The sequence below is a fragment of the Lathyrus oleraceus genome, chromosome 2 (assembly GCF_024323335.1).
Source record: "Lathyrus oleraceus cultivar Zhongwan6 chromosome 2, CAAS_Psat_ZW6_1.0, whole genome shotgun sequence".
Lineage (NCBI taxonomy): Eukaryota > Viridiplantae > Streptophyta > Magnoliopsida > Fabales > Fabaceae > Lathyrus > Lathyrus oleraceus.
In genome coordinates, this window is record NC_066580.1 from 387,627,067 (window position 1) to 387,699,155 (window position 72,089).

The 72,089-nt window shown below is 39.8% G+C and overlaps 1 protein-coding gene across 1 annotated transcript; it reads right to left on the minus strand.

Annotated features, from left to right (window-relative positions):
- Positions 1 to 9,794: 9,794 nt before the first annotated feature.
- Positions 9,795 to 15,465, minus strand: LOC127123388 (uncharacterized). Its single transcript, XM_051053609.1, has 3 exons — positions 14,335 to 15,465; positions 11,234 to 11,964; positions 9,795 to 9,808 (listed from the first exon to the last, which is right to left on the minus strand). The coding sequence occupies exons 2-3, from the start codon at positions 11,916 to 11,918 to the stop codon at positions 9,795 to 9,797; spliced, it is 699 nt and encodes a 232-aa protein (XP_050909566.1). The 5' UTR covers positions 11,919 to 11,964; positions 14,335 to 15,465.
- Positions 15,466 to 72,089: the final 56,624 nt, after the last annotated feature.

Below are 72,089 nucleotides of genomic sequence, written 5' to 3' on the forward strand. Positions count from 1 at the left end.
ATTGGCCTGATCGCCACTTCGGTCTGGATACCGCCTCGGTCTGAACTCCGGAAAACTGGCCTGAATACCACAAGTACATCAACCTGATTGTTGGAAACTTCTTCGATCTGAGAATCGGAAACTGGGCCTGAACGCCACTTCGGTCTGGATACCGCCTCGGTCTGAACTCCGGGAAATTGGCCTGAATACCACAAGTACATCAACCTGATTGTTGGAAACTTCTTCGATCTGAGAATCGGAAACTGGGCCTGAACGCCACTTCGGTCTGGATACCGCCTCGGTCTGAACTCCGGGAAATTGGCCTGAATACCACAAGTACATCAACCTGATTGTTGGAAACTTCTTCGATCTGAGAATCGGAAACTGGGCCTGAACGCCACTTCGGTCTGGATACCGCCTCGGTCTGATCCCCGGGAAACTGCTAATCGCGTAACGTCCTCTGATTTTATTTCCCTCTCTGTCCGACGGAAACATCTTCTCCAATATCGCACTACTGGGGAACACTGCTGCTCTGACGTTCTGATGATAGACTCCTCAGAGTACCACCTAACCCTTGTCTTCAAGCGGTAACCACGGCTTGAGTCGCGCTGAACGCATCACCTTTCCATCTCTGTCCGACGGAAGAAATCTTTTCCAGTGTCATACCACTGGGACAATACCTTTGATCAAATCATGAGGCTAAACTCCTCGGAGCAACACCTTCATCTTTCGGCGAAACCACCCCTCAAACGGTAACCACGGTTTGGAACTAGCTTACGCTTGCAATGATGTATGATTGATTTTTCTGCGTAATGCTCCATAAACATGGAAATGCTACGCGATCTATTTATTTTTCTATGCAATATGCCATGCTATTTTTTCATGATGAATGCATAAAAAGAAATATCCCCCTCTGGGGAATTCTTCTGGGGAGCACAAGACACTCTGCTGAGGAACCCGTCACTGCTCCGATTCCACCCTGTCGGGGAATAAGTACTGCTGCTGGGGATAAGGCAACCCTTGCTGGGGAAGAACCTCCTTTGCACCCCATCCACTCAAGAAACCGCTGGGGATAAGCACCACCAACACTCTGTGGGGATACAGCCATCTTTGACTTGCTGGGGAATATCAAACCTGACTCCGCTTCGGGAAGACCCTCACAGATACCTGCTGCCTTCACTGGGGAAATGCTCACAGATACTCCGCTGGGGAAAATAGCAATCTCCAGACTCAACTGGGGATGCATCACTCTATTACCTGCTGGGGATAAGTACTGCTGCTCCTGCTAGGGAAACGCATACTACTCCGCTGGGGACAACCCATGCAATCCCTAGGTAGAATCAACTCAGCTGGGGATGCAAAAATCCGTCCGCTACGGGAACTTGTCCAATCCACTGGTAGGATGAACACTGCTGGAGATATATTTCTCTGAAAAAGACCCGCTCCACTCGGGGAGAAACAACCTTCAGACCTGACCGCTGAGGAAACACCGTTGTAAACCCGCCGGGGATAATCATCACGGCTCGGCTGGGGAGCTAGTCCTACGATTCTGCTTGGGGACTTAGCTGGGAAATAAGAATTTTCGGACTCATCCGGACCTTTTCTGCTCCATCATCTTGTATTTCAAGCCGCTTCGTGCTCGACGAGAACGTACTCCTGGGAATTATACAGAAATTTCAATTTTCCGACTTTGAAGAGTCTTCTTGATTAATTTCAATGGTCGTCGGACGTCTCTCGTCGTCTCTCCACCGTTCCTCCTTCTTCCCTGATCGAACTCTGCGGGGAATTACAAACTTTCCAGTCTTCCGACTTTGAAGAGTCTTCTTGATTATCATCAAGGCTCGTCGTACGTCTCAACGCCTTCGTCATTTTTCATACACTCGTCCCTGACCGGACTCTCTGGGGATTTCTCTTGTCAAAGCTTCCACATCACACCCTGCAAGTGAGTGAAAAGTATCTACAGTTCCTGCAAAACAGATCGTTAGATAAAACCGTGCCCCAGGCGCGTCAAGATTTCAACCTTTGGGTCACTCAACCTTCCAAATAAGATTTCAAGCTTCAATCTTATAAACATGCATTGGAAGGAAACCTGTATGTTTTAAAAATGCAAGATTCTTTATCAAAAATATCTGGACGTTTTCGCAATCAAAGCGGTAATGAAAAACAAAAACAAAATTATTTGACTGAATATGCATTTTATTAATTGAAAAAAGTGTGGCTCAAATGAGCAATACAAAAGGAAGCAATTCCTGAAAAGAGGTAATTGCGCTCAAAAGGAAAAATCTATCCTAATGGCAATGTGAAACCCGTGATCTCATCGAGTTCCAACTCGGTTACACCCCATATGTCCTCAGACTCTCCTTGCTTTCTGCCTTCTGAATAAGACAATTCTGATTGATCCCCACCGGGTATTATCCATGATGCTTCAACCAAAGCGCAAACGATCATGCTGGACGCAGTGGTTCGTTTCAATCCCTCTTTTGCCTGGACCGCCCTTTAGGGTTTTCAGTCCACCGGGATACCCATTTTTGCCCAAGTCGCCTTCTCAGGTTTTCGACTTGCCGGGTGTACATTTTCATTTTTATCCCTAATTTTTGCCCGAACCTCTTTTCTGTTTTTGGTTCGCCGGGATGCCCATTTTTGCCTGGACTATTTTGTTCTTTTCGTCCAGCGGGTCAATTTACACGAAGTATTTTTTAACTGCATCCGCATTCACAGGGGACGGAAAATCCTCACCATCCATGGTCGTTAACAACAAGGCTCCACCAGAGAAAACCTTCTTGACCACGAACGGACCTTCATAATTCGGTGTCCATTTGCCCCTTCGATCGTTTTGAGGAGGAAGGATCCTTTTCAGCACCATATCACCCACGTGATACACCCGAGGTCGCACCCTTTTGTCAAAAGCACGCTTCATCCGTTGCTGATACAACTGCCCATGACAGATGGCTGCTAACCGCTTTTCCTCTATCAGGCTCAACTCTTCGTACCGGGTCCTTACCCATTCAGCCTCTTGCAATTTCACGTCCATCAGGACTCTCAAAGAGGGAATCTGAACCTCAACAGGTAACACAGCCTCCATCCCATATACCAACGAGAAAGGAGTTGCCCCAGTAGATGTGCGTACCGACGTTCGATACCCATGCAATGCGAACGGCAACATCTCATGCCAATCCTTGCAGGTCACCACCATTTTCTGCACAATCTTCTTTATATTCTTGTTGGCTGCCTCAACTGCCCCATTCATCTTCGGACGATAGGGAGAAGAATTGTGATGCTCAATCTTGAATTCCCGGCACAGCTCTGCCATCATCTTATTGTTCAAATTAGAACCATTATCAGTAATGATCCTCTCGGGAACCCCATATCGGCAAATGATGTCTCTCTTGAGAAATCTGGCCACGACCTGCTTCGTCACATTCGTATAAGAAGCTGCTTCAACCCACTTGGTGAAGTAATCAATAGCCACTAATATGAATCTGTGCCCATTCGAAGCCGTAGGTTCTATTTTTCCAATCATATCAATGCCCCACATAGCAAACGGCCATGGAGACGACATTAAACTCAACGGATTTGGAGGCACGTGCACCTTGTCAGCATAAATCTGGCATTTATGGCACTTCCGCACGAAATTAAAACATTGGGCCTCCATCGTCATCCAATAGTAACCTGCTCTCAGCAGCTTCTTCACCATTGCATTCCCACTGGCATGGGTACCGAACGAACCTTCATGAACCTCTTTCATCAATTGGCTTGCTTCTGCATCATCCACACATCTGAGCAAGACCCAATCGAAATTCCTCTTATACAAGACCCCATCCTTATTCAGGTAGAATACCATGGCTAACCTCCGCAGAGTCTTTCTATCTTTCTTAGATGCTCCCTCAGGATACTCTTGCGTCTCAAGATAGCGTTTGATATCAAAATACCACGGCTTCTCATCATCAGGCGCTGTATCAACAGCAAACACATAAGCCGGCCTATCCAGACGTCCCACTTCAACACTGGGGAACTGATTCCACCTCTGCACCTTAATCAAGGCAGCTAGAGTAGCCAAAGCATCTGCCAAAGGATTCTCCTCTCTGGGCACATGATGCAACTTCACCTCGGTGAAAAACGTCAACAATCTCCTCGTATAATCTCGATACGGAACCAAATGAGATTGATGCGTATACCATTTTCCGTTAACCTGATTTATCACCAGAGCTGAATCTCCATATATGACAAGGTTCTTGATCCTCAAATCAATCGCCTCTTCAATTCCCAGTATACAAGCTTCATATTCAGCTACGTTGTTGGTACATTCGAATGTTAGCCGGGCAGCAAAAGGAATGTGAGATCCTTTCGGCGTAACCAAAACAGCACCAACACCGCTTCCATTCACGTTAACGGCCCCATCAAACATCAGAATCCATTCGGGTTCAGGGTCAGGCCCCTCCTCTGGGATTGGTTCCTCGCAATCTTTCGATTTGAGACACATGATGTCCTCATCAGGGAATTCAAACTTCATCGGTTGATAATCATCAATGGGTTGCTGGGCGAGGTAATCAGACAATACACTCCCCTTAATTGCTTTCTGAGAGGTGTACTGAATATCATATTCAGTCAAAATCATTTGCCACCTCGCAACCCGTCCGGTCAATGCTGGCTTCTCAAAAATGTACTTGATTGGATCCATCTTGGAAATCAATAAAGTGGTATGAACCAGCATGTACTGCCTTAGTCGGCGAGCAGCCCAGACCAAAGCACAACAAGTTTTCTCGAGCAGTGAATATCTTGTTTCACAGTCGGTAAACTTTTTGCTAAGGTAGTATATGGCATGCTCTTTTCGACCAGACTCGTCATGCTGCCCCAATACACACCCCATAGACCCCTCGAGGACTGTCAGGTACAGAATTAACGGTCTCCCCTCCACAGGAGGCATCAGAATCGGAGGCTCCTGCAAATACTCTTTTATCTTTTCAAATGCCGCTTGGCAATCATCATTCCACCTGACCGTTTGATCTTTTCTTAACAATTTGAATATCGGTTCACACGTGGCTGTTAGATGAGATATGAACCGTGAAATGTAGTTCAATCTACCTAAGAAACCACGAACCTCTTTCTCTGTCCTCGGTTCAGGCATTTCTTTTATTGCTTTCACTTTTGCAGGATCAACCTCGATTCCTTTCTCGCTTACAATGAACCCCAGCAATTTACCGGACCGCACTCCGAAAGTGCACTTGTTCGGATTCAACCTCAGTCTGAACTGTCTCAACCGGTCAAACAGCTTGGCCAGATCTACCAAATGCCCCTCTTCTGTTTGGGACTTTGCTATCATGTCATCAACATAGCATTCAATTTCATGATGAATCATATCATGAAACAAAGTCACCATGGCTCTCTGATAAGTAGCACCGGCGTTTTTGAGACCGAATGGCATCACCTTGTAACAAAAGGTACCCCACGGTGTAATGAACGTTGTTTTCTCCATATCATCTGGCGACATTTTGATTTGATTATAGCCAGAAAAGCCATCCATGAAGGAAAACACCGAGAATTGAGCTGTATTATCTACCAACACGTCAATGTGAGGTAGCGGAAAATCATCCTTCGGACTAGCTCTGTTCAGATCTCGGTAGTCCACACACATTCTTACTTTCCCATCCTTCTTCGGGACTGGCACAATGTTCGCAACCCATGGCGGATAATTAGTGACAGCAAGGAAACCAGCATCCCACTGCTTCTGCACTTCCTCTTTAATTTTCATTGCCATGTCAGGTCGAGTTCTGCGCAACTTCTGCTTCACTGGAGGACAATCTGTTCTCAACGGTAGCTTGTGCACAACGATATCGGTATCCAACCCTGGCATATCTTGATAAGACCAGGCAAAGATATCGACATACTCTTTCAATAGCACCACCAACCTGCCCTTAACACTTTCCTCCAAAGCAGCCCCGATTTTCACCTCTTTTCTAACCTCGTCGGTACCCAGATTCACAACCTCAATCTGTTCTTCGTGCGGCTGAATCACCTTCTCCTCTTGTTTTAACAATCTGGCTAATTCCCCTGGCAGTTCACAATCTTCTTCGTCTTCTTCTTCAGCAAGATAGATCGGATTGTCGAAGTCATACAAGGGTGTAACAGGATTGTTATCAATGAGATCCGGAGAGGAATCGCATCTGCATGAATGTTGATTCATGCATTGCTTTAGAACCGGTGTGAAAAAACAACAAGAAAAATGAAAACATTGCCATTTTTATTTTGTTTTTAATTTTAAACTGCGAAAATAAATGAAAAACAGGGAACACCGCTTTTAACTGAAAAACATCCTTTTATTAATGATGCAAAATTCTGCAAATTTAAACATGAGGTGGCCCTTACAATGGACCATTACGTGTCGGGCAACACGCATGGTTTGCATGCAAATAAGAAAGAAAACAAGAAAAATATTACTCTTCGAGGAGAGTGACCCGGATGATTTCTTCGGCCTTCCAGTTGTGGATTTCCATCCCTGGTTCGCACGGCGTTATCCACCGGTTCATGTCACAGTCGCTGTCAGAGTCTTCATCCATCATACAGACGTGATCCGGATCCAGCATTCCGGCACTCGTAAAAGTTACTGACGCACGACGTCCTCTTCCTCGTCCCAAGCCTCGGCCCGGTTGATATCCAACCCCAAAACGGTCTTTCTTCTCAGGGACCTCCATCATTCTGCCCCAGCCTGGAGCCTCTCCGCTTTTAACCACCTCAGCGGCCTGCTTATAGGAAGCGATGGACGGTTTCTCTTCCTCTTGCTTGGCGAACAAAGCATTCTCCACCCTGACGGTTTCAAATGCCTGACTCGGCGTTTCCCATATCTCGCCGTCCATCTCAACATACTTGAACGAAGACAGGTGGCTGACAAAGATGTCTTCCTCTCCGCAGACAGTAACGACTTGGCCCTCCCAGATATACTTGAGCTTCTGGTGCAAAGTCGACGTAACTGCCCCCGCAGCATGAATCCATGGGCGACCCAACAAGCAACTGTAAGCTGGTTGGATGTCCATAACATAGAAGGTTGACTTAAACACCTCCGGGCCAATCTTTACTGGTAACTCCACCTCTCCAAACACGGCCCGTTTTGACCCATCAAAAGCACGCACTATCAAATCAGTCGGGGTCAAAATCAGCCCATCACAGTTTAGCTTTGCCAAGGCTTTCTTCGGCAACACATTTAATGAAGAGCCGGTATCAACCAACACATGCGAAAGCACGGCTCCTTTACATTCCATTGCAATGTGTAAGGCTCGGTTATGATTCCTTCCATCTACGGTCAAATCCATATCAGTAAAGCCCAACCCATGGCTAGCATGCACGTTGGATACGACCGTCTCCAATTGGTTAATTGTAATCTCTTGAGGCACATAAGCTTTCTTCAATATTTTCAACAAGGCTTCCCTATGCCCCTCTGAGCTCAGTAACAGTGAAAGAATGGAGATTTTGGACGGAGTTTGCTGCAAATGATCCACCAGCTTGTACTCTGACTTCTTGATGATCCTCAGAAACTCTTCAGCTTCATCATCAAATTTATTATCCGACCCCGCAGGCGCCGGTGTCATCACAGGAGTACTACCATTATCCACCACAGCCTTTCCCTTTGCCCTGGCTAAAGCCTCGGCCTTTTCTTTTTTCTCTTTTTCTTCCTCCCCCCTCCTCAATGCATCGGGAGCAAACAACCTACCGCTGCGAGTGAAACCGCTGGGACCGGCACTATCCACTTTTAGCACGGTGGTTTCGCTAGCAGATGGCTCCTCAACCTTCTCACCGTTACAGTAGACCTCTCCCCCATAATGCCATGGCACGGCATCCTCTTTGTCATATGGAATTGGCCCAGGTACCGTGATGGTAACTGGAGCCTCCTCCACCAGGTTAGACAAATCAACCGGGTCATAGAAAATGGTTATGGTGGAGACCTCTTCCTTCTTTCCTTCAGTCCTCTCGACCACAATCTCACCACCGTCCATCAGACCCTGGACATGCTTCCTCAGAAGCTCACAACCATTCGTAGAAGTAGTGCACTCAGCACACTCAAACCCACAGCCCGGGTAAACCCCATTCATCAGCAGTTGTCTTTTCAACTCAACCAAAGGCGTCTTCAACTGATCGACCTCAGACAGCCCCACTCTATCTTCCACAGAAATAGCGTTTACTCCCCTCTGACCATGCGCAGGCATGGGATTTGCATTTACGTTGGGAGAAGGCGCAAAGTTGATTGCTTTGGAATCCACTAGGTCCTGGACTACGTGCTTAAAAGCTTTGCAGTCCTCAATATTATGCCCGGGCGCCCCCGAGTGGAATTCGCACTTAGCATTTTCATTGTAACTGGGCGGCCTCTGATCAGGTCTCAAAGGCGCCAGCGTCCTCAGTTGCACCAGCCCGAGATCCAGAAGCTTCTTCAACAGAAACGAATAAGTCACCGGAGGCCTGTCGAATTGTCTATCATTTGCTCTGCCCCTGACCTGGTATCCAGCCCTCTGGGGCCTCTGTTGGAACGGTTGTCTTTGTTGCTGCTGTTGTTGTTGCGGTTGTGCTGACTGAGACTCAGCAGGAATTGTTACTGCAGCATTGTGCTGGAAGTAACGGTCCCTACTGGGTCCGCGCTGTGTATAAACTGCACTGGTGTCTCCTTCCTTCTTTCTCTGACCGTTATTACCGAACGGTTTCTTCGTTCCTGAAGAAGACGCAGATGCACCACCCTGGATTTTACCCAGCTTCAACCAACTTTCGATTCTTTCTCCTGCCACCACAATGTCAGAGAAATTGGTGACAGGGCAACCCACCATTCTTTCTGCAAACGGCCCCTGCAGGGTCCCCATGAACAAATCGGACATCTCTCTGTCCACCAGAGGAGGTTGCACCCTTGCAGCCAGTTCTCTCCACCTCTGCGCATACTCCTTGAATCCTTCGTTATGCTTTTGAGACATACCCTGCAGCTGGGTACGACTCGGAGCCATATCAGCATTAAATTGGTATTGCTTAAAGAAAGCATCTCCCAAATCTTGCCAGCTTTTGATATCGGACGATCTCAACTTGGTGTACCATTCCAAGGAGCCTCCAGACAGGCTATCCTGGAAAAAGTACATCCACAGTTTTTGATCCGCGGTGTATGCCGAGATTTTGCGGACAAATGCCTGGAGATGAGTTTCCGGGCAAGAACTGCCATTGTATTTGTCGAACGCAGGCGCCTTGAACTTCTGAGGAATGACAATCCCCTCCACCAGCCCCATGTTGGACATATTTACCACCCCAGGCGTGGCATAGCTCTCCAGCACTTTGATTTTCTCAGCCAGCAGCTGGATTTCCTTATTCTGAGGAGGAATGTCGTAAGGCACAAAAGGCTCATTTCGCATAGAGAACTGGTCAGCCTCTCTATCTTCCTCCTGATCTTCGTCAAACCCATAAAACGGAGGCACAAAGTTGTCTTTCATATTCTGACTAGGCCCAGGTTGACCAGCAGCACCAGCATTATTCACCAGACCAACTGTTGTCCTCTTTCCACCATCACGAGATCCCTGCCCCTGGTTGGAGACTCCATCCAGGTTGACCCCACTGTTCTGAGCAGAAACCCGCTCGAGTTTCTCAACTTTATCTGCGAGAGCCTTCTGACCAATGGCAAAACCTTGCATTATATTGATCAGCTCGGTCATTTTCTCCTTCAATTCCAGCATATCAGCACTGGGAAGCTCCATGAGTCTGGGAGTGTTTCTTCTTGTGTAATATCGGTGAGGGCGAGTTGAGTGCAGGGGTACTACTCTTCGAGCGCGAGCAATGATTCCTGGTTACAAACAAACACGTTAGTAATAGTCACCTGCAAAATAAAACACAAGTTATCATGATTATGCATGTATGCAGTGCCTATCCATATGAAGGACACTCTGTCTCTCGACCCTGGCATCATCGAGACAAATAATAATCTGGCATCAATATTCTGATTAGCAGTGTTTGATTTTGTCGTGCAGATCGGAGATATGTGATTTAGCATGATACCCCCAACCATGTGTGTGCTTGTGTAAGTGCATACGGTAAAGCAAATAAAACTTGAAGACCAGTCACTGAATGAAAATCGCCATCACATAACCAAAAGAGTGCACAATCAGTGCAATAGTCATACATCAACCCGATAAGGTCAGATACAATCCTCCAGAATAGGAAAGAAATACAGACAAGTGAATTCCGTCAACAAGCCTGACTGTAATTCACAACAAAAGAAAGATCTAACTGGATGAGGGTCCCGCAGATGGCCTTATCTCGCCTTCCATCCTTGCGAACTCTGCGGCGAACCTGAGCTCTATGTTCTCCTGCTGTAGTCTTCCAACTTCCTTTTGATGAATCTTCATCTGCCTGAAGTAGTGGTCTCTCTCTGCCATGTTATGATCTCTCTCGGCCCTGATCTTTGCCTTTTCCGCTTCCCACTCTGCAGCGAGGACTCTGGCTCTCTCATCTCTCTGATCCCTGACTAGGATTTGCCTCCTCTTCTCATCTTCAATCACCTTTGATGCTCTGAACAGCTTCTCCTTTGTGATGTCATGCTCCCGGTTGGACGATGCTAAAGCTTGGCTGATCTTCCCATAATAGGCTGTATCCATCTCAAATCGCTTGGTCTCCAAAGCATGCCGCTTATCCTGATCTTCCATCTTCGCTTTGAGCTCCTGATTAGCTCTCTGAACCCGAGCAACACTCATCTCCAATTCCGTCTTCTCTGCAAGTAGCTGATCTCGTTCCCGCTTCATCTCTAAGAACTCATCCATACTAACAGTAGAAGGAGTCTCCTCAACCAACGGATACCACGGATCGACCATAGGAAATGGTAGACAAGTAAGCTCCACTCTCTTTCTGAGCCAATCATCGAACGGAGGAAAAGATCTGTTGTTAGCTCTACCCCAGGAAGCCTTGCCCTTCCTCTGAATGCTGCGCCATGCATCGGATACCTGCTTTACCCTATCCTGGTTACCCTCAACCGGGAAGTACACAGATTCCTGAATCTCACTCTTGTACGGTGGAAGCTCCATAGCGAATCCCATTTGCCTCTTAAGAAGTGTCGGGTTGTAATTGATGCAACCCTGAACCCCTATAAGCGGCACATTAGGAAAACCCCTGCAACTGCAGATAAAGTCCTGTCCAACTCCACTACTGTGAGTCCAATCTATGTCCTTAGCCCTCAAGCCCATCAGTTTGGTCGCCCAAGTAACATTCTGGCCCAGAAGAACAAAAGCACCCTTGGATGGTAAGTAACCCATAAACCACTTGACCAATAACTGCGTGCAGCATCGAATCAAACCCCCACGCCTCTTCTCATTCCGGTTATGAACCGAATAATAGACATCTCCAATCAATGTAGGGATAGGATTCCTTCGAATAAACAGGCGGATGGCATTGATATCCACAAAGTTCTTCTGGTTGGGAAACAAAATGATCCCATAAATGCTCGCCGCAACCAGAGCACAGACAGCTTCCCAATTCCCCAATTCTGACTGCTCTTTAGCCTTAGCCTCTAGGAAACTCAGATGAAAACCAGGCAGCTTACCCTTCTCCTTCAGATTACTCTTCACTTCCTCTGGACTCAGATAGAAAGCACGGGAAATCCCACCAATATCAGGTTCTTCCTTAGTAACACGGAAAGGAACTTGATCCCTGATCTGGATATTCAAAATATCAGCATAATCTTCCAACATCGGCCCTAGCACGTAATCTGGGAAGACGAAACATCTCAGCTCGGGATCGTAAAACTGAAGTAGAGTATGGATGGCGCTCCTGTCTCTGTCCATGAGCCTGAAAACCATCTTCAGAATACCCCCATACACCGCACGAAACAACCCCACATGGTCAGGAGTGATCAACGCTATCATATCCTTCAACACACTGATATCCGGGTCAAAGAAACTGTAAGCAACATCATCCTTCAAGCCGGGTCTTCTCATCTCTGAATAGAAAGTCTCTCAGCCAAGATCTCGATCCAAAGGGTCCCTGCATATGGGTAAACATGTGTTAGATGTAATTAATGCAAGATGCAATGATGCTGATGAATGAATGCAATGCGTTGCCATCCTCCAAGCCATCTGGTCGTCTGCACTGAATCTGGGCTCTGAACTGATCATAACCATCTGAGGAATACACAATCACAATTCTGACCCACGGGTTCCGAAATAAACGGAAGACAGATACATCATCATCACCACTGGTCTCTGATCAGACACACCATCACCATCTGAATCGGCCCAGGGAATCCGAAATAAACGGGTCCCCACTGATAAATATCTCGGCCCGGGGAATCCGAAATAAACGGATCCCCACTGATAAATCACGGACAGCACTCCGGCGTCACGGCAACAAATAACCATAAATCCGACTCATAAATATGTCTCTGAATCACAGCTCAAAAAGTCACCATCTGATTATGCATCTGAACAAATCAACCTCCCCTCACAGGTTAATTCTAAACAGGTCATCCTAAGGCGGATAATAGTCTCAACGATCGGGCGGAGATACTCAATGGGTTTGCCCTTGCGGGTGTGCCATTGTAGCTCCCTTAAGATCGTCTAAACCAAAGATCCGGGAAATGATCGGTCATCAGAGTCAACAGCCCAAAAGAGATAACCCAACCAAAGTGGAGAACCCCACTGGAAGAGCACTTCTCAGATGAACCTCATCCGACTTGTGGTATGTCACGTCGCAACAATATGCCCAACCGACACATGAGCGACATGAGACCACGCTAATCCTAGGTGTACACTCGGGCCTGGGTTTTAGCCCCACTCAGAACACCCACCCCACACAACAAAACCACCTGCAGAGGACAGCAACAACATGATAGTATGATGCATGCAAACATTTAATGCAAGTATATAAACAATGGTTAGTATAATAAATGCAATAAATAAACAATACAAGCAACCAAACCTATACTAAAGCGCTAGGAGAGACTCGCTTAGGGACCATGGACCAGCATAGGTCAACATGCTCAAATCCCCAGCAGAGTCGCCAGCTGTCGCATCCTGCGAAAAATCAACCGGCGAGCCTAAAAAGAAAACACACAGAGCCGCCACTAAGCGTTATTTATCCCAAGATAGGGAAAGGAAACGCTCAGAGAAACCTGGAAAGACATGGTCTCGCGACCAAGACAATGGGTTCGGGAGTCGGTTACGCGAGGGGAAGGTATTAGCACCCCTCACGTCCGTCGTACTCGACGGGATCCACGTTCTAGAAAGATAAGGTTGCTATAAACATACATCACACACACACACGGGGACGCAGGTGGGGTTAAGAAGAAAGGGCTCGATAAGGTATCGCACCTTATGCCTACATATCTTGTCTGGAACAAGAATCAGAGCCACTGTAGTTCGGCTTACACACGCCAAACAACACAAAACAATCATACAAAGGGGGTGGCAAACATGGAGCCCGACAACCACTGGATGGAATTACGTCGGCATCCGAACCAAAATATGTACAAAACGGCAAACGTGGAGCCCGACTGCCAATCACTGGGCTTACGTCGGCATCCGAACCCAAACAATCAATAGCAAGTAAACACACGCAAAAAAGAAAAAGGTTGCCCGGAGTGGTCTCGCACGACCACCTGCCTACATACCTCGTCTGGCACGAGGATCAGGGCGATGTAGTTCCCCTGAACGGGACTGAATTGCTAACCAGAAACCGGGGAAAGATACACAACTAGGGAGCTGAGACTCGAGCCTAATGTTGTCATGCATCGTTAACCCTAAGTTCGGTTTTCTATCCTACTTGCATAAGCAAACTAACCTAACCAGGAAAGAAGCTAGCACACAAGCATACAATCATATATCATCAAATGAGAACAGGTATCCCAAACAAGCATGTCAATCAGATATCCACATAACACGCACTATAGCCAAACAAGGGGCTCAATCAATCAGGTTTGACCGCCGAAGCGAGTCGTCTGTACAGGCTGGTTTTGCTCTTAACCTTGCCATTACGAGGCTAAGGTGAAGCAGATGAAAGGATGAAGTGAGGATCAGACCTCACGGCTCTTATCCCTAACCAGGGAGAGCTGACAAATGAGCATGGGTCCAGAATAGGGGAACCCTTCTATACTCGATGACTCTGACTCAACAGATCTTGGGCTTTTGATCTCAATGCTACAACCATGTAATGGGAGCAAGGAGAAGACTCACTGAATAGTGGGGGACAGGTTGCTTGTCCCTACCTTCCACCAATTGCCTTACTCGAAGGGCTTTTCCTGCTTGGCTTAAAAATAAACATACACAAGCATTGCCTCTTAAGGAGGACTTCAGACATTTATTTGCCCGGCCCGGTAGCAGCCGGGTCTCCAGACTACATGAAGCCAAGAAGACCTACCTCAATGCAAGTTGCTTAAGCAACGCAAAGCAAAAGTTCGCAAGGAATTGAGCAACTAAAGGTACCTGTACAAAAGTCAAACAGAATCAGCATCTACTTTCACAAACAGACAACAATATAATGATCAATTAACCAAGTACAATTATACTCATAATGAGGTGCATAGCACAAGGCTCACATGCACCAACATCCTACAAAACAAATACATTAGTCATATGTGTCAAGTAACACAATCCATAATGTGGAGCAAATCTCCTTAATCATTATCTTTAACCTGAAAAGGTACAATCACACTCCAAGGTAAGTACTATGACCACTAGGACTAGCCTAGGGTCAAAAAGATGGAAAAATCCTAAAACAGCAGCCAATTCATGATGAAAACCAAGTAATATCAAATACAAAGGGATCCCAATTGGTCCCATATTCAAACTATGTTCCTATTTTAAATTATGCAACCTAGAAGGCAAATGAAGCAATGTTGAGTCTCATACAAACAACCAGCAAGATCATATCCAACCACATGTCAAAAAGGATCCAAAAAATCCACAAAAATTCTATCCTAACCACAAGGCATTCAACAAGTCACATATTAAATTTCAAGTCATTTGGCCTAATAGATCAATAGGAATTAATTAAACATGGTACAGCATGCAAAAACAACATCAAATGAAGTCAAAATTTATACACCAACTTCAATCTAATGGTAAACAGCAATGGTGCATCATAAATCAGTAGGACCAAAGCCAAAAGCTACATTAATGTGTCAGGAATTATGCTATCAATTTTCATGTCCATTGGATTAATTATGAGGATATGGCAACATAAATGCTAAAGGTTACACCAATGGAACTCTAACATGCTAGGCAGTAAGAAAAAATACTAATCAAATCGAAAATGGATTGTAAAAATCCACAAAAATTATCAGTGATAGCTAACATGTTAAACAAGCTTCATGCAAAAAATTAGGGTCATTGGCCAATGGGAAGCATGGAAAAATATTTGGGGAATTCAGCATGCCAAACTATGTCACATATATACATATCCAATTTCAATAATTCATATATAATAAACCATAGGCCCTAAAATTACCAAGCCTATGTCAAAAAATCCAGAAGGATGTCTAGAATTAGTGTCTCAATTTTCACTTAATTTGGATATAGCATGTGGTTTCTATAATTAAAATGGTAACATGTATGAAAATATGTACACATTAGAATATCTCTATGGCTATTTAGATTTTTTTAAGCAACAATTTGTTTTTTATTCTAAAAAAAAAGAGAAAAAAAAGATGATCAACAAAAAATCCTTGAATTTTTTGGATTATTAGTGAGCATTTTGTGATTTTTTTGAAGTTTTTTAAATGATTATTTAATATTTATTTAGGTTTTAATATAGGATTAATTGATTAATTATGATGCAATGGCTCAGCTGGTAATTCTTAAGCTAATGCCTAAAACGGCACCGTTTCAAATAGATGAGGTGGACGGTGGTGATTGATTCTGGGGACTGAAACACGAATCCACAACGAAAAGCAGACGGTAGCGGATCAAAGCATGCAGAAATTTCCAGAAAGTCCTTCTTCTTCGCGCGGCCAGTGTTCCTCAACGGCGATAGCGGTTTCGAGCAAATGGCGACGGAAACGCATGAATAATATACCGATTGAAGCGGTTTTGTACCAGGATCATGAATCCATAATCAATTTCAACAATAGCTTACTACATAATGCGAATCGAAGGAAAAGGCGAATGGAGACGAAACCTAAATCGCGGATTTCTCCCTCAATCTTTAACGAAATTACAAATCACAAATGGATACGTTATCTATGAGCTACGTACTACACAATCCCTAACTCGATTGAAGCTACCACATGATGCGAAATCCAACCTTTTCTTGATGAACAACGACGAGTTCGGTGGACTTTGGCTTTGATGATGACGAACAGACGCGGCAAATCGCTTCAGGAAATGCGAGAGACGGTCCTTGTAGCTCCAGCACTTACGATTGATCAATCTTCTTGGACTGTTATGGAAATCGCAGGTTTTTTTGCAGCCGCTCGAATCGGTAGCTAATTCCCTTTGTTCTTCATCAACAGAACTTGTTCAACCTGCAAAATGATTATCAACCGAAAGTTTTTGCCAAAGTTCACAAAGTCTTCATCAATTTGGGCAAGAATTGTGATGAAGCTCTTCGTGAGAAATGAGAGAGAGGAGAGAAAATTTTCTGTTATCTTCTGTTAGATGAAAAGTGTGTTTGTGCCAAATGTGATTGTGAGAGAAAAATGATTAACCCTGCATTTCTGTTATGGATTAAATATATATACCAAACACTAATCCAGGTCTTAATTATGCTTAATGAAAAAAAAAGTGAATTAGTGAGAATTGGCTTGTGTGCATTTTGGACTTTAATTCTTTTTGAATTTAGAAGCATGACAGCAGCAAATTAACACTTTGAGCAAGTCCAAAATATCATTTGGGAGCTGTTGGTATTGGCCTCATTTGCAAATTCCCAATATTTTCCAATTTCACCATGTGATGGCTTATGTGTCCATTTTTCCAATTCATTTTCAAATCCGATTCTCAAACCGCAAGGCCTAGGCATGTTGTGAATATTCCAACAAATTTCAAATGCCATTTGTGAGGTGTTGCAAAAATCCCCACTCAAAAATTCCAATTATTTCACAAGTTGGACGATTTTGCCCCTGGTTCATTTAACAGTCCAGTTGAAATTTGACCTTTTGCATTGAGCATTTTTGGGAAAATCCAATGATGCACCCTCAAAGTACATGTCAAATGGAGTTTGTGCATATAAAGAACTTGCAATTTGGACAAAGTATGTGGTAGTTATGGCCTCCCGATTACGGTCTTTTCTGAAATTCATCTGACCATATCTTGCAAACCGTACATTGGATTTTCAAGTTCTTGGACTTTTTGGAAAGGTGAGAACAAGATCTACATCTGTCATGTTGAACAATTTTTCATTTGAAGCTTCCTTGGACTTCTGTTTTTGAGGTCAAAACTTTCCACTTTTGGAAACTTCTATTACAAGTCAGTTGCTATTTTTGGCAGTTTTTGTCCTGACTTGATTTTCTTCCTTTTTAAGCTTTGAGATGTCATTTAACACTTGTTCCAACATGAATGAAGTGTGTCTAACTCATTTCCACCTCCAAATCCATCAGATCATGTACAGTTGACCACAGTTGACTTTTCATCTGATAGATGAATCTGGCAATGCATAGATCAATTTAAACCCCAATCTCCAACTGAAATGGCTCAAGGGTGACACCCTAGCCTCAATAAGCACCATATAGTCACAAAATGAACCCCACAACCATCAGAAACCTCATCTCCTGACTAAGCCCTGACTGGCCCAATGCAACTGATTAGGGTTGACCAGTGGTCAAAACCCTAATCTCAAGGAATCTTCTTCAATCTTCAGATGACGTCCAACCATGATGATGATGATGTATCGATTCCATCAACATGAAGACCAATACCCTTGGGAGTCACAAAACCCTAATTCACAGCTCAATCCTCAGATGGCCCATGATCAATCAGTACAACCCTAGGCTTGCATTTTCTGACTTCCTCATCTTCTGATTCAAGACTTGGGAAGATAGCTTGCACTATGTAACCACATGTTATGCAATATGAAATGCCTAATGTCCTAAAATGAAATGCAAACATGTTAATGCTAGTCCCAAGAGAGGAGGGCAAATTTTGAGGTGTTACACATATATTCATAAGATTATGAATTTTGAAGTGTCCCTTGAGAAATTTGATCAATTGGTGAGATAGCTTGTTGGAGAAGTTACTCAAGATACCTAGTCAAACTAGGGTTTCCAAGGCAAATCACCCTCAAAATCTTGAATAAAACTTGATCAATATAACATGTAGAGAACATTGGGACTCATATATGATATTCATAACCATTATTGAATCAATTCTCAGTTGTGCTCTTTGTTCATGAGGGTCTCAAACCCTGGATATGGACTTGATGAATCAATGTGAGCATTCCCTACCTACAAAAGAGTTAGGCAACTGCAAATACATATTTTTGGTATTTTGGTTAGTGAAATGATAAAATAAAAGTATGATATAATCACAAAGTGATTGGTGATCTCTCCCAAAACAAACCCAATGAAAGAGGGGTAAGGGGGATGCCAAGGTATGATCCCAATGCTAATGCTTATGATGAAATTGCATGAGGGATCTTAGGATCGAAATTGGGGTCTTACACAACCATTATTGAAGATGAAGGAGACGATGAACAGTTGCAGAGAGGTATTTTAGGTTTGAAAGATGAAAGTGTGAGAATATCGTGTCGTAGTGTGAAAATGTGACTGAAGTGGGTTTATATAATTTTTCTTTCAATGATGACAAGGTAAAAATACGCAGTCATAGGGGGAAGCGTAAGAGTTTTTAACTTAATTCCAAGAATTGTGAAACCCAGTGTGTCACGCTTTCATCACGCATGCTCAGAAAGTGGGACAACTGTCACCACTTAGAACCACATGAAATTAAACGATATTACAACCATTTAATGCAACAACTCTTCAGAACCAAGAAAACAAATCGATAAGATTGCTTCTGATTAGAACCTTTCTGATTCATGAAAACTTTCTTACTTCAGAAAGCTCATGTTTTAGAGTCAACAAGTAAGATTCTCATAATCTAATCTAGAATTCTGAGGACTTAGACATTCTAAAATACATCTTTTCATTCTGGACATAAATCCATAAATAAGTTTTTCAGAATGAAAATGAATCTATCTCTAGTAAGGATTTTGTAAAGATATCGGCCCATTGATGGTATGCATCAACAAATTTTAGATGAAAAATACCCTTCTGAACATACTCACGTAAAAAGTGATGTTTAATTTCAACATGCTTATCCCTTGAATGCAAGATAGGATTCTTAGATAAACAAATTGCATAAGTATTATCACAGAGAATATGAATGTTACTCTTAGATACTTTATAATATTCTAAATGACTCTTTATCCAAAGTATATGAGTTATGCATCCAGAAGCTGCAATATATTCAACTTCGGCTGTTGAAAGCGCAATTGTTGATTGTCTCTTGCTGGACCATGAGATCATATTGTCTCTCGGAAATTGATAACTTCCAGAAGTACTTTTCCTTTCTATTTTGTCTCTAGCATAGTCAGCATCACAATAGCCTACTAATTTGTATTCACTTTATTTTCTATAAAACAAACCAAGGTTAGTAGTACCTTTCAGATACCTAAATATTCTCTTAACTGCGGTTAAGTGAGTTTCCCTAGGATCTGATTGGAAGCGAGCACATAAGAAGACACTGAATAAAATATCAGGTCTAAAAGCATTTAGATAAAGGAGAGAGCCTATCATACCTCTAAATAGCTTCTGATTTACCTTACTGCTTAGCTATTCTTTCTCCAGAATACATGTAGTATACATTGGAGTCTTTGCTTTCTTACATTCTGATAAGTTAAACTTCTTCAGAAGTTCCTTTGTATATTTTCTCTGATGAATGTACGTTCCTTCTAAACATTGATCAATCTGGATTCCTAGAAAGAACTTAAGTTTTCCCATCAAACTCATTTCAAATTTTGCCTGCATTGACTTAGCAAAATCCTTGCACAATGAAGCATTAGCAGAACTAAAAATAGTATCATCAACATAAATTTTCACAATTAGAATATCATTCTTAAAGGTTTTGCAAAAGAGAGTTGTGTCCATTTTCCCTCTGGTAAAATTATTTTCCAAAATGAAGTTACTTAGTCTATCATACCAAGCTTTGAGAGCTTGTTTCAGACCATATAACGACTTTTTCAGTTTAAAAAGAAAGTCAGGATTTTGAAAGCTTTCAAAACTAGGAGGTTGATGCACATATACTTCTTCAGAAATATATCCATTTAAGAATGCACTCTTAACATTCATCTGATAAAGGATAATGTTATGTTTGACTGCAAACGAAATTAAGAAATGAATAGACTCTAACCTGGAAACTGGAGCAAAGGTTTATGTATAGTCTATACCTTATTGATGACTATAACCTTGTGCTACCAGTCGAGCCTTGTCTCTGACAACCTTACCCTTCTCATTGAGCTTGTTTCTGAAGACCCATCTAGTTCTAATGACATGGAAGCCTTTTGGTTTCTGAACAAGATCACATATGTTGTTTCTGGTGAATTAATTCAATTCCTCTTGCATAGCCAGAATCCATTCATTATCTAGAAGAGATTCATCAATAGATGTGGGTTCTATTAGAGATACCAAACTTAAAAGATTCTTTTCATAAGATTTGAATGAGGATCTATTTCTAACTTGAGCATTTTTATCTCCCAGAACCAGTTCTTCAGAATGAGGGGTTCTTAATCTACTCTTCTTTTGATGAGTTGGACCAACGACAACTTCTGGTTGAGTCGTATCTGAGTCGTTTGTTTCAAATTCTTTAGCTTTTCCATCTGAGTTTTTTTCTCCAGAATCAGTAGCCTTGGATTCTGAAAGATTGATCTTCAAATCTGCAAATTTCTCAACTAGCTTTGACTTTTCAGGGTCAAGCTTATCATTGAATCCAACATGCATTGATTCTTCAACAATTCGTGTTACAGTGTTAAAGATTCTGTAGCCTTTAGAGTGTTCAAAATATCCTAACAATAAATACTTTTGTGCTTTAGAGTCAAACTTGCCCAGATTCTCTTTAGTGTTCAACATAAAACATTCACATCCGAAAGGGTGAAAGTATGAACTGATGGGCTTTCTGTTTTTCCACAATTCATAAGGAGTCTTACCCAAAATAGGTCTGATAGAAATCCTATTATGAATATAACATGTTGTATTAACTGCTTTTCTCAGAAATGCTTAGCCATGTCAGTTTCTTGGATCATGGTGTGAGCCATTTCTTGCAAAGTCCTATTCTTCCTTTCTACAACCCCATTTTGCTGTGGAGTTCTATGACAGAAGAAATCATGGGAAATTCCATTTGAATCAAAAAGATTTTCAAAATGTTTATTTTCAAATTCGCAACCATGATCACTTCTAACTCTGACTATTTTGCAGTTCATTTCTGTTTGCACTAGTGAGCAGAAAGTAGAGAACACAGAATATGACTCATCCTTGTGTTTGAAGAACTTCACCCATGTCCAACGACTATAGTCGTCAACGATGACTAATCCATACTTCTTTCTATTGATAAAGGCAATTTTCATTGGTCCAAACAAATCAATGTGCAGAAGTTCTAACGGTCTAGAGGTAAAAACAACAGTTTTTGCTTTGAAAGATGTTTTAGAAAACTTGTCTTTCTGACATGCTTCACAAAGAGCATCTAAAGAGAACTTCAGGTTGGGTAAGCCTATGACTAATCCAAGCTTATTTAGCTAAGAAATCCTTCTCATGCTAACATGAAGCAAACGTATGTGCCATACCCATTGCTCCTCATTAATAGACATTAGACATTTTACATTTTGATTCTCAAGATCATAAAGTCTGATTTTATAAATGTTGTTCTTTCTCTTTCCGTTAAAAAGGATTGTACCATCTTTCTGACTAACAACCTTACATGACTTTTGATTAAAAATGATATCATAACCGTTGTCACTAAGTTGATTAATATAAAATAGGTTATGCATTATACCATCAACTAAAAGAACATTAGTAATAGAAGGAAGTTTACCAATTGTTCCAGAGCCAATGATCTTATCTTTTTGGTTTCCTCCGAAACAAACAAAGCCTACAGGCTTAAGTTCTAAATCTTGGAACATAGACCTTCTGCCCGCCATATGTCGCGAGCATTCACTGTCCAAGTACCATGACTGGTGTTTCAGCTGAGCTGCTAAGGATGTTTCTAACATAAATTATTTTATCCTTAGGTACCCACTTTATGGATCCTCTCTTGTTAGTTTTCCCAGAGTTTCTTACAACTTTGGGTCTTTTAGCAGAAGGGTAATAATGGGGAATTTGTGCATGATACTTAGGTTTCAAAACTGAGTTCTTACCCTTTGTATGTTTCTGTATCTACGCAGAAATATAAATCTCAGTTCCAGCAAGCACAAAATACACATAGAGAAGTTTTGGTTTTACCTTCTGACTTTCATCAGGTTTTATAGTTCATGTACAACCTAAACCTTTCTTTCCATTTCTGCAAACTCCATAGATCAGATAAGCCATTTTGTTTATATATATGCTTTTAGCTAGAAAGTACTAGAATGCTCTGTCATATCTAATAATGCAATCATTACCAGAAACTTCTGAGACTATTTCCTCCTCTTGTTTTGAAATATTGCTTTTCAAAGAAGAGTTGTTACTTTCTAAAGAAAATAATTTTCATTTATAGAGGAAATATCTTTCTCAAGCTCACTGCGAGTTTCAGAAGCAACTACTTGGACTTGTTTATGGTCCTTGTATTTACTCTAAAGACTCTGGTATTTTTCCAGCATTTTAGAGAGACATGATTCAAGATTAGAACGAGATAGGTTAGAAAATACCTCTTTAGAATCAGAGTCGGATTCTGATTCTGATAATAATTTGTCTTCTGGTTCTTTATAACCTCCGGGATCATCTGTAGTTGCCATCAATGCAACATTGGTTTTTTCTTTGTCAAAATATTCTTCTTCGGATTCTGAGTCATCCCATGTAGCCATCAACCCCTTCTTGCCTTTAGAAAAATTCTTCTTAGGCCTTCTGTCCTTTTTCATCTTAGGACAATCATTTTTGTAGTGGTCTAACTCCTTGCACTCAAAGCAAATAACTTCTTTTCCAGAACCTTGCTTCTTCTGTCCATACGAAGAATTAAAACGACCAACAGTACTTCTAGCTCCTTTGAAGTTTCCTTGACCATTGGCCCTATGCTTCTAGAGTCTGTTGACTCTCTTTGGAATTAGAGACAACTCATCATCATCTTCCGAGTCTTCATCAGATCCTTCTGATTCTTCCTTAGCTTGATACACTTTTGTCTTCTCAAGCTTATACTTTAGAGCAACAAATTTACATCGCTTCTTAGGTTCATCTTCCTCGAGCTCAATCTCGTGGCTTCTTAACGAACTAGCAAGTTCTTCAAGGCTGATAATATTTAGATCCTTTTCTAACTTCAAAGTAGTTACCATAGGTCTCCATTTTTTAGGAATACTTCTGATAATCTTCTTGACATGGTCAGTTGTAGAGTATCCTTTGTCCAGAACTTTCAGTCCTGCAACAAGCATCTGAAACCTTGAGAACATAGTCTCAGCTGTTTCATCATCTTCTATTTTGAATTTCGCGTTCTTATGGATTAAGGCTAAGGCCTTTGTCTCATTTACTTGAGCATTCCCCGTCATGAGTCATCCTCAGAGAGTCAAAAATGGATTTGGCAGAATCTCTGTTTGTTATCTTCTCATACTCAGTATAAGAGATAACATTTAGCAATATAGTTATGGCCTTATAATGATTTTTGAAATCTTTCACATGTTGATCAGTCATAGCACTTCTTTCTATATTATTTCCTTCAGCATTAACTGGGTGAACGTATCCATCAACTACAAGATCCAACAGATCAACATCGTAACCAAGAAATAAGATTTCTAGTCTATCTTTCCAATAATCAAATTTCTCACTGTCATACCCCAAAATTTTCCCGTTAATATTACAAGGCATTTTTCAAGGCACTCCGACTTATTTTTCAAGACATTGATCTTAAGGGAACAAAGACCCAGCATATAGGTGGCCAAATCCAGAAAATGGCCTAAACAGGCTTGCTCGCTAGGCGAGCAAATCCTTCGCCTAGCGAAGCTTGCGAATACCAGAATTTTTGGGCTTCATTCTGAGCCCATTAGGTCACAAAAAGCATTATAAATACCAACACTTCAGTCAGGAAAAAGGGAGAACAAAAACGGAGGAGAAAGGCAAACACCCACAGACAGCAAACCCTGGAGGCTAACCCAGAGAATTCAGAGCAACCCTAAAGGAAACCCTGAAGGAAACTCATATGCACAAAGGTTACCCCCGCCCAATTCAATCCGGCGCCAACCCCAAGAGTGACTTGCCAATTCAAGGTTGCAATTCAATTGCAAACAGGTTTGCATTTCTATTACCGCTTTATATTCTTAATTTACATGTGATGTCATAACTGAATTCATAAATATATTTGAGGTTTTGCCTCTGGATTTAAATATATCTGAATATCTTGAATGTTTAACCCTATAATTTCTGTAATGGAAGCCATAGGGTGTGAAGCTTGCTGAGATTGTACTGTTTTAAAATTCAAAACCCGCAGCTGTTCGCTAGCATATCGCTAAGCGAACATGTAGCGAGTGCTCGCTAAGCCCTCGCTAGGCGAGGCAGCAGCGAACGTGACAGTCGCTGACTTTTCTGTTCTGATCTTTGCTCATCTGACATGTTTTATCATAACAATGCATTATTTACCTGACCCTATTACTGTTGTGATTCCTTTTGTTTGGTGCAATTCTCGATTGCACCCTGATTTGGTATTCTGACCTGTTTGCTGAATTTTGTAAGGGTTCATATACTCCCGAAGAAGGTAGCTTGCTAGGTATTCCACTTTATTTGTGGGATACCCTTATGGAGATTCATCCTAATTACCTAATTGATTACAAATGTTTTGGAGATTCATCCTAATTACTCAACTGATTATAAAATATTGCCTTTGAATATGTGATCTTGGCCCTCTCTTTGTTGCCTTACGGTATTACGGTATTACGGTCATGTCCCGCGAATATGGGGATACACTTAGCAAAGACCCTTCGATTAAATCATCATGTCCCTATAAAATAAATCATAGTCCCTCGGATGTTGCCTGCGAATATATGATTTTGTCCCTCGATGACCCGTCGTTGTAGCCTACGGTTAAATGATGATCGCCCCTTCGAATGCTAAGGTATCCTTACAAATGTTGCCTTCAATGACCAATCGATGACCCTACGATGTCCCTCACATCCAAAGGATGAAACTACTTACTTCCCAATAGTAAGGATAATTTTACCCTCCTAAGGATAGGAAATACCCATAAAGACCTTGGGTAGGTATAACTCTTAAATGCTGACTCACAACTTAAAACGTTTTCCACACCTCACACTTTTCAAAACATCTTTTAGAAAATCACCACTTGGTATACATTCGCACTAGAATCATTGCCAAGTTATATTTTTCTAAATAGCTTTCAAAATTAAACGAGATAAATACTTTGTATACATTCGTACGGGAATCATTACAAAGTTAAACTCTCTTTTCAAAACATTTTCTAAGCAATTCACAAACATTTTTTTCAGACAAGAAAAACATAAGTGATCAAGCAATTAAGAGCCCATGGATAACCATGGATGCAAAGGGTGCTAACACCTTCCCTTTGTATAATGTACCTCCCGAACCCAAAATCCAATCAAGGTCTTTCCTGTTCTTTTCCGCCTTTCCTTATTGGATAAAAGAAAAGTCGGTGGCGACTCTTGCTATCCGCGACATTTGCTTTCCGAAGCAAAAACACACAAAGTCAGTTCACCGTATGACAGAACTGGCGACTCTGCTGGGGACAACAAAGAGAGGTCACCTTAAAAAAAAAAGATCACTTATTTGAATTGTCTGATTTACTTTTAAGGGATTGCTTGGGTATTTTATGCTTGAGTGAAAGATCCTACACCCGAATCTAGTGTACCTTAGGTAAGTAGCAAGAGATCATCGCGACTATCCGGCGTATACTGGAATGGTTAAAATGATGGCTACGGTTAATGTGACACTTTGGATGTCCTGATGTTCCTCATGTTTACTTGAGGAAAAATTTGGCGTCTGCGTGGTGTCATCAAAGCATTAACCAGACCTTTAGAACCCTAATTGACTCATCCTGGCCATTAGAAAGTAGTGAGATAACTGACTTCGGTTCCGACTGGGGTTGGTTGAGACTCGATACTACACTCTTTGAGATTGGACTTTAGGGAAGCTTTGGTCAACCACTTGGTGTTGCACTGAAGTGGACTTAAAGGAAGGTCAATGATTAGAGATCCTTTTAGAACCCGGTTACTATTCTAGGACAGGTTGAACCAACCAAACTTCAGTGGGGAGGGTACTTACCTATGGAACTCATGCAAGCCTAAAAACTTAGGAATGATTGTTGTGTGACTTGCATGTGCTTGTTATTTACTTAATATCACAACATCATAACATCATAACATCATAACATCATAACATCATAACATATGGCATTGTACTAACCATTTCAAGGACTTAGGGATTTAACTTTGCTCTATTTAACAGGGCTATGGCTTCCAGGAAGACTATCCGGATTAATTTTGTAGCAATCTCTCCTCAACTCAAGAATTTAGTGTCAGAACTTCCTGATCAGGCTCAGTTCATCGAGAAACATGGTTCTCTTCTCAATTTGGTTACCACTGGCTTCAAAGAAGATGTGATGAGAGTTCTATTCCAGTTCTTCGATCCTAGATATCATTGCTTCACATTCCCAGATTATCAGTTGGTACCCACATTAGAAGAATTCTCCGGACTGCTTGGGATACCTATCCTTGATCAAATACCTTTTAGTGGTTTAGAAAAGATTCCGAAGTCTGAAGAAGTTGTCGCGGCTTTACACATGACAAAGTCCGATATTGAAACTAATTGGGTAACAAGAAGTGGAATTAAGGGTTTACTTGCCAAATTTCTGATAAATAAGGCCCGAGAATTCTTGAAAGTTATGGATGTCCATGCTTTCGAAGATGTCTTAGCATTACTAATCTATGGTTTGGTGTTATTCCCTAATCCAGACCAATTCATAGACATGAATGCTATTAAGATATTTCTCACTCATAACCCTGTGCCTACCTTGCTTGGAGACATTTTGCATTCCCTTCACACCCGTACTATGAAGAGGCAAGGGACTCTCATGTGCTGTGTACCTTTATTGTCTAGGTGGTTTATTTCGCACCTTCCTCAATCAGTCTTGAAGAACGAGCAGAATTTGAAATGGTCTCAAAGGATAATGTCGCTCTCCCATTCAGACATCCGTTGGTGTCTTCATCTCAAAGAAAATGTTATCATCATTGACCGTTGTGGAGAGTTCCCTAACGTACCACTCCTAGGAATAAGATGAGGTATTACTTATAACCCGACCTTAGCCCTACGCCAATTCGATTGTGCTCGAAGAGATGGTCCACATGAAATAATTATCCAAGGCACTGTGTTTGACTATGACAACGATTCTCAAGGTCTCCGTCAAAGGTTCGTACGAGCTTGGGGCATGGTGAAAAGAAACCCTTTAGGACAGAAAAACTCTATTCCTATGGAACCTTATCTCAGATGGGTACGCGCCAGAGCTCGTGAGCTTACCATGCCATATCTTACAGTCGGATCGCTGATTGTTGAACCAGGAGTTGAAGGAGGTACTCCTCAGATCATTCGTTATCCAGATATGCCTACCAATGTTGAAGAATTGAAGAGATCCTGGATCCAGTTGAGAGAGGAAAGGGATACTTTTGAAGCCCAGTTTTGTGCTAAAAAGAAGAAAGTGTTAGAGCTCACCAGCCAGCTTAATGAGGAACGAAGACTCAATGCATATCTTCGCCCAAAGAGAAGCCGTCCCTGGGAGACTTGAGCTTTCATTGTTTTTATTTATTTTGTTGTAATAAACGTTGATTAAAGAAATTATTAATAAAAGTTCCTTTCTCGGTGGTTTACGCAAAGTTAAATTCCGAAGGTCCTTGAAAACATTTCATACATTGCATAGCATAACATAACATTGCATAACAGGTATTCTAAAAGATCAATGTTCTCACGGTCTTCCTTCTAAACAGAAAGATGGCTCTCGAACAAACTGTCAAAGATCTCCAGGCTCAGAATGCTCAATTCCAGGAGATGATCTTGAACTTATCCAAGGGGCAGGAAGAGCTGAAGGCTCTCTTGCTCGAAAAGAAGAAAGACAAGAAAGCTGTGGGTTACATCAACCCGGGAAGAAGGCTTAAAGGACAGGCCGTAGGAGTCAAGATTAGAATTCCGAAGGATCAAGAAGAGGAGACAGAGAATGATTCAGAAGAGGAGAATGTCGATCTCTTCAACCCTGAGGACGACGATGAAGATTATGAGAATGAACAGTACTCTCCAAGAGATGGCAAGTACAAGTTGCTGGAAGAACATATGCTAGCTATGGAGGGTCAGAAGGCACCCGGTCTGGATTTCGAAGGTTTGGGTTTGGTCTCTGATGTGGTCATTCCTCGCAAATTCAAGGTCCCCGCTTTCACTAAGTATGATGGTGCGTCTTGTCCTCAGATGCATCTGAGAGCTTATGTGAGAAAGATTCAGCCGTATACCACTGATAGGAAACTATGGATCCATTTCTTCCAAGAGAGTCTGTCTGGCCCACAGTTAGAATGGTATTATCAACTCGAGAGCTCTAACATCCGCACTTGGACCGATTTAGCGACAGCCTTCTACAAGCACTACCAGTATAATTCTGAACTAGCGCCTACTCGGCTGCAGTTGCAGAATATGACTATGGGATCCAAAGAAGGCTTCAAAGAATATGCTCAAAAATGGAGGGATTTGGCTGGCAGAGTCATACCCTCTATGACTGATCGAGAATTAGTGGATATGTTCATGAGTACACTGACTGGCCCATTCTACAGCCATCTACTGGGAAGTTCTTCATCGGGTTTTACTGAACTTATATTGACAGGTGAACGTGTTGAAAGTGGCATTCGAAGTGGAAAGATACAGCCGGCTACCTCTGCAAACACCAAAAGGTCCTATCAGGGGAGGAACGAATCAAATGCTGTGTACAGTCAAAGGGGTCGTAACAAGAAAAATCGTGACCATACCATTGGGGCAGTTACAATTGCAGCACCGCCATCTCAAAACTTCCAGCACAGACAAGACAGGCCACGAAGATAGTTTACCAAGATCAATATGACATTGGCACAGGCACTGCAGGGTATGCTAAAAGCAAATTTGATTACCCTCAGAGATCCTCCTACGAATCCCAACACTACTTCTCCTCGTTATAATCCCAATGCCAGGTGTGCATATCACTCCGATAGCCCCGGGCGTGATACAAATGATTGCTGGTCGTTGAAGAATAAGATTCAGGATATGATCGACGCTGGAGAAATTGAATTTGACCATCCGGAGACTCCTAATGTCATCACTGCTCCTATGCCTAATCATGACAAGACTGTTAATGCTGCAGACGACGATTCTCACATTTCTAATGTAGCTGACTTGGCATCTCCTCTCCTGACCATCAAGAAGAATTTGTTGCGAGCTGGTTTATTTCCAGGTTGTACGGAAAATTGCGATCTCTGTATACTCCGATCCAATGATTGTTTGAAGTTGAGAAATGGTATTCAACGGCTGATGGATGATCGTACAATTCTCTTCGAAAAGATTCCTAAGGTGGAAAACCCTATTGAAGAAATATCTGTGATTGCTAGGTCCAAAGTTCCAATGAGGATTACCGCTACTAGGGCGCCTGTGAAGATTACTGCTGAGCCCAAGGTAGCTCCCCTAATCATTACTGCACCTGGTCCAGTACCGTATTCCTCAAGCAAAGCTATTCCGTGGAATTATGGAGGTGATGTTTACATCCATGGCGTAAAGCAAGTCGATAATTCTACTAATCCTAATGGCATTATTGGGACTAGTAAAATTACTCGAAGTGGAAGGATCTTCTCTCCAGAAATCTCACCTCCTGCCCTTGAAACTCGAGGAAAGGAACCAGTCAACCTTTCTCAGTCTGAGACACCGGTCGAAGTTACTACTGAAGATGTTGCCAAACAAGAAATGGAAGAAGTGCTGAAAATCATCCGCAAGAGTGATTTTGATATGGTAGAACAGTTGGGGCATACCCCGTCTAAGATCTCGATGTTATCCTTGTTGTTATCTTCTGAATCCCATGCCAATGCATTGATAAGATTCTTGAAGACCGCTCATGTACCTCAGGAGACATCTGTCGATCAGTTTGAAAATTATGTTGCTCATTTGGCTGTTGACAATGGCCTAGGCTTTTCCGATGCTGACCTTACACCAGCAGGAAAGAATCACAATAAAGCTCTGCATATCTCCATTGAGTGTAAGGGGATCACTTTGTCTCATGTGTTGATCGATAATGGCTCTTCTTTGAATGTGCTACCGAAAGCTGTACTCGATAAGCTTGACTGTAAAAGCGTTGAACTGAAACCTAGTGACGCTGTGGTGCGTGCTTACGATGGTGCGAAGAGTGTTGTCCATGGTGAAGTAGTTCTCCCTATCAAGATAGGACCTCAAGTCTTCAACACTACCTTTCACGTAATGAACATTCGTCCTGCTTATTCCTGCTTGCTGGGACGCCCTTGGATTCATGGGGCAAGTGCTGTAGCTTCGTCTCTCCATCAAAAGCTGAGGTATCCAATAGAGGGCAAGATTGTCACTGTGTGTGGAGAAGAAGAGTATATTGTCAGTAGTGTGCATACCTTCAGATACGTCGAGATGGATGGTGAATTCTTTGAGACTCCTTCTCAGTCATTTGAAGTAGTTCCTCTGACTAGTCCTGTCCTTAAGCCAACTTCCCGGGTGCCCAAGGTTATTCGTGCTCCTTCTGCTATGATTTCCCTGAAAGACGCTCAAGCCATGGTTGAAGATGGTGGTCGTACTGGCTGGGGTCAGCTGATCGATGTACCGTACAAGTCTGACAAGTCTGGCCTGGGGTTTAACGCTGAAAAGATAGTCAAAGAGCAGATTAATGCCGTAGAAGATGATGATAGCGATTGCGACTTGGATAGCTGGATTTTCCCAACAATTGGTGACGGGCTCAATAATTGGGAGGCTGAAGACACTATCCCGATTTCCTTTAGTCAGGAGTAATTGTTATTGTCTATTTTAGTGTTGCAAATTCTTAATTTTTACAATTGAACTTCTTAAAGCATTGTTTCTATGCCCGGGGCACAATAGCTAATTTGTTAAGGGTTTTGTCATTTTCATAAGCATATTCACATTCAATAAATCAATGGACTTTTTGCATTCAAATATTGCGCTCTTTATCTTTCCTGTCATCTTCCAGACAAGCTATGTTTTCTTACACACACTCACGTAACAAATTGCAGATCCATATCCACTCTGGATCCTGTTGATAATAATTCGGCTACCGTTCATTATGACTTTGAAAATCCGATCTACCAAGCCGAGGATGGAAGTGAGGAAGATTGTGAAGTACCTGGAGAACTTGCCAGACTGTTACTGCAAGAAGAAAGGACTATACAACCGCACGAGGAGTCAGTTGAAACTGTAAATCTGGGTACCGAAGTGGACAAGAAAGAAGTCAAAATAGGAGCAGGCTTGGAAAACAGTGTCAAAGGAAGATTGATTCAGATGTTACATGACTATATGGAGATTTTTGCTTGGTCTTATGAAGACATGCCAGGACTGGATACTGATATAGTAGTGCATCGTTTGCCAATGAAGGAAGATTGTCGTCCTGTTAAGCAAAAGGTTCGTCGCATGCGTCCTGAAATGTCTGAGAAGATCAAAGCGAGGTTATGAAACAATTTGATGCAGGTTTTCTGGCTGTTACTTCTTATCCTCAATGGGTTGCTAATGTGGTACCAGTGCCAAAGAAGGATGGTAAGGTGTGAATGTGTGTAGATTACAGAGATTTGAATAGAGCGAGTCCCAAGGATGACTTTCCACTTCCGCACATTGATGTTCTGGTAGATAACACCGCTCGACACAAGGTATTCTCATTCATGGATGGATTCTCAGGTTATAACCAGATTAAGATGGCGCCTGAGGACATGGAGAAAACTACGTTTGTGACGCAATGAGGCACTTTCTGTTATAAGGTAATGCCATTTGGTTTAAAGAATGCAGGGGCAACATACCAACGTGCTATCGTGGTTTTGTTCCATGATATGATCCATCATGAAATAGAGGTATATGTGGATGACATGATAGCCATATCTCATACTGAAGAAGAACATCTCGATCATTTATACAAACTGTTCGAGAGGTTGAAGAAATACAAGTTAAGGTTGAACCCGAACAAATGCACCTTTGGAGTAAGATCCGGTAAGCTCTTGGGCTTTATTGTCAGTGGTAAAGGAATTGAGGTTGACCCGGCTAAGGTGAGAGTTATTTAAGAAATGCCAGTTCCCCGTACAGATAAAGAAGTCAGAGGTTTCTTGGGACGCCTGAATTATATTGCCCGATTTATCTCCCATTTGACTGCTACCTGCAAACCCATCTTCAAACTACTGAGGAAAAATCAAGAGATGATATGGAATGATGAATGTCAAGAAGCTTTTGACAAAATCAAGAAGTATCTCCAGGAACCTCCAATTCTGATGCCACCAGTTGAAGGAAGACCTCTAATAATGTATTTGACCGTGTTAGAAAATTCAATGGGGTGTGTGTTGGGGCAACATGACGAGTCTGGTCGAAAAGAGCATGCCATATACTACCTTAGCAAAAAGTTTACCGACTGTGAAACAAGATACTCATTGCTCGAGAAAACTTGCTGTGCTTTGGCTTGGGCTGCTCGCCGACTAAGACAGTATATGTTAAACCATACCACTTTATCGATTTCTAAGATGGATCTTATCCAATATACATTTGAGAAACCTGGTCTCTCCGGAAGAACAACAAGATGATTACTGAACTCTGCACGCAGTTCAAAATAAAACACCATAACTCTTCTCCGTACCGGCCAAAGATGAACGGCACCATGGAGGCTGCTAATAAGAATATTAAGAAGATCATACAAAAGATGACAGTAACATACAAAGACTGGCATGAGATGTTACCCTTTGCTCTCCATGGTTATCGCACTTCAGTACGCACTTCGACAGGGGCAACCCCTTTCTCTTTAGTCTACGGAATGGAAGCCGTCTTACCAGTGGAAGTTCAGATTCCCTCTCTAAGAATCATGAGAGAGGCAGGTTTAGACGAGGATGAATGGATTCAGACTCGACTCGATCAGATAAATTTGATTGATGAGAAGAGGCTTGCGGCTGTTTGTCATGGGCAGATATATCAGAAACGCATGACCCAGGCATTTAACAAAAGAGTCAAGAGACAGGTGCATCAAATTGGCGACTTGGTAATAAAGCGTATCATTCTACCACAAGGTGATCCCAGAGGCAAATGGACTCCCACATACGAAGGGCCCTTTGTAGTTAAGAAGGTATTCTCTGGTGGAGCCATGATGCTTGCTACAATGGACGGCGAAGATTTCCCGCATCCTGTGAACGCGGACATAGTTAAAAAATACTACGCATAAAAGAGACCCGCTAGGTCGACGTATCTAGACAAAAGTAAGGGCATCCCGGCGAACCAAAAGGGTTCGGGCAAAAATTAGGGACAAACATATAAAAATGTACACCCGGCAAGTCGAAAACCCGAAAAGGCGGCTTGGGCAAAAAAGGGTATCCTGGTGGACTGAAAACCTGAAAAGGCGGTCCAGGCAAAAATTAGGGATTAAAGCGTATGACTATGTCCCGTTCTCGGTCAGCTTCACCCAAGTCAAAGGGACTGAACAAGCCAATCGCTTCTATCCGACAGCAGGAGATGAGAGGCTTGAAGACATAATGACAGTAGTGGAATTAAAATCGATAGGACCTTTTTCTGCATAGCTTTCTCTTTGTTTTCTTGACAATTTCCTCTTACTAGGATTTCTGTCTCCATGTACTCAAATTTCGTGTTTATAGGCCCCCTTTCAAAATCGATACAATTTTATTTCCAAAAAGATGCTTTTGTTTTACTTTCTTTGTTTTGTTTGCATAAACGTCCATTGATTTGGTTTGAATGAGTATATGCGTTTGGATATGATTGATGTTTACCGAAAGTACATGCATTAAAATAGCAATAGCAGTTACTAAAAGACTTCGGGATCGAGGAGAAGGTCTAACCATGCGTTCCAATGAATCCGGTTGCTAATTCTATTTCCCCAGCAAAAACCAGTTATTTCCCAGAAGAAATTGGCATCACTAGACAGACTGGTCATCTCTTCCATCCCCAGCCAGGCTCTGTTGAATATTTCTACCATCGGACAGAAATCAAGCATCCCCGGCTAAGAAAGGGTCATCAATACAAGTATCTCCAATCAGAACGTGGGGATTTATTTTCCCCAGGGGAGTCGCCAGGAAAACTTTTCAGACACATAATTCATTCATTACATCATTTCACAGCATACACATGCATACATTGTTCGCATTTATTTTCAGAAGCCTAAAACATCTCATGCATCATTACATGGCATGAAGCTAACTTTAGTTTTCAGGTTAATTATCCTCCGGATACGGTCAAAGTAAAGATCCATTTAGACGGACATCTTTATCGATTACATTTACATCTTTCAGATATAATCCACATGAACATCCATTCCGACAAGCACTCTGATATCCTCCTAAGGGTGGCATCTTTAAGCCCATCCCAGGCATTTATTGCAAGTACAACGTATACAAATATTGTCAGATATAGCCTAACGTACGGTTCATTCTGATTCAGCCTAACGTATGGTTCCTCCAACTGTTCCGATACGGTCTATCGTACGACCCATTTGGATGTTCATCCCCTCAGATACGATCTAGCGTATGATCCATTCTGATCTTACTACCTAGCGTACGGTACATTCTGAAACGTGGTCTAGCGTATGACTACCCTTTCATCCTCAGATACAGCCTAATGGACGGCTCATTCTGCAACTCATATACGATCTAGCGTACGATCCATTCTGATCTTTCATCCCCGGCGGAGTCACCAGCCTGATGGACGGCTCATTCTGCAACTCAGATACGATCTAGCGTACGATCCATTATGATCTTTCATCCCCGGTGGAGTCACCAGCCTGCTGGACGGCTCATTCTGCAACTCAGATACGATCTAGTGTACGATCCATTCTGATCTTTCATCCCCGGCGGAGTCACCAGCCTGATGGACGGCTCATTCTGCAACTCGGATACGATCTAGCGTACGATCCATTCTGATCATTCATCCTCAGTGAAGTCACCCGCCTAAGGGATAACTCATTCTGCTATTCAGATACGATCTAGCGTATGATCCATTCTGATCCTGTTATCCCCAGCAGCGTATGACACGTTCTGACTCCCCAGCGAAGTCGACAGCCTAATGGATGACTCACTATACGGTCTAGCGTACGACCCGGTGTGGCACCCATGTCTTCAAATTGGTCTGATGTACGACACACTCTGAAATTCGCCTCATCAAACCTCATGGATGGCATCTTTAAGCCCATCTCCGTCAAGTCTAATTGATAAGTACAAATTTTTGGGGCATTCTAAGTGTTCAATAATCTCCCACCTCCAGACCACGAATGGCGTACGTACCATTCTAACTCTCTCGGTTCAAGAATATTGAACAGGGGCAGCTGTCATACCCCAAAATTTGCCCGTTAATATTACAAGGCATTTTTCAAGGCACTCCGACTTATTTTTCAAGACATTGATCTTAAGGGAACAAAGACCCAGCATACAGGTGGCCAAATCTAGAAAATGGCCTAAACTGGCTTGCTCGCTAGGCGAGTAAATCCTTCGCCTAGCGAAGCTTGCGAATACCAGAATTTTTGGGCTTCATTCTGAGCCCATTAGGTCACAAAAAGCATTATAAATACCAACACTTCAATCAGGAAAAAGGGAGAACAAAAACGGAGGAGAAAGGCAAACACCCACAGACAGCAAACCCTGGAGGCTAACCCAGAGAATTCAGAGCAAACCTAAAGGAAACCCTGAAGGAAACTCATCTGCACAAAGGTTACCTCCGCCCAATTTAATCCGGCGCCAACCCCAAGAGTGACTTGCCAATTCAAGGTTGCAATTCAATTGCAAACAGGTTTGCATTACTATTACCGCTTTATATTCTTAATTTACATGTGATGTCATAACTGAATTCATAAATATATTTGAGGTTTTGCCTGTGGATTTAAATATATCTGAATATCTTGAATGTTTAACCATATAATTTCTGTAATGGAAGCCATAGGGTGTGAAGCTTGCTGAGATTGTACTGTTTTAAAATTCAAAACCCGCAGCTGTTCGCTAGCATATCGCTAAGCAAACATGTAGCGAGTGCTCGCTAAGCCCTCGCTAGGCGAGGCAGCAGCGAACGTGACAGTCGCTGACTTTTCTGTTCTGATCTTTGCTCATCTGACATGTTTTATCATAGCCATGCATTGTTTACCTGACCCTATTACTGTTGTGATTCCTTTTGTTTGGTGCAATTCTCGATTGCACCGTGATTTGGTATTCTGACCTGTTTGCTGAATTTTGTAAGGGTTCATATACTCCCGAAGAAGGTAGCTTGCTAGGTATTCCACTTTATTTGTGGGATACCCTTATGGAGATTCATCCTAATTACCTAATTGATTACAAATGTTTTGGAGATTCATCCTAATTACTCAACTGATTATAAAATATTGCCTTTGAATATGTGATCTTGGCCCTCTCTTTGTTGCCTTACGGTATTACGGTATTACGGTCATGTCCCGCGAATGTGGGGATACACTTAGCAAAGACCCTTCGATTAAATCATCATGTCCCTATAAAATAAATCATAGTCCCTCGGATGTTGCCTGCGAATATATGATTTTGTCCCTCGATGACCCGTCGTTGTAGCCTACGGTTAAATGATGATCGCCCCTTCGAATGCTAAGGTATCCTTACAAATGTTGCCTTCAATGACCAATCGATGACCCTACGATGTCCCTCACATCCAAAGGATGAAACTACTTACTTCCCAATAGTAAGGACAATTTTACCCTCATAAGGATAGGAAATACCCATAAAGACCTTGGGTAGGTATAACTCTTAAATGCTGACTCACAACTTAAAATGTTTTCCATACCTCACACTTTTCAAAACATCTTTTAGAAAATCACCACTTGGTATACATTCGCACTAGAATCATTGCCAAGTTATATTTTTCTAAATAGCTTTCAAAATTAAACGAGATAAATACTTTGTATACATTCGTACGGGAATCATTACAAAGTTAAACTCTCTTTTCAAAACATTTTCTAAGCAATTCATAAACATTTTTTTTTCAGACAAGAAAAACATAAGTGATCAAGCAATTAAGAGCCCAGGATAACCATGGATGCAAAGGGTGCTAACACCTTCCCTTTGTATAATGTACCTCCTGAACCCAAAATCTAATCAAGGTCTTTCCTGTTCTTTTCCGCCTTTCCTTATTGGATAAAAGAAAAGTCGGTGGCGACTCTTGCTATCCGCGACATTTGCTTTCCGAAGCAAAAACACACAAAGTCTGTTCACCGTATGACACTCACCATCAAAGATTGGTGGTTTTGCACTGTAGTGATCTCTTTCATTATTGTTAAAAATGTTAGCAGCGACCATTATTTCTAACACAAACTGGATCGGTACTGAACACAATGAAGTGTTAATAAAACTTTTATCACAATCAGAACCGGAGCTCTGATGCCAATTGAAGGTGTGAAAAACATAATAAAGGGGGGTTTGAATTGGGTTTTACAAAACAACAACTTTTTACCAACTCAAGAACACCACTAACAAGTTAATGAAAAAGAGATAAAAATACAAGTAGTTTTATCCTGGTTCGCTTGAAACTCAAAGCTACTCCAGTCCACCCACCAAGGTGATTTTTCCTTATACACAAGGACGTAATCCACTATATTCAACAGATTTCAATAATCACAAAGAATAACCTTCTTTGTCTTCTCAAGGATCCAACTATACCCTAGTCTCCTTAAGGACTAACAAAGAATAACCTTCTTTGTCTTCTCAAGGTTAACCTTTGTAGCGGGGTATTCGTTACCATTAGAGATATTGACTAAATCCAAGGTAAATCATACAAGTCGAGTCGCCACCGCACTTCTATTTATCCAAAGGAATGGTCAAAAAGCGAACAAAAACCTAAAAGTTTTATCGAATCAAAAACTAGTAAAAAAGTCAGAGATCTGGGTAAGGGGGTTGGTTATGCAATGGGAAGGTGATAGGCACCAAAAACATCCTAGGTACTCCTAGGGAGCCCTTTTCACATTGGTTGTAAGGTTGGTATTTTGTGAAAATTTTGTTTGTGCAAACATGATTGAAGAGATGAGAAGAGAATATACAAGTTTATTTACATTTTGTGTTTGGATGGATAAACCCATTGCCTACGTACCATCTTAAAAAATATTAGGATCAAAACCTCGTAGTTCGGGGTAAAAATCTCAAAATGAGTTGGTGAATTGATTGGTCCAAAAGCCTTAAGGTCTTTTGTTATCCAAGGGAGAAAACTCAACCTAAAACCACAAATCCACCATGTGAGGATAGCTTCAACATGCTAGTGAGGGGTTAACCCTATAATAAGCATGGAAGACTCATTGTCCATCACTAAGGATATAGGTGAGTATTACATCTACCTCAAGGATAACTCAAACCTAATAGCTAAAGGTTATGAAAATTTTGATTAAGAAAGTGGCCATTGAAACCACAAAAGAAGTATTTGGATGGGTTATATTTACCAATGAAAAGTATGTACAAAATATGGTCAAAGTTGACTTAGAAGTTCAATTCAAAATAAGTGTTATGAAAAGGAAGTTTGAAAATCAAAAGCATAAGGCTTAGGTTTCTAATGTTTGAAAAGAAGTGTTAAATGTTTGCACAAAAAGTTTTGGCTTGGGTTAGAGTGGAGAGAAGAAGAAGAAGGGCTAAAGTCCTAATCATATAAGAGATAAGGGATAAAGAATAAGACCACACAAGGAGTTCCTCTCTTGAGATCACATTGATGATCCAAGTAGCTCCCATCCTTTGGAATAAGCAATCACATAAGCATAAACTCAAGCAATCAACAATCACATCAACTCTTGGAAAACTCCTCAGTGTATCTTGGATTTCTCTCCCTTAGAAGCTCATGGTGATGGTTCCTCAATTTGACTCAATGTTGGAATTCCTAGCACACAAAAAACATACATCAAAAGGTTCTATTAACAATCAAAGAATGGACAAGAGGGAGTTTAGAATATGGTCCTTCCAATGTTCATCTTCAAGCTTTAAGCATTCTAAAGGCCCAATGCCTAGTTGCTCTTTGAATTATATAGCACTCTAAAGGCCCAATGCCTAGTTGCTCTTTGACTCCAAATTTGCATGGGGAAAGTCCTAAAGTCTAAGTCCATTTGTCCATTTCTTTACATTTGGTCCACAACAATCAAAACAAAACACAAGCACAAAAGTATATACACAATTATGTGCTCAAGTGAGCAAAGGGCAAATTGCATTAACATAAACATGTGCTCCAATGAGCAAAGGAAAAAGCAAATGAATAATATGTGCAAGATTAATAAATTGCATAAATGTAAAATGCAAAAAGTAAATGTTAATGGTTAATGGTTAGTGTTAGTAGTTAGTATGCCATAAGGCAAATTTAGCGCTATGTTAAGCAATCGTAATTGGACTTATGTAGAAGTCACAACTATCTGAGGCCGGTCAATAATAATGTAGGCAACAACACAAGTTAGAAGTCTTGATTAGTGAACCAAGTTCCAACAACTTGCCATGCCAAAAGAAAAAAAATGAATTGATCTTGTATTGGTTTAAGTCTTTTGCATGATTTAGGAAGCAACCTATCCTTAATGCAAAGCCATTCATTTGATCAATTGATCAAGATGAATTAGATTTGAATCAAGGAAGGTTAAGCCTCCTTAATCAATGCTAACTTATCAACCTTTAACTCATTGATCAAAAAGAAAAAAAAGGAAGAAGAAGAAGGAGATGGATAATGGAAATGGAAAGAATAAAATGCATTCAATGAAATGGAATGTACCAATCAACAAGTGTTGACCAATGATATTGAGGATCATGGTCAAACAATCAAAAACAGAAGTGAGATAAAGATTGGAAGTCAAGAAATGAACAAAATATTTTTAGGCATTTTTAATATTCAAAATAAACTTGAATTAAAATATTAAAGAAATGTCAAACTTCAAAATCACTTCAAATCAACTTTGAAAAGTCCAAGTGATTTATCCCAAGTTCAATAAAGTCAAACAAAGTTTGAGAAAAAAATTCAGCATTTTTAAAAGTCAGAAACTAGTTTTAATCAATTAAAAATGAATAAAAATAACCTAATTGAACTAAAATCTCAAATAAATCTCAAATCAATTAAAAAATTGATGAGAATATTTTTCATAGATCCATCATCATTCAAATAGGTTAGGAAAATATTTTTGTATATTTTGAATATCAAAAACTATTTAAAATGAATTAAAAATAATCAGAAAAGAGAAAATTCACAAAAAATATCAAATGACAAAATAAAAAATATTAAAAATCATATTTAGAAACTAGAATTTAAATGGAGACGAATGCAATTGGTCCCATATTTTTTGGAATTAAAATGAAGAAGTTATGAATTTTTGAAAATAAAGGAAATAAAAGAAATAAAATCAGAAATTAGAAAATAGCAAAAATCAGGGAGCGTTGGATGGAACTCATTAATTGACGTGGCAACATCTAATGGTCCAGAAGCGCGTTTCCATGATAGGCAAGAGTCAAGCGTGAAACATCCAGCATTTTTAAAAGTAATCCAAACGAATGGCTGAGATTAAAACGTGGAAGATGCATCCAATGGTCCAGATTCAATCTGGCATGGTGGACGGTGGCCAACGCCACCGTCTTCTCCGGCGAGCACTCAAGCTCCGGCCAGAGTTGCAGGTCCTCCAAACTCAACCAAAACTCACGATCCAGGTACCAAATTAAAGATGGGGTGATGTACATCACCCCTGTGCCATCTATTTCTACTCTAGATCTCCATAGTGAGAGAAATCAGAGGTTGAAACTTGATGGTGTTCATCATGAACTTGCTTGATTTTGAAAATTGAGCATACAGCAATGATGCCTCTATAGAGAGGACTTCAGACAACACAATAGCCAGGCAAATAGATCAAAGATTAAGGAGTTTCGAAGAAAAAACAAGTTGAAGTAAACCTTTGAATTGTGAAGATCTGAGCTCATTTCCTTGGTTCTTTTGGCAAAACAGAAGTTCAATGGATCATGTGATGAAGGTCTAGGAACTTTAGATCTAAAGATTCAACCAAATTCAGTTAAATTTTAGATCTGAAAAATTGAAGAAAATGTGAACTAGTTCCTTTAGGTGTGGCTAGGTTTTGATTTCTGCAGCATTTCAGATTGATTCAGGGTCCTTTTTGATGGAGGTATGCACCTCTATTTATAGCTGGAATTGGCTGAACAAGTGAGTTTCCTCGTGTGCATGGCAAGTGGATTTCCCTTGCATGGGCTTGCATGATCATGTAAAAGGCCCAAACTCAATTGCATTTGCATGCTGATGACCAAACAACTTGAAATGGACGTGCAAATGGCAATGCAATGGCTTGTGCAATGAGTTTCAACATGTTATGCATAATTGAGCCTAAAACTTCACCTCTTCGAAAATGCCACTTGAAAAATTGAAACATAGGCATGTGGGTAATGGTTGGAAAGGTCTTGACATAAGGAACAAATGTTATGTTGGACCAAAACTCATTTGGAGTGTGGAAATTTATGAAAACAGGCCATAAAGTTTATAGTGCAAAACATGCCTTTGAGAATTTTGCCAAATTGAACCAACTTCAAGCCCCTCTGTTTTGATGATGCAAGCCCCAAATGGAAAAACCTCCAACATCAAAGTTGTAGATCTCTTCAAGAAAATCAAAATGGACTTAAAGTTTGCATCATTTGGATTTTGTGATGAAGAATTTATGGGCACTTGAAGTTGGACTTTTTTGACTTTCAATGCATTTGGTCCAAAGTGACCTATAATGTTTTGCATTATCACATGTATTTCTTTTGTGATTTTGAAATTTTGTTCAACATAACATTTGAAGTAGACACAATAATATTTACAATGCATTTGATCCCACCTCAAAATCATGAAAAATGAATGAATTATGTTCTTGGGAAGTTGACCCAAAATTAGGGTTTCAGTCAAAATGACCTATAAATTCTTGGAATGGGAGATGACCTTCTAAGCTTAAAATCAATTTTTGATGAACATGAAAGTTGTTCATGTTTTACTTAAGAACATTTTTATTTTGGGATCATCTCCATTTGAACAACACATAAGAAGTTAGGTCTTAGTGCATTTCAAAATGGTCAGATGGATTGACTGATCAACTTCTCAAGTTCACAGCTCATATCTTGATGAATTGATGATTGAGGACAATCAAATAAGCTCAAATATGCATGTAATGATGAATTAAAGCACTTCCCTTGATTGTATTTGACCATGGGCTGAGGTTGCTTCATTAGCAAGGCATTGTGGGTGATTAGATGAATTAGGGTTTCCTTGAGGAACAAACTTCAAACCCTTTGACTTGTTTTGATCAAAATGATGAATTGAGATGCTAGGGAGGCATTTTTGATGGATGAGAGTTTTGGGAGCCATTACCATGTTTGCTTCCATCTTCTCTTGGCCATATCTTTGCACCAGTGATCTCCTATGAGCTTTGGGATCTTGTGATTGCTCAAACTACAAACAAAAGATGTTAGTGACATATTTTTTTGTGCTTTTGGTTAGTAAATAAAGATGAGAAAAGCAATAATACAATTCAAGCATACTTGGTGATCTCAAACCACTCACAAGAGGTCCCACCCAAAGGCAAGGGGAACCAAGATGCTTATGATCCTTGAGGCTTTGCAAATGCAATGTCATGATGCCATGAGGGATCCTAGGGCCAAAATTGGGATCTTACAACCTTCTTAAGGAATCAAAAACAAAATTTGAATAATATTTTGTGTGTTACAAGTTGCTTCTATACAAGCAGATTTTACACAAATAATAAACAATAACACAAAGAAAAACTCTGTACAAAATTTGATAGCTTTTCACAAAGAAACAAACATGTCAAAATATTGTATCACCGAATTTTTCTTAAAGTGTCCAAGTCTCACTTATATAACATAAGAAGAAGACCATTGGAGGGTGTCACACCCCAAATTTTACCCCTATATTTCATAATCATTTGCATCCTAGACATCATTCATGGATAGCTAACCTCAAGATCAAGATATGCCTGATTTTGTTTCATCTGTGAATTAGGATTTCCCTCAAAGAGCTCAAAGGATTGATCAGTCAAAGTTTTAGATTAATCATCAATAAATCAAGTTCTCATACACTTCAGAGATCTCCCTTCATCAACAAATAAGTGTATTGTGGCCTAATCACAATTGCATCAAGCTTCACTTTCATCTGGCTCACCAATTAGGGTTTCTCAACAACATTCAATTTCATTTGAGAATTTTGATCAAGACATGATATCAAGCATGAGACATGACTAAACATACCCAAGTATATCCTAAGAGACCATCCATGATGTTCAATTTGCTTAAGAGTTTGAATTATTTGAAGATCAAGAAATTCAAATTCATTTGATACACAACCAATGCACTGCAAAGTCAAACCTTTGACTTTTGAGATGTATGATCAAATATGAACTCCTCAAGTTAAAATTCATGAATATATGTTTAATTGATGAATTTGATCAAGAAAAATCAAGAGAATTGAGGTTACTTGCAAAAAGGGAAATCTTGAAGACATTGAAAATTTCACATAGTATCCAAATTTCACGTCAAAAGTGGCAAACTTCCCAAAGCCATAACTTCCAATCCAAGCATCCATTTTATTTGCTCAAAAGCATAAATTAAAGCTCTTATTCCATAATTCAACTTTGTAATACAGGGTTTATTCCCTAAAAGGGCAAGGATTTTGAGTTATGAGGTCGTGAAGTTGGTGTCTCAAGTTGAAACAGTTAGAAAATTTTCAAGTCAGCTTTGATCCCTAAAAAGTAATAAACTTTGGAGTCAGTTTTCATTATGATCCACTTTGATTAGGAAAAAACTCAAAACATGAAAGTTGTAGAGCATGTCTTGGGCTTTCCAAAAAGTAAAAGTACATTTTTCCCATGCATGAGCTATGAGTTTCGAAAATGGGAAGTTAGGGTTCCAAACTTGATGTTCAAGTCATGTTCATGATGAATTCTTGGAGGAAAACCATTTCAATTATGCAAATCCCTTGATTGCAGGTCCTTTTATGTACAAGTATCTCCATAATCATATGTTTACATAAGTATTTGGTGCAGTACATAAAGAATTGAGCCTTTATCCATTTCACCATGCCATTTTTGGAATATTTTGCATAAAGCTTGATATCCATTTGCATAAAGCAAGCTTTTGCCAATCACTCTTGCATTGAGCCTCTAAATTGTTTCCTCTGATCACACTGAATCTCTAAAGCCAAAAGCAACCTCCTAGGCTTCATAAAAGCATGGCCAAGATCCTTGATTCGCTCCACCTTTTCATCATAAAGCCAACATGCATTTTTGTGCAAAATGAAACCAAACATCCAAACCAACATTCAAATTGAACTAAGATCAATTTCTGCAAGTTACTTGAGACCTTTAGAGCCTCTATAAATAAAGGATCAAGCCTTATAACTCAAACCACCAAGAATTTCATCCAAAACTCCATTGTTGTAAATTCCAAGACCTCAAACTTCCAAATTCCATTTATGTTGAAAATTCTTCAAACCAACCATCTAAACACCTTTGAAACATCAAATAGAAGTTGTTCAAACCATTGAAACACAATTTTAACACGTCCATCATCATTTTCCAACTCTCACTTTGCACACTTGCAAGTTGATTTGGTCAGAAGAATCCAGGGTTCTCAAGCACAAGTGAGCATTCAGACAACTTCCCAAGGGTCCAAGCAAGCTCACCAAATCATTAGTTCTCGTTTGTAACCAATAGAAGAGGCATTTGAATTTCTCCAATAGGTAAGTGCACTTACACTTGAAAACTCTTGTGCATGCATCATTCTTGAATATTTATTGAAGTAAAAATATAGTATGTAATGTGTTTGTTATATGTTTGCTACTGTATGCATTATACCATAATCATACATTGAGACTTTATTGTTAGAAAGTTAAAAGTGCAATTCTATTTTTTACCTTGCAACGCTTTCTACATTGATTTTTAGGATGAGATGATGATACCATTAGATTCCTTACAAAAAACAGAGTAATTTAGGTTCTTCGGTTTTTAATTTCATGGAAAATTGAGAGAGTTATGGTTGTTGGAAGTTTAAGAAAAAAATGAAAAGAAATTGAAACGAGTTGAGAGAGTGTGAGGTTAGTGATGATGACGTGGTGTTGACCTTGTCATCTTAGGTCTTGTTTTAAAATATATATTAATGAATGTAAATAAGTTATTGGTTGTATCACCACCCCAGTGGTTAAAGCATGCGTGTTAAGGCTTTGTGTGTGCAAAAGGTTTGGTGTTCGAATCTCCCTCGCCCCATACCCATTTTATTCATTGTATTTTTTTACCTATTTATTTTTGTTGTTTTTCATAACTTCAAAGGTTCATAACTTGATGATCCCTAAGCCTTTTTGAGCCATTCTTTTTGCTATGTGTTCATAATTTTGTCTGTTTTGTGAAGTGAAAAGAAATTCCATAGTTGCTTTATTTTTCACATACTTATGCTTGTCCAAAGTTGGTACCTTTTTAGGATTGTTTTAGGGTTTCAAATGACCTTCTTTGGTTGATACTTTAATTTTTCTTGATCACCATGACTTGTATGAATGTTGTGCATCATATATGAACTTTTTTGATGTTGTTAATATGTGCCTCTTGGTTTTAACCTAATTTTGACTTACTTTAATGTATGTTTATATGATTTGAACTTTGTTACTATACCATGAACTTTTGTGTGTTTATTCTTCCACTGGTCCATGATTTGCATGTCATTCTTTCAAGTCTTGCTGAACCTTTGTGTGCATGTGTGCCTTTGTGTCTATCTCTGTTTATGTGTTTACAAATGCTTTAAACTTGTGATAACATGTCTTTCTATGACTTGTATGCTTACATATTCAAACCTTTTGTATGATGTTAAACCTTTAATTGTGATCATATTGAACCTTAACATACATGTCTTGAATACCTTAACTTGTTTTCATGATTAAGTTGATGTTATGTCTAAACCATGTCTTACTTCATGCATAAACATGTTCATTCATACTTATTATGACATCCATATACATGTTCATGCATTGTTATGTCATTCATATTTATTTCTTCATGATGATATATCCATGTCATTTATATTCATGTTAACTTTATACATCTTTGATTAATGTTGTTGTATCTTTGTTCATGTTCACATACCATGCTTGATATTGTTATGATCATGCTTACATATCTTTGTATTGATGCCATGTATGAAGATCTTCTTCATCCTTGTTTATCTTTGTAGATATCATGCTTGAACATCTTCTTTATCATGTGTTTACCTTTGTGGATGTCATGCTTGAACATCTTTTTCATCCTTGTTTATCCTTGTTGATGTCATGCTTGAACATCTTATTTACCATTTATTTATCTTTGTTGATGTCATGCTTGAACATATTCTTTATCATGTGCTTGTCTTTGTTGATGTCATGCTTGAACATCTTCATTTTCTTATCTTATTGGATGTCATGCTTGAACATATTTCTTTACCATTTGTTTACCTTTGATGTCATTCTTGAACATCTTTATTTATCATTTGCTTATCTTTGTGGATGTCATGCTTGAACATCTTGCTTATCTTTTGTTTATCTTTTTGCCCAAATCCAAGGGAAATAACTCTTTATTGACTTAATGTCATAGGTAGTTTAGCAATCCCTAGTTCCCCTTTGACCTTTCTAGATTTATCTTTGTAACACCCCATTTTTATTAGATACTTTATTATATTTTAATTGTTTGAATTATGGATTTTGATGATTTATTTTATGCTTGGGTGTTGGCGGAGTATGTATCCTTGAGTTAGGGGTATAGAGGGATGATAGAAGTAAGTAGAATAATTTAGAATTGTTTTGATAATTAAAAATAATGTTTTATTTATTTTTATTATATTAATTAGTGAAGATAGAATAATTGGGCCAAATATGAGAAATTGAGAAAGTCAGTGGGAGAAAGGAATATGAGATAATTAAGTTTGGACCAAGTTGGTGATTTGGAAAAGTTTACCCTAAAAATAAATAGTTAAGAGGAACCTAGGTTTAAGGAGCAAAGAGGCAATAGGGAAGGTGATCAAGGGAAGAGAGTGAGAACTTGTAAGGGTGAGAACTTGTTCCAATAGTAATGGGTATGGTAGAAGGGTAAAATGGAGGAACCTTTAACCTCCTTAGGGTTGGGTGTTTTGATTCATAATTTTGAATTTGGATGCTATGATAGTTGTTATATGATGATTATATGATGAATTTTGTGTCTCTTATGTGCGAGTATTTTTTTTTATGATTGAACATATATCCACCATTGTTGCAATTTCGAAGGTTTTAGGCATAATCTTAAAACTGTGATTAAATGATTTAATAGTGTTAAAAGTATAAATTAACTTTAGATAATTAGAGTATTGCATGAGTTGTAATTTTCTTGAGCATTTGACTTTTTATGGAATCGAAATCGGAGGTCCAAAAGGCCTCCAACGATGAAAAAAAACAGAAAATTTTGTATTCTGTCTATCACGATCGCGCTCATCGCGGGAGCCTTTTTTGTGTTTTTTGGTCGAAATCATTTTGGCAATAACTTTTGATCCGTAAGTCCAAAATCGAGTGTCTTTTGAAATGTTAGATATCTGAAATATAGGGATATAATTTTGTTTCAGGGTTAAAATAATTTTGGTGATTATTTCAGGGACTATTTTGGGGTTGAAAAAGATGAAAATTGTGTTCGAAATTTTAGAAAACAACAACTTTTTAGTAACGCCTTTGTGCACGATTTTGATCATAACTTTCAACTCGTGAATCATTTTGGGTTGGGGTTTGAAGTATTAGAAATCCGACTCTCAGAGATATAACATGATGGTGATAAGTGAATTGTTTAATTATTATTCCTATGCCTACTGTGTTGGTGAAGTTTTATGCATACATTCGGTTAATAAATTATTGACATATCACAACGATTTTGGTCATAACTTTTATTCCGTAAGTCCGATTTTGATGCCATTTGAAATGTTAGAAAGCTAATGCTTATACCTATAATATGATAGTTATTTTTGATATGTTTTAATAATATTAACATGCCTAGTATGTTAATAAATTTATTGGTTTATACGTTTGGTTGATGAATCGTTGCATTGTTGTAATATCGTGGGGTGATAATTATATTGTTATGTTGATGATGCTAAGACATTGATGTGTTGCTTCTATTTATTGATATTATTCACGTGGTAAAATGAATTGGTTGTTGCATGATGAATGATGTGATGCATAAATGATGAGATGTGTGAGGGGATCCTTTAGGTGAACCTTGTTGTGTTGATGCATGTTATTTGAGAGTCATGCATCTTGGTGTACGGGCTTCGGTCCAATTTTGGCGAACCTCGATTTTATGGTGATGGATCGAGTGCTTGTAGCTAATTCTTATTATGATGGATTAGTGAAGCATTACCTATGTTGACGGTGAGGAGTTTTGGTGAGCCTCGGTCCCATTATGATGTATCGAGTGTGACTAGCTAAATCTTATTATGGGGGATTAGTGAAGTGTTACCTATGGTGATGGTAGCGATTTTGGCGTGCTCCGCTTCCAAGAGGGAATCGATCCTATGATGGGGATCATGGAGTGAGATGAACCTGAGTGTTCATATTTGGTACCACATGCATGTTGAGTCGGTGTTGAGTACATTGCATAAGTGTTGCATTTGTATTCGTTGTTATTGATGTGTTGTTGGATGAGATGTTGTTGCATATAATGTTAATGATAATTGAGATGTGGTTTTGTATGGTGTTGATGATAGTTGAGATGTTGTCGTGTATGATGTTGATTATGATTTGGATGTAAGAATGTGATATATTATTGTGCATGATTGTGTAGATGTTGTACTTTATTCTTCATTTTATATCGTTATTATTGAAATGAATTTTCACCCCTTCTGCTTGAATGTTTCCTTTACATGGGAATCACGAAGATACTCAAGAGTAGTATTGCTGAAGTAAGTGGAAGGTAGCTCTTGGATTACTTATTTATTTTATCACTTTTACTAGTGGTACCTTGCTCTGATCGTGTAACATCGGGTTGGGTTAAACACTTATTTTATTCCTTATGTCTGATTATGTTAAAGTCATAAGACTAATTTCGTTGTTGAGAATTCTTAAGATGTTGAGTTGATTTATTACAACTCTCTTATTTTGTTATTACAATTAAAGTTGAGACTAGACGTCATTACTTGTTTTATCTTCCATAATTGTGATGATAATTCCGCTGCAATAATACTTTAAAATGGAAGTAAGCATGCAGTGACAAGTTATGAATGTCTTATTATTTGAATATATAATACCGATCAGATGAGTTAGATGTCGTGTAAACATCCTTATTACAAATGTGTGTATTGAAATTTATTGTTAAAACCCGTGTTACGGAGCAGGTCATGTGTGTTATGAATGTGTGACACCCTATGTAGTTTTATTTTATATTTAATTTACGTGATAAATTATGTGTGGGGTTTACGGTGTTACATTAGTGGTATCAGAGCCTGGTTGGTCCATCCGGCCAAGTTGTGTAATTATGATTATTCCCTAGTATGCGACATGTGTGTTAGAAAACTGTCGATGCTTGTTTTGTCTTCCATTTGCTGGTTAGGAATGAAATAAGTGGGGGAGAAGTGTATGTTTCTCTTGGATGTTCCAAATGTATAGAGCTTGGACATCATGTTGCTGCATGCAAGAGTGCAGTATTGGCTAGTTAACTTGTTTTGAGAATGTTGTGCTTTTCCTGAACCCAAAGAGAGGTCCAATTCGAGGATGGTGTCGGTTAGCAAAATGGTGTGATCTTTGAGGGAATATGGTCAGGTGTTCTTATTGGTCGCTTCCTTGTGAGGGGGAAGGAGATGTTTTGGCGAGAGATGAGCCAGTAGTGTGTTGAGTATCGTGACGTGTTCTCTGAGGATGTCTATGGTTTGTATTTTGTTGGAACAAGTTGACGTTATTCTTAGAATGAATTGGTTGGAGTTAAACCAAGTGTTTACCAATTATTTTAATAAGTTGGTGTCGTATGCCGCTGATTGCAAGAGCTCAGGCGATGGTAAAGTTATGTTGTTCTTAACACTGAATATGTTGTGGATTCAAGATTCCTGTCTGTCGGTCAAGTTGGGAAGTCTTTAGGAAAAACGATCAGGTATTGTTAATGGTGTTTCTCAAAGAATAGAGAGCAATGTGACGACTAGTGTTATGCCAGTGGTATGTGATTCCTGATGTTTTCCTGAAGATATTTGAGAATTGCCTCCAGAGCATGAACTTGAATTCGATGGAGGTGAAGAGTTGATGTTTGTATCAGCTAAGCAAGTGAGAGAGTCTATAAAGGATATGGCACAAGTGTTTGTGATGTTAGCTTCGTTGGACGCTAGAGGAAAGGGAGTAGTTCATGATCTTCCTGGAGTGTGTGAATTTCCTGAAGTGTTTCCTGGAGACATTAGTGATTTTCCTCTAGAGTGTGAAGTGGATTTTTCTATAGACTTAGTACCTGGTACTAGTCCGCTGTCGATGACTCCTTATAGGATGTCTTCTTCAGAGTTTGGGAAATTGAAGAAGCAACTAGAAGATTTGCTTAAGAAGAAGTATATTCAACCAAGTGTTTCTTTGTGGGGGTAAGAAGAGGGACGATAGTATGAGGCTATGAGTGATCTGAGAATTGTATTGTAGGAATTGAAAGAGAACCATTTGTATGTAAAGTTTTTCCAAATGCGAGTTTGGTTAAAGGAAGTCAGTTTCCTTGGTCATGTGATTCTAGTGGTGGTATAGTTGTGGATCTGTCGAAGATAGATGTCGCGTTACCATGGGAGACTCTGAAGTTTGCCACTAGATTAGAAGTTTTTATTGAATGGTTACTACAGGAAGTTCATTAAAGGTTTTTCAAATTTAGCATTGTCGTTAACTCAGTTGACTCGAAAAGGTTAAGCCTAGGTTGGGATGTACATTGTGAAAAGAGTTTCCAACTCAAGAAGAAGTTGATGTCTGCTCCAATTTTGATTTCGATGAATCCAAGTGAGTCATTTGTTGTATATTGTGATGCTTTGAAGATGGGTATGGGAGGTGTGTTGATGGAAAATGGTCAGGTTGTCGCTTATGCTTAGAGACAGTTGAGATTTCATGAAAGGAATTACCCTACACATGATCTTGAGTTGACAACAGTGATATACATGTTGAAGATTTGGAGGCACTACCTATTTGGATCAAAATTCGAAGTGTTTAGTGATCACAAGTGTTTGAAATATTTATTTGGTGAAAAGAGTTGAATATGAGGCAGGGGAAATGACTTGAACTTCCTAAGGGTTATGTTTTTTATTTGAGTTACCATTCGAGTAAAGCTAATATTGTAGCTGATGTGATGAGTAAGAAGTCTGCACACATGCCGATGCTTATGGCTCGAGAGTTAAAACTGATTGAGCAATTCAAAGATATGAGTTAGTGGGTGGAGAAACTCCTAACAGTGAGAAGTTGGGTATGTTGAAGCTGACGAGTGGTATCCTTGAAGAGATCGGAGAACTTAGAGATCTGATTTGAGTTTGACAGATCGTCTCACATTAATCAACCAAGGTAACGGATGTGATTTCCGAGTTGATGAAAATGGTGTGATGATGTTCAGAGATAAAGTTTGTGTTTTTGATTACCCGAATTTAAGAGGAGTATTCTTGAGAAGGGTCATAGAAGTGATTGAGTATTCATCCTGGTGCTCTGAATATGTATTAAGATTTGAAGAAGATGTTTTAGTGGCCAAGAATGAAGAAAGATGTTTCTGAATTTGTGTATGCTTGTTTGACCTGCCAGAAGTCAAAGATCGAACATCAAAAGTCGTTGGTCCTGATGCAACCATTGAGTATTCCATAATGGAAATGGGATAGTATTTCCATGGATTTTGTAACACGTTTGTCGAAGACTTCAAAGGGACGCGATTCAATTTGGGTGATTATGGATAGATTGACCAAATCGGCTCATTTTATACCGATGAGGATCAATTATCCTTTTTAGAAGCTGAATGAATTATATATTGATGAGAATGTGAAGCTGAATGGTAATCCTTCAAGTATTGTTCCAGATAGATATCCGAGATTTACATCGAGGTTCTGGGAGAGTCTGCATGCTACTTTGGGTACTAAGCTGAAGTTGAGTTCTTCTTATCTTACATAGACAGACGATCAAATAGAGAGGACTATCCAGTCTTTGGAGGACTTGTTGAGGGCTGGTGTTCTAGAACAAGGAGGTACTTGGGATAACTAATTGTCATTAATTGAGCTTACCTACAATAATAGTTTCTATTATAGTATCATAATAGACCATATGAGGCGTTGTATGGTAGGAGGTGTAGAACTTATTTATGTTAGTATGAGTCGGGCGAACATGTTGTGCTCGGACCTAAGATTGTTCACTTGACGACTGAAAAGATCAAGATGATCCAAGAAAAGAAGAAAACGTCGCAGAGCCGTCAAAAAAGTTACCATGACAAGAGGAGGAAATCACTTGAGTTCCAGGAGGGAGATCACGTGTTTTTTAGAGTTACGCCAGTAACTGGTGTTGGTCGAGCTTTGAAGTCTCGAAAGCTCACGCCGTGTTTTGTTGGTTCGTACCAGATTTTGCAGAGGATAAGAGAGGTGGCCTATCGGATTGCTTTGTCTCCTCCGCTTGCTAATCTTTATGATGTGTTTCATGTGTCTCAGTTGAGGAGATATATTTTGGATCCATCTCATGTGATATAGGTGGATGATGTCCAAGTGGGAGATAAGCTGACTATTGATGTATCGACCGTGCGGATAGAGGATCAGGAAGCGAAGTAGATGCATGGTAAAGAGATTGCCTTAGTGAAGGCATTTTGGGGTGGACTAGCTGGTAGGAGCATGATTTGGGAGCGTGAGAAGCAGCTGAGGGAGTCGTATTCGACTCTGTTTTTCTCGTGTAATATTTTAGGGTGAAAATTTATTAAGTGAGGGAGAGTTGTAACACCCTATTTTTTATTAGATATTTTTTTATATTTTAATTGTTTGAATTATGAACTTTGATGATTTATTTTATGCCTGGGTGTTGGTGGAGTATGTATCCTTGAGTTAGAGGTATAAAGGGATGATAGAAGTAAGTAGAATAATTTAGAATTGTTTTGATAATTAAAAATAATGTTTTATTTATTTTTATTATATTAATTAGTGAAGATAGAATAATTGGGCCAAATATGAGAAATTGAGAAAGTCAATGGGAGAAAGGAATATGAGCTGATTAAGTTTTGACCAAGCTAGTGATTTGGAAAAGATTACCCAAAAAATGAATAGTTAAGAGGAACCTAGGTTTAAGGAGCAAAGAGTCAATAGGAAAGGTGATCAAGGGAAGAGAGTGAAACTTTCAATTCAGAATTTTTGCAAGGAATTCAGGTAAGGGTGGGAACTTGTTCCAATAGTAATGGGTATGGTAGAAGGGTAAAATGGAGGAGCCTTTAACCTCCTTAGGGTTGGGTGTTTTGATTTGTAATTTTGAATTTAGATGATATGATAGTCGTTATATGATGATTATATGATGAATTTTGTGTCTCTTATGTGCGTGTATTTTTCTTTTTTTATGATTGAACATATATCCACCATTGTTGCAATTTCGAAGGTTTTAGGCATAATCTTAAAACAGTGATTAAATGATTTAATAGTGTTAAAAATATAAATTAACTTTAGATAATTAGAGTATTGCTTGATTTGTAATTTTCTGAGAATTTGACTTTTTACGGAATCGAAATCGGAGGTCCAGAAGGCCTCCAACGATGAAAAATGCAGAAAATTTTGTATTATGTCTGTCAAGATCGCGCTCATCGCGGGAGCCTTTTTTGTGTTTTTTGATCGAAATTATTTTGGCCATAACTTTTGATCCGTAAGTCCAAATCGAGTTACGTTTGAAACGTTGGATATCTGAAATAGAGGGATATAATTTTGTTCCAGGGTTAAAATAATTTTAGTGATTATTTTAGAGACGATTTTGGGATTGAAAAAAAGATGAAAATTGTGTTGGAAATTTTAGAAAACAACAACTTTTTAGTAACGCCTTCGTGCACGATTTTAATCGTAACTTTCAACTCGTGAATCATTTTGGATTGGGGTTTGAAGTATTAGAAAGCTGACTCTCAGAGATATAACATGATGGTGATAAGTGATTGTTTAAGTATTATTCCTATGCCTACTGTGTTGGTGAAGTTTTGTGCATACGTTCGGTTAATAAATTGTTGACATATCACGACGATTTTGGTCATAACTTTTATTTCGTAAGTCCCATTTTGATGCCGTTTGAAACGTTAGAAACCTAATGCTCATACCTATAATATGATAGTGATTTTTGATATGTTTTAATAATATTAACATGCCTAGTATGTTAATAAATTTATTGGTTTAAATGTTTGGTTGATGAATCGTTGCATTATTGTAATATCGTAGGGTGATAATTATGTTGTTATGTCGATGATGTTAAGACATTGATGAGTTGCTTTTATTTGTTGATATTATTCACATGGCAACATGAACTGGTTGTTGCATGATGAATGATGTGATGCATATATGATGAGATGTGTGTGGGGATCCTTAAGATGAACCTTGTTGTGTTGATACATGTTATTTGAGAGTCATGCATCTTGGTGTACGGGCTTCAGTCCAATTTTGGCTGCCTTGATTCTATGGTGATGGATCGGGTGCGAGTATTTAATTATTATTATGATGGATTAGTGAAGCGTTACCTATGTTGATGATGACGAGTTTTGGTAAGCCTCGATCCCATTGTGATGGATCGAGTGCGAGTAGCTAAATCTTATTATGGGGGATTAGTGAAGCGTTACCTATGGTGATGGTAGCGATTTTGGTGTGCTCCGGTTCCAAGAGGGAATCGATCCTATGGTGGGGATCATGGAGTGAGATGAACCTGAGTGTTCATATTTGGTACCACATGCATGTTGAGTCGGTGTTGAGTATGTTGCATAAATGTTGCATTTGTATTGGTTGTTATTGATGTGTTGTTGGATGAGATGTTGTTGCATATAATGTTAATGATAATTGAGATGTGGTTTTGTATGATGTTGATGATAATTGAGATGTTGTCGTGTATGATGTTGATTATGATTTGGATGTAAGAATGTGATATATTGTTGTGCATGATTGTGTAGATGTTGTACTCTATTCTTCATTCTATATCGTTATTATTGAAATGAATTTTCACCCCTTTTGCTTGAATGTATCCTTTACATGGACATCGCGCAGATACTCAAGAGTAGTATTGCTGAAGTAAGTGGAAGATAGCTCTTGAATTACTTCTTTATTTTGTCGCTTTTACTAGTGGTACCTTGCTCTGATCATGTAACATCGGGTATGGTTAAACACTTATTTTATTCCTTATGTATGATTATGTTAAAGTCATAAGACTAATTTTGTTGTTGAGAATTCTTAAGATGTTGAGTTGATTTATTACAACTCTCTTATTTTGTTATTACAATTGAAGTTGAGACTAGATGTTATTACTTATTTTATCTTCCATAATTGTGATGATAATTCCGCTGCAATGATACATTAAAATAGAAGTGAGCATGTAGTGACAAGTTATGAATGTCTTATTATGTGAATATATAATACCGATCAAATGAGTTAGATGTCATGTAAATATCCTTATTACAAATGTGTGTATTGAAATTTATTGTTGAAACCCGTGTTACGGAGCAGGTCATGTGTGTTATGAATGTGTGACACCCTATGTAGTTTTATTTTATATTTAATTTACGTGATAAATAATGTGTGGGGTTTAGGGTGTTACAATCTTCACTTTCAACTTAGATTTAAGTAAGAGTTTGTAACTCTTGTAAGTGTGTTTGTTATGAACACTTACTCCCCTCTTTGGAACCTTGATCACTATTAAGTGTTCTTTCACCCTTAGTTAGGTGAACTACGGTTGCTCTGATTCCATCCTTATAAGGATACGTAGGCGCGGAGTTTTGGCAAACAAACTTAATAAAACCTTTAGGTCCTTCCCAATAAAACATTTCCAAACAATAATAAATAAATAATAATATAACACAAATACTGATCGGAAAAATAGCAAGTGTACTATTTTTACCGATGTAGTAATAAGGAGTTTTATTTCCAAGTATCGATCTCAAGGATTGCGTAGGAAATACTTATTTTAATTTGATTCTATCAGAACAAAAAGATAATGGTTTGGTTGTTTTGGAATTTATGATAGTAAACACAAAAATAGTAAAAATAATTGATTAAGATAAAAGATGCTAGGGTGAGTGGTTGAGTTAACCGGTTATGAATTAAGTCCCGATTTCCTTAATACATATGAAACATTCAATCTCCTAAACTCAAAATGTTCTTACTTAAGTCCTTAAGGAAGAAACTATTAAACTACCAATTCTTACTCAAATGTCCATTCAATTAATCATTGGTTTTAATCATACAAAATATCAAGGTTTACGGTGATTTACGAAAGTTACTAGTCCTAGATGATGCATTCATAAACCCAATTGTGTGAAAACCCTACCAATCACAATCCTGTTATTAGAAGTCATAGATTAATTTGTATTTGTACGATACAAAAGCATAATAACATCACACAATTAAATTGAAATACGTAACATAGTAATCAAGAAATCATCGGTTCAAATTCATAGCATACGATAACATCAGGACCACCCCCTAGCATCAGGGGGTTTAGCCTCTCATAGTACTTAAATAACTCATAAAGTAAAGATTAGACATTACAAAGAATTAGGAGAGTTTAATCTTCAATGGTTGCTACCCTTGAATCTCGCCGTCTTCAAATCCGTCGTATTCGCTATCTTCTCCAATGCAATGCTTTCGTTCGTCTATCAAAAGGTCCCCTCTTCTTTCTCTTCCAAGCCTTCTTATAGCTTCAGATGACTCTCCTCCAAGCTAAAGGTCCAAACTACCCTTAGTGAGCAGAATCGGTTCACACAGCAAAAATTAGGTTTTCCAAGCTGCGTTCAATCAACACGGCCGTGTGGTGGCACACGGGTGGCCGTGTTGTTCTTCAGCATTAATTATTTTCAGCATCAGTTACAGTGGCAACAACACGGGCCGTGTCCCTACACACGGGTGCCCATGTTAATGCACTGTTTTAATCAACACGGCCGTGTGGTGGCACACGGGTGGCCGTGTTGATCTCTGTTTTCTGCTCCCTCTCTGCTCTGCTTGATCAACAACACGGGCAGTGTTGTGGCACACGGGTGCCCGTGTTGACCTGCTGTTTTTGCATATTTTTGCCCTTCAGAGTGTCAAGAACTTCACCATTCTTGCTTTTAAACCTGTAACAATGACACTACCAAACGAAGCATAAACGAGATCTTTTTGACATAAACTCATAATCGAATGCGATGCAATACCATACCAACAAAACATGTTAATTGACTCAAATGCAACTAATAACAAACATAAATCTTACCAAGGTGATGAAAATATGTCGGATTAGCGGCGGGAATTCAATGGAAATGATGACCGATCACAACCCCAAACTTGTCTCATTGCTTGTCCTCAAGTGATGTATTGAGTCCAAACAAAGGTCACCCCCGAATTTGTTTTCCACAATGCAACCTAGTCTTTCACCATTTGTGTTCTTCCTTTCCAATCGAGTTTCAGATCTCTCCGATTCAGGCAGTTTACCACATTTCCACATCTGAAACCTCTTCACCTGCAAGCTTTTCACACACTCACAATATCTCTCAGGGTTAGGTGTGTACACTCACAACACAGTATGCAATACCAAACTCTTAACCTTGAATACATTCTAATGTCACTACCACAACAGATTCCACACATTTTTTGAGGTCTTTTTAGGTTGTAACGGGGCTTGGGTACGGTGGGATAAACAAAAAAATTGGATAACAAAGGGTTTTGAACTCGGTAGTCATGTTGTGTGATTTTTCTTTCTTTTTTCCTGTGCATCACATATACTCTGGGGGTTAATTTCACTCTTTTGACTCTTTTGACTCTTTTTCTACTCAACTTTTCTGAGCAATTTATATCTGTTAGAATCTAAAGTCTCGGCAAGTGCATTTTTCTCTTTTGTTTTCTTTTCTTTTTTTTCTTTTTTGTTTTAAAAGAAAATACATAATATTTTTCTTTTTGTATGATCTCATCTTATGCACTTGCCTTCTCTTTCAAGATTTCCACCCCAAACTTAGTTTTATTGCACATCTTGCAATTCACACAATCATACCGAGTTATGACACAAAAGGAAATGGATGATTAAAAGTTACCAGGGGGTTTATGATGAATAATTCTTAAACGTTAACATGGGGTTTACAATGAATAAAATGGCTAAGGCTCAACGGGGTTTACGAAGGGAAACATACATATAGGGATAACTAGAAAGGCCCTGACTAAACAAACAACTTGCCTCAGTGTGTGTTGTCATGCTGTGACGTGTCAACAAAACATATGCAAAATCAGAGTGATAAAGTCATACCTGGCTGAACTCTCATGTTGATATTTCGTGTTTGGCTTTTTGTGATCTCACCATGTTGGTTAGCTTGCAAGCTCTGAAGTCTCTTCGTGTTATGTGGTTCTTTCCTGACTTGGTCTTTCCATACCGCTTTCTTGGTCCGGTGTCCCCAAAATGTGTCCGACTTCTTTTCTCAAGGTTGCATCAACTTCCGGGGTGCCTTATCATCCTTAGTTTGAGGGGTGTCATTCATCCACTACCATTGACCCTGGGCTCGTCCAACCGTTTCTCATCACCCTGTACACACAGTAGGTCCAAAAGAACAGAAAACAAACAAAACAAACAAACATACTAATATAATGATTACATAACAAAAACAAAACAAATTGAAAGAAAATAAAACATGAAAGGAGAAAACCCCCCCACACTTGAACTAAACATTGACCTCAATGTTTAAATTCAAACACGAAGGGGACTTACAGTGCTCATTGTTGAAGAGGAGGCGGAGGATCGTGTGGGAAATGCAACATCAGACGTTGCATCATGGCCTGCATATCATCCATGACTGTCCCTTGCCGGAACAGTTCCACACTCTGTCTATCAAGTTCCGCACCTTGCCTGGTCTGCTCGGTGCGGAGAGTTCCCATCTCCGTCTGGATCCAGCCCCACTGATCCTGAGACATAAAAGAGGAGCCTTCACCCGGTAGGCTCGAATCATGTGGGGGTGGCATACCGTGGGTAGCTTGCCTCTCGTCTTCTTCCATGTCCTCACCTGAAAGGTCATGGTCAAACTGTGTATCTTTCCCTACCGCTTGAGTTGAACCTGTGTACAACCAATTAGCAGCATTGGCAATGCAAATGGACCCAGGTGCCGGAAGTGCGAGCACTTCCACATTGTGAATCATCAGCGCGTAATGAGTCGGCCTGATGGCAATCATTTGTTGATTGACTAGCGTGTGCATGTCAATCCTATTCTTGCCCATTACTGCAGTCTCTTCCATCAGCAGTTGATCATACCCGAAGTGGCCCGCAATCTACGTGATCATACCACCTACAGAAATATCCCCAGTAGTTGCATGGCCAACTTGTTTTAGATGATTGGCGGCGAAAGCCGCTGCATTGATTCGCTCATTGTGAGTCATGCAATACAGAAAATATAATTCTCTCTTTGCCGCAACCCCAGTACTATCACCCCGTCCGAACAGGGTGTATGCTAACCCTTTTTGTGCATACCTAAAGCACGGGTTGTGAATTCCAGAAGCCTTTCCTGGGTTGGGGTTATACCCAGTTTTACCTGTAATAGCTTGCCAGAAATCAACAGCAGAAAAAGTGTCCGGAGGGGATCCGGGTCCAGATACCGGGAGTTTCAGAATACTCCCCAGTTCCGCAACTAATAACTCATGATCTTCATCAAACAGGCGGAAAGTAATTTTCCCATAAAACTCCAACTCCGACCCTGTCCACCTTCTCCGCATCTTGAACTCAACCATACTCAAAAATTCAAGGGTTATCCGAGCGAAGGTCGGTGCCTCAAATTGCATGTATTCCAACATACCAATGTTCTGGAACATCCGGTGCACCTCTTCTTTCAAACCTAACTCATCCAGGGTGGCATCACACATATATCTGGTCGGAATAAGCTTACGTTTGGCTAGAATGACATACCTCTCTTGATGCTCTGGTTGGTCAAACAAAATGCCATGATTGTTTGTAGAGCGTCTAACCCGTTGCTTTGGTCGAGAAGACGTGGCTGCCTCCTTCTCCTTGCTTGCACGCTTTGGAGGCATAATGTACCTGACAAAAATTCTCAAAATCCAACGAAAAGATTAGTGAAAACTGCAACCGTCACTGTGTAGAGGACGGCGAGGGGAACATTTTTTGTGAAGGTGAGTGGATGTGAAAGTGAGTGGAGCTAGGCGAAAATTGAAGCTTTGCTTGATGGAGGCTAGGTTAACAATGGAGGAAGTGGGAGAGAGAGGTTGTCAAAATCAGAAAAAGTGAGAATGAGTGGTGAGTGAGAGAGATAAAAGCAAGTGGGGCGCATTACTTAAAATACCCAAAATCAAAAATTTTAAAAATTTTACCCGTTACAAACAACACGGTCGTGTTCCTGCACAGGGGCACCCGTGTTAATCTTCTGTTTTAATTAACACGGCCGTGTGTCAGCACACGGGTGCCCGTGTTAACTCACTGTTTTACTTAACACGACCGTGTGTCAGCACACGGGTGGCCGTGTGGATGCCCCTGTTTTTCACATTTTCTGAATTCGGAAATGCTTCTTTGGTCTGGCATCCTGTCACTGCGACGTGATTATGATTATGGTATCCTTTCTCCTTACCTACAACAACATTTCACACCCATACAGAAAAGAAACGAAAAAGCAAAATAAGTTAGCAATCGAACACGTGGGTTGCCTCCCACGAAGCGCTTCGTTTAACGTCGCATGGCTCGACGGTTGCCCACCTCATTAGGCGAGGCGCATATGGTCAATCAAACCCGGTTGTTGGCCTCTGTAATATGGCTTCAGCCTCTGGCCATTCACCTTGAATATATCTCCATTTTCTTGGTTCTTAATCTCTATTGCTCCGTGTGGAAAAACCTTATGCATGACAAAAGGCCCGGACCATCTGGACTTTAATTTCCCAGGAAACAACTTGAGCCGCGAATTGAACAACAATACCAGTTTTCCTTCCCAGAAATCTTTCCTGATGATTCTCTGATCATGCCACTTCCGTGTTTGCTCCTTGTACATCTTTGCATTCTCATATGCCTGATTACGAAATTCTTCTAACTCGTGAAGTTGAAGAATTCGGGATTCACCAGCTTTTGCAAGATCACAATTTAAGAACTTGGATGCCCAAAAGGCTTTGTGCTCCAATTCCAAAGGAAGATGACAAGCCTTACCATAAATCAGCTGATACGGAGACATGCCAATTGGTGTTTTGAAAGCGGTTCGGTACGCCCATAGCGCGTCATCCAATTTGATTGCCCAATCTTTCCGTGAAGCACTGACTATTTTTTCCAAAATCTTTTTAATTTGCCGATTAGACACTTCAACTTGCCCACTCGTTTGGGGATGATATGGTGTGGCAATCTTGTGCTTCACATTATATTTCTTTAATAAGTTCTCCATGAGCTTATTCAAGAAATGTGTTCCTTCATCACTGATAAGTGCTCGAGGCACACCAAACCTGGAGAAGATATTTTGTTTAAGGAAGCTTACCACTGCTCTAGCGTCATTAGAAGGGAGAGCTACGGCTTCCACCCATTTGGAGACGTAGTCCACAGCCACCAGAATATATTTTTTTTCCCAAATGAGGGTGGAAATGGTCCCATAAAGTCTATTCCCCAAACATCAAATAATTCCACTTCAAGCATGCCCTTTGAGGCATTTGATTCTTTCTAGAGATATTTCCTGTCCGTTGGCATCTGTCACATTCCTTCATCACGACTTGGACATCCTTAAACAACGTGGGCCAGTACAACCCGGATTGGAGGACTTTTGCGGCTGTCCTGTCTCCACTAAAATGTCCCCCATAATCTGAGTCATGACAAGCCTTTAAGACTTCATTTTGTTCTTCCTCAGGAACACATCGACGAATTAGTCCGTCTACCCCTTTCTTATACAAGAATGGTTCGTCCCACAAATAAAACCTGCAATCATGAAGAAACTTTTTCTTTTTGTTATAATCAAAGTCGTCAGGAATTATGCCACCTACTAGGTAGTTTGCATAGTCCGCAAACCAAGGAACACCCACCACCGCGAGGATTCTTTCATCTATAAACTCATCCTTTATGGGATGGTCCTCTTCTGTCTCTTCAATCGGAGACATTCGAGACAGATGGTCAACAACGGTGTTTTCACACCCCTTTTTATCTCGAATTTCAAGGTCAAATTCTTGCAACAGCAAGATCCATTTGAGCAGCCTTGGCTTCGAGTCCTGTTTAGAAAAAAGATATTTCAACGCAGCATGGTCAGTATAAACAATTACCTTTGTTCCCAACAAGTATTGCCGAAATTTGTCAAAGGCATAAACCACCGCCAGTAACTCCTTCTCTGTGGTTGCATAATTCATCTGGGCTGGATTCAACACATGGCTAGCATAGTAGATGACGTGGAGGCGTTTGTCTTTTCTTTGCCCCAAGACTGCCCCTACTGCTATATCGCTCGCATCGCACATTATCTCAAAGGGTAGAGACCAGTCAGGCGAGATCACTATAGGAGCAGACACCGATTTATTTTTCAGAATCTCGAAGGCTTCGTTGCACTTTCTGTCAAAAAGAAACAGAGTATCCTTCACAAGCAGGCTAGTCAAAGGTTTTGCGATCTTGGAGAAATCTTTGATGAACCTACGATAGAACCCTGCATGTCCCAAGAAACTCCGTATACCTTTCTCATTCACAGGGTGAGGTAGATTAGCGATCACTTCCACTTTTGCCTTGTCAACTTCTATCCCTTGATGGGAAATTTTATGACCTAGTACTATCCCTTCTCTCACCATGAAGTGACACTTTTCCCAATTCAGAATTAGATTGGTTTGTTGACACCTTTCCAGCACAAGTGACAAATTATACAAACAATTTTTGAAGGAAGATCCAAAAACCGAAAAACCATCCATAAACACTTCCATGTGCTTTTCAAGCATATCGGAAAATATGGATGTCATGCACCTCTGAAATGTTGCAGGTGCGTTGCATAACCCAAATGGCATTCTTCGATAAGCAAAGATTCCGTATGGGCATGTGAATGCTGTTTTTTCTTGATCCTCAGGTGCCACCGCAATTTGGTTGTACCCTGAGTACCCATCCAGAAAACAGTAGAGATCATGACCTGCCAATCTTTCCAACATCTGATCGATAAACGGTAAAGGAAAATGATCCTTCCTTGTAGCAGTGTTCAGTCTTCTATAGTCTATGCAAACTCTCAATCCTGTAACAGTACGGGTGGGGATCAACTCATTTTTTATCACAGTTGTCCCTCCCTTCTTTGGTACCACATGAACTGGGCTCACCCACGAACTATCAGATATTGGGTAAATTAACCCCGCATCTAAAAGTTTCACAACCTCCTTGCGAACAACTTCTTTCATAGCCGGATTCAATCTTCTTTGAGGTTGGACGACCGGTTTCTGATCATCCTCCATCAAAATCTTGTGCATACACATTGTCGGGCTGATTCCTTTTAAATCGTCCATCGCCCACCCAATAGCACCCTTGTATTTCTTTAGGACTTTGATTAGCTCTCCTTCTTGGGTCTTTCTCAAGCCTGAATTGATGATTGCTGGACATTTTTCCTCATTGTCAAGAAAAACATATTTGAGATGTTCTGGTAATTGTTTCAACTCTATCCCCTTTTTTATATCCTGTTTTGATTCTGAAGATGTTTTAGGTCGAAGCTCCTCCCACCGTTGCGGTCGGGAACGAACCCAAGGCGGTTGTTCCTTTAACATTGCTACCACTTCGGATTCTTCCTCATCAATTCCTTCAGTATCCTCCACAATAGATAAACTCAAAACTCTCTCCAAAGGAAGCCTGAGTGTTGTAATTTGCATAGATTGAGCAAAAACTGTATCTAACACTTCAATACCTTTACTCGCCCCTTCGTCCTCCTTGAATTTCATAGTATCCCTCACATCAATTTTGAGCTTTTCATCATAAACTTTGAGGGTCATGGTTCCTTCCTCAATATCTATCATGCATCTTCCCGTTTCCAGGAAAGGTCTTCCCAATATGAGAGGAATCTCCTCATCTTCTGGCATCTCGAGTATCACAAAATCCACCGGAAATACAAATTTATCAATATTCACCAGAACATTTGTTGCTATACCATAGGGTCTCTTCATAGAATGATCCGCAAACTGCAGTGTCATGCGAGTATCTTGTACCTCCCCTAACTCAAGTTTTTTGTAAATTGAGAGGGGCATTAGACTCACACTTGCTCCCAAATCGATCAGTGCCTTTTTGAAGGATCTATCTCCAATGCTACAAGGAATAGTGACTGCACCTCTATCTTTTTTCTTGATCGGAATTTTTAGGCCCTGCAAAATAGCACTACAAGTTTCAGTTAGCATAACCGGCTCGCTGTCGATCGACCTTTTCTTTGATATGATGTCTTTCATGAATTTGGCGTAGATCGGCATCTGTTCCAGAGCTTCAGCAAATGGTATGTTGATCTCGAGCTTCTTGAATAATTCTAAGAATTTCTCAAAAAAAAATTCATGGAGATCTTTCTTCTTTATTCTTGTCGGAAAAGGAAGAATGATATTTGGTTTTTGTTTCTCTTGCTGGCTTGTCGGCTTGACTACCACTTCTTCAGTTTGTTTTGGCTCTTCTCTAATCTCCAAGTCAACTTCCAACAATCCCTCTTCTTCAACCTGTTCGTCAACTTGTTGTTCCTTAGCCTTTCCTTTTCTGGTGACCACAGCTTTAATGTGACTTTGATCACGGGGATTAACGATTGTCCCACTAGGGAGTGTGCCAGGTGCATGGGAGTTTGAAGCTAACTGTTGGGAAATTTGACCCATCTGAATTTCAAGATTTTTTATGGATGCTGTAGTGTTTTTCTGATTATTTTGAGTCTCCTCTTGGAATTGGATGTTGTGAGCTGCCATTTTTTCAATTGCGATCTCCCAATCTGCTTTCTTAGGTACTTGTTGTTGCTGCTGCGGATATTGATTTTGATATTGACCCTGTGCCTGCTGTTGCACGTTCCCTCTTTGATCTTTCCATGCAAAGTTGGGATGATTTTTCCATCCCGGATTGTATGTGTTGGAGTAGGGATTGTTCTGCTTTAAAAATTTTATATCTTCGATTTGTTGCGGTGTTGCAAAACAATGAACAGTATTGTGTGGTCCATTGCAAATGTCACACACTTCACTCGGTGCCTGTTGCACTTGAGCCACTTTCTGAGCACCTATGTTTAGTGCTCTCAACCTTTTCTCTACCTCTGCAGCAACAGCTTCTTCAATTTTCACCTGTTTATTTGTCTCAAGCTTCAAGTCAATAACTGCAGATTTGCTTGATACCCTGTCATATAACTCTAAATGCTCGTTCGAGGCAATAGCTTCAATTATCTTCTTCATACCGGTGGCTGTTGCAAAGTTGGCTGAGCCACCAGCTGCTGAATCCAGGATTTGTCTTGTTTGAATTCTAAGACCATTGACGAACATTTGCATTTGTTCAGTTTCATCCATGTTGTGAGTAGGACAAGCCACTAGGATTCTCTTGAATCGTTTGTAGGCATCTCCTAGTGACTCACCCTCCTTCTGTTTGAAGTTTAGGATCTCATATCTTTTCCGCAATGATACAGATGCGGGAAAATACTCTTGCAAGAATGTTGTTTCCATGTGCTCCCATGTAGTGATACTACCAGCAGGTAATGAATAGAACCACTATTCAGCCTCATCTGCTAAAGTGAATGGGAACATACGAAGTCAGACTGCTTCTTCACTATGTCCAGGCATTTTCAGTGTCGTGCTCATGGTTAAAAATCTTTGCAGATGCTTGTTGGCATCTTCATTCACTCTTCCAGAGAAGGACCTTCTTTCGAGTTGGTTAATGGTGCTGGGATGCAGCTGGAATTGTTCCACAGTAACTGGTTGGTTGACAATTGTCATACGACCACCCGGGGTGTTGGTTCCCCCATAGTCACCGAGGAGTCTCTCTGGTGGTGGTGGATTGGCAGCCATGATTTCAGGAACTGTTTCCGTATCTGAATCCCAAATCTCTGAGTGCACTGAAACAACTTCTTCCTCCACTTTCTCTGCTAATTCCAGTTTCTTTCTCTTAGCTTGTCAGAGTCGAGCGCGAAGGGTTCTTTCTGGATCTGCGTCAAAAGGAAAATCCGCTGAGGCCTTACCTCGCATAAACAAGTTAGACAAAAACCAGAATAGAATAACAAAATTGTCACAGATAAAATTTTGGTTGGCAAGCAACAAAATTTAGATAGAATAGAAATTAAAATATGTAGTTTGGCAATCCCCGGCAACGGCGCCAAAAACTTGATCGGAAAAATAGCAAGTGTACTATTTTTACCGATGTAGTAAGGAGTTTTATTTCCAAGTATCGATCTCAAGGATTGCGTAGGAAATACTTAATTTAATTTGATTCTATCAGAACAAAAAGATAATGGTTTGGTTGTTTTGGAATTTATGATAGTAAACACAAAAATAGTAAAAATAATTGATTAAGATAAAAGATGCTAGGGTGAGTGGTTGAGTTAACCGGTTATGAATTAAGTCCCGATTTCCTTAATACATATGAAACATTCAATCTCATAACCTCAGAATTGTCTTACTTAAGTCCTTAAGGAAGAAACTATTAAACTACCAATTCTTACTCAAATGTCCATTCAATTAATCATTGGTTTTAATCATACAAAATATCAAGGTTTACGGTGATTTACGAAAGTTACTAGTCCTAGATGATGCATTCATAAACCCAATTGTGTGAAAACCCTACCAATCACAATCCTGTTATTGGAAGTCATAGATTAATTTGTATTTGTCCGATACAAAAGCATAATAACATCACACAATTAAATTGAAATACGTAACATAGTAATCAAGAAATCATCGGTTCAAATTCATAGCATACGATAACATCAGGACCACCCCCCTAGCATCAGGGGGTTTAGCCTCTCATAGTACTTAAAGAACTCATAAAGTAAAGATTAGACATTACAAAGAATTAGGAGAGTTTGATCTTCAATGGTTGCTACCCTTGAATCTCGCCGTCTTCAAATCCGTCATATTCGCTATCTTCTCCAATGCAATGCTTTCGTTCGTCTGTCAAAAGGTCCCCTCTTCTTTCTCTTCCAAGCCTTCTTATAGCTTCAGATGACTCTCCTCCAAGCTAAAGGTCCAAACTACCCTTAATGAGCAGAATCGGTTCACACAGCAAAAATTAGATTTTCCAAGCTGCGTTCAATCAACACGGCCGTGTGGTGGCACACGGGTGGCCGTGTTGTTCTTCAGCATTAATTATTTTCAGCATCAGTTACAGTGGCAACAACATGGGTCGTCTCTCTACCCACGGGTGCCCGTGTTAATGCACTGTTTTAATCAACACGGCCGTGTGGTGGCACACGGGTGGCCGTGTTGATCTCTGTTTTCTGCTCCCTCTCTGCTCTGCTTGATCAACAACACGGGCAGTGTTGTGGCACACGGGTGCCCGTGTTGACCTGCTGTTTTTGCATATTTTTGCCCTTCAGAGTGTCCAGAACTTCACCATTCTTGCTTTTAAACCTGTAACAATGACACTACCAAACGAAGCATAAACGAGATCTTTTTGACATAAACTCATAATCGAATGCGATGCAATACCATACCAACAAAACATGCTAATTGACTCAAATGCAACTAAAAACAAACATAAATCTTACCAAGGTGATGAAAATATGTCGAATTAGCGGCGGGAATTCAATGGAAATGGTGACCGATCACAACCCCAAACTTGTCTCATTGCTTGTCCTCAAGTGATGTATTGAGTCCAAACAAAGGTCACCCCCGAATTCGTTTTCCACAATGCAACCTAGTCTTTCACCATTTGTGTTCTTCCTTTCCAATCGAGTTTCAGGTCTCTCTGATTCAGGCAGTTTACCATATTTCCACATCCGAAACCTCTTCACCTGCAAGCTTTTCACACACTCACAATATCTCTCAGGGTTAGGTGTGTACACTCACAGCACAGTATGCAATACCAAACTCTTAACTTTGAATACATTCTAATGTCACTACCACAGCAGATTCCACACACTTTTTGAGGTCTTTTTAGGTTGTAATGGGGCTTGGGTACGGTGGGATAACCAAAAAAATTGTATAACAAAGGGTTTTGAACTCGGTAGTCATGTTGTGTGATTTTTCTTTCTTTTTTCCTGTGCATCACATATACTCTGGGGGTTAATTTCACTCTTTTGACTCTTTTGACTCTTTTTCTACTCAACTTTTCTGAGCAATTTATATCTGTTAGAATCTAAAGTCTCGGCAAGTGCATTTTTCTCTTTTGTTTTTCTTTTCTTTTTTTTCTTTTTTTTTTCTCTTTTTTTTAAAAGAAAATACATACTATTTTTCTTTTTGTATGATCTCATCTTATGCACTTGCCTTCTCTTTCAAGATTTCCACCCCAAACTTAGTTTTATTGCACATCTTGCAATTCACACAATCATACCGAGTTATGACACAAAAGGAAATGGATGATTAAAAGTTACCAGGGGGTTTATGATGAATAATGCTTAAACGTTAACATGGGGTTTACAATGAATAAAATGGCTAAGGCTCAACGGGGTTTACGAAGCGAAACATACATATAGGGATGGCTAGAAAGGCCCTGGCTAAACAAACAACTTGCCTCAGTATGTGTTGTCATGCTGTGACGTGTCAACAAAACATACGCAAAATCAGAGTGATAAAGTCATACCTGGCTGAACTCTCATGTTGATATTTCGTGTTTGGCTTTTTGTGATCTCACCATGTTGGTTAGCTTGCAAGCTCTGAAGTCTCTTCGTGTTATGTGGTTCTTTCCTGACTTGGTCTTTCCATAATGCTTTCTTGGTCCGGTGTCCCCAAAATGTGTCCGACTTCTTTTCTCAAGGTTGCATAAACTTCCGGGGTGCCTTATCATCCTTAGTTTGAGGGGTGTCATTCATCCACTACCATTGACCGTGTTGTTCTTCAACATTAATTATTTTCAGCATCAATTACAGTGGCAACAACACGGGCTGTGTCCCTACACACGGGTGCCCGTGTTAATGCACTGTTTTAATCAACACGGCCGTGTGGTGGCACACGGGTGGCCGTGTTTATCTCTGTTTTCTGCTCCCTCTCTGCTCTGCTTGATCAACAACACGGGCAGTGTTGTGGCACACGGGTGCCCGTGTTGACCTGCTGTTTTTGCATATTTTTGCCCTTCAGAGTGTCCAGAACTTCACCATTCTTGCTTTTAAACCTGTAACAATGACACTACCAAACGAAGCATAAACGAGATCTTTTTGACATAAACTCATAATCGAATGCGATGCAATACCATACCAACAAAACATGCTAATTGACTCAAATGCAACTAAAAACAAATATAAATCTTACCAAGGTGATGGAAGTATGTCGGATTAGCGGCGGGAATTCAATGGAAATGGTGACCGATCAAATACTTTCAAAAGGTTCCTATAGGATAATATAAATACTTAGGATGCTAATACCTTCCCTTAGTATAACCAACCCCCGAACCTTAGATCTATTTGCATTATTTTTACATTGCACAATTAGGGTTTTATTCGATTTTTTCCCTTTCCCTTGGATAAATTAAAGTTCGGTGGTGAACATTCAATGTTTTGTGATTCAAGTTAATATAATAGTTTGATATCCAATTCTTACCGAAATAGAGGGCAAAATGAGGAAACCTCATAGAGAGGTTGTCCACTGTTGGATGGTGAAAGGTGTGATACTACGTACTATCCTTCACCCACAAAATCAATGACATGTGTGATGTATATTATTGTCATTGCCCATGAACTATTTGATCACATTCACATTTGATCTTATCTTCAAGTTCACTGGCTTCTAATGAAAGTTGATGAAGCTTAAAATGAAAAAACATAAAGATGGATTCATAAACTTCAGAATCTTTGGTCAGAACCTTGACAACGTCAGTAGTCTGGCTTAAAATCTTTAGTATCTTCATAATCTTCAGAGTCTTCAGAATCTATAGTAAGAACCTTGATAACCTCAATCATTTGGCTTGAGATATTTAGAATCTTCAGCTATATAACACAACTTCAGAAGTTGCCATTCTTCAGAAGTATGGTGATTAGAGTCACATCCAAAAGCACGAACTGAGAGAATGTTGCAGCAACAACATAACATTTCCCCCAAAGCTTCTCAGAAGTGAATCAACACATAAGCAAAAAGATCATTGTCGCAGCAACATTGAACATCTTTCAGAACTTCTAATAACGGGCGCAAAAGCGGATTTGGAACTCATTATTTAGAAATTGATGACGTTGCACATCATATTCTCATAATTAGAACTGGTTGTTAAAGCCACACAATAACATACCATCAGGGTACCAAAATTGTTCTCACACAAATACAACATTGTTATCATCAAAACTCAAATTATAAATGCAAAACCAAATCTTGTTCTAACACTCATACACTTGAAGATCAAGATAACTATTTTAAGACAACACTGTGATCCAATGACTTTTCGGGGAAAACCTTTATCTCAAGAGTGACTGGTGGTTTAACCTCTTAATCTCTCCAATGATGGAAATCAACATGAAGATATCTCAAGCCTCATCAAGAAGACTCAAGATTCTTGTGTGATGCTAAAATCAAAGATAATTATGCCAAGAATTGAAGCTTCATAGTTGTGAAAAAGAGGAAGTGTGAAAGTTCGCCGGATTGTGTTGACAGAGTCTCATTATGGGGGCATATCTAATGAGAATGCTATTTTTATTAGAGATTTATAATAATAATTATTAGCGTTTAGTTTAAAAATAAATGAATGAGATTAAAAAGTTCATATCAAGAACATGTTTGTCTCTTTCATCATTCATTATTCATATGAAAGAGACACACATGTTCTTTAAATGAAATTTTTAATCTCAATCGTTTACTTTTAATTTAAAGGCTAATAATTATCCTTATCATTCTCATATGAAAATAGGAGTCTCGTTATGAGGGAATATCTAATGAGAATGTTATTTTTATTAGAGATTTATTAGAATAGTTATTAGCGTTTAGTTTAAAAATAAATGGATGAGATTAAAAAGTTCATATAAAGAACATGTGTGTCTCTTTCATCATTTATTATTCATATACAAGAGACACACATGTTCTTTAAATAATTTTTTTAATCTCAACCGTTTATTTTTAATTTAAAGGCTAATAATTATTCTTATCATTCTCATATAAAAATAGGAGTCTCATTATGAGGGCATATCTAATGAGAATGTTATTTTTATTAGAGATTTATAAGAATAATTATTAGCGTTTAGTTTAAAAATAAATGGATGAGATTAAAAAGTTCATATAAAGAACATGTGTGTCTCTTTCATCATTTATTATTCATATGAAAGAGACACACATGTTCTTTAAATGAATTTTTGAATCTCAACCGTTTATTTTTAATTTAAAGGATAATAACTATTCTTATCATCATGTAGTACCCTAAAATTTGCCCTCCTTTTTCCTGCTCACCTTACTTATAGCCTGAGACTCACTCATGACTCATTCATGTGCATCATTCATGCATAATCAACACATGCTAATAAACATCATAGATTCAAGATCGTGGTTAACGAAAACTAGGGTTTTGGCCTGAAGACTGCGGTATTGTTGATCATGTGAAAAAAACCTATTTGCTCGAT

Coding starts and splice junctions, on each gene's coding strand:
- LOC127123388 (XM_051053609.1), bottom strand. CDS start 11,918: ATGAGAAGACCCGGCTTGAAGGATGATGTTGCTTACAGTTTCTTTGAC.